At 36.9% G+C, this 71,130-nt stretch overlaps 4 protein-coding genes and 4 long non-coding RNA genes across 10 annotated transcripts in view; 2 read left to right on the top strand and 6 right to left on the bottom strand.

Annotated features, from left to right (window-relative positions):
* Positions 1-3,236: 3,236 nt before the first annotated feature.
* LOC146898995 (putative cysteine-rich receptor-like protein kinase 30) lies at positions 3,237-4,665 on the bottom strand. The gene is made up of 3 exons (XM_085733165.1): positions 4,027-4,665; positions 3,784-3,934; positions 3,237-3,707 (listed from the first exon to the last, which is right to left on the bottom strand). Exons 1-3 carry the CDS (start codon positions 4,113-4,115, stop codon positions 3,387-3,389), a joined length of 561 nt encoding a protein of 186 aa, XP_085589291.1. The 5' UTR covers positions 4,116-4,665; the 3' UTR covers positions 3,237-3,386.
* Positions 4,666-21,398: 16,733 nt separating this feature from the next.
* On the bottom strand, positions 21,399-22,080 carry LOC146898994 (uncharacterized). Its single transcript, XR_015021652.1, has 3 exons — positions 21,955-22,080; positions 21,632-21,739; positions 21,399-21,534 (listed from the first exon to the last, which is right to left on the bottom strand). It is a non-coding gene; the product is annotated as an uncharacterized LOC146898994 (long non-coding RNA).
* Positions 22,081-26,323: 4,243 nt separating this feature from the next.
* Positions 26,324-31,076, top strand: LOC146898993 (uncharacterized). The gene is made up of 3 exons (XR_015021651.1): positions 26,324-26,657; positions 29,005-29,088; positions 30,263-31,076. It is a non-coding gene; the product is annotated as an uncharacterized LOC146898993 (long non-coding RNA).
* Positions 27,645-32,664, bottom strand: LOC146898992 (G-type lectin S-receptor-like serine/threonine-protein kinase At1g11330). 2 transcript variants are annotated; one of them, XM_085733164.1, is made up of 8 exons: positions 32,575-32,664; positions 31,353-31,964; positions 29,688-29,795; positions 29,406-29,587; positions 28,846-29,056; positions 28,431-28,668; positions 28,188-28,338; positions 27,645-28,112 (listed from the first exon to the last, which is right to left on the bottom strand). In XM_085733164.1, exons 2-8 carry the CDS (start codon positions 31,831-31,833, stop codon positions 27,795-27,797), a joined length of 1,689 nt encoding a protein of 562 aa, XP_085589290.1. In that variant the 5' UTR covers positions 31,834-31,964; positions 32,575-32,664; the 3' UTR covers positions 27,645-27,794. The 2 variants fall into 2 exon arrangements, with proteins under 2 accessions (XP_085589290.1, XP_085589289.1); XM_085733163.1 differs by lacking the exon at positions 32,575-32,664 and having other exon boundaries at positions 31,353-32,568.
* A 12,630-nt stretch (positions 32,665-45,294) lies between these two features.
* LOC146898991 (putative cysteine-rich receptor-like protein kinase 30) lies at positions 45,295-46,335 on the bottom strand. The gene is made up of 3 exons (XM_085733162.1): positions 46,085-46,335; positions 45,842-45,992; positions 45,295-45,765 (listed from the first exon to the last, which is right to left on the bottom strand). The coding sequence occupies exons 1-3, from the start codon at positions 46,171-46,173 to the stop codon at positions 45,445-45,447; spliced, it is 561 nt and encodes a 186-aa protein (XP_085589288.1). The 5' UTR covers positions 46,174-46,335; the 3' UTR covers positions 45,295-45,444.
* A 17,121-nt stretch (positions 46,336-63,456) lies between these two features.
* On the bottom strand, positions 63,457-64,138 carry LOC146898990 (uncharacterized). The gene is made up of 3 exons (XR_015021649.1): positions 64,013-64,138; positions 63,690-63,797; positions 63,457-63,592 (listed from the first exon to the last, which is right to left on the bottom strand). It is a non-coding gene; the product is annotated as an uncharacterized LOC146898990 (long non-coding RNA).
* Positions 64,139-68,383: 4,245 nt separating this feature from the next.
* LOC146898989 (uncharacterized) overlaps positions 68,384-71,130 on the top strand; it is a 5,022-nt gene continuing 2,275 nt past the window's right edge. Inside the window, exons 1-2 of the long non-coding RNA XR_015021648.1 lie at positions 68,384-68,717; positions 71,065-71,130. The exon at positions 71,065-71,130 is cut by the window's right edge and continues 18 nt beyond it. This is a non-coding gene — a long non-coding RNA (uncharacterized LOC146898989). The remainder of the gene's footprint in view (positions 68,718-71,064) is intronic.
* The window catches only part of LOC146898988 (G-type lectin S-receptor-like serine/threonine-protein kinase At1g11330), a 5,026-nt gene continuing 3,600 nt past the window's right edge, over positions 69,705-71,130 (bottom strand). For both annotated transcript variants that reach the window (XM_085733160.1, XM_085733159.1), the window contains 4 exons: positions 70,906-71,116; positions 70,491-70,728; positions 70,248-70,398; positions 69,705-70,172 (listed from right to left, as the gene is read on the bottom strand). In XM_085733160.1, the coding sequence (XP_085589286.1) occupies positions 69,855-70,172; positions 70,248-70,398; positions 70,491-70,728; positions 70,906-71,116 (918 nt within the window). In that variant the 3' untranslated portion in view covers positions 69,705-69,854. The remainder of the gene's footprint in view (positions 70,173-70,247; positions 70,399-70,490; positions 70,729-70,905; positions 71,117-71,130) is intronic.

Below are 71,130 nucleotides of genomic sequence, written 5' to 3'. Positions count from 1 at the left end.
TGCTTCTTGTAGAGTTTCTTCAGTTCAGGAGTATGTTTCTTTCTATCCACAGCAGCTCCTTCTTCATCAAGGACTAAGTCATCAACACCATCTTCTAGAATATCCCATAGTTCTTCATCTAAGCTCATGATATAACTATAGAAGTTGGTTTTCCACCAAGAAAATTCTTCAGCATCTCCATTGAATTTTGGAATCTTCCCAACACTGGATTTCTTACTATCACTATAGTCATGTGAGACATTTTTATAGCTAGTATCACCAGAACCAGAACCAGTAGGAGTAGACATGTTTTTCTCAGATCTTTGACTGTTACACGGTTAAGTGAGGCACAACAGACCAGAGCTCTGATACCAATTGAAGGTGAGAAAAACACAAGAAGGGGGGGTTGAATTGTGTTTTTGGAAAATTCTTCTTTTCTCCTAAAAACTGAACACACTAATCAGAAGCTAAGTGAGACAGCTTCTGAAGTGATTATCAGATTCTATATGCAGCGGAATAAAACAGAGAGAGAGAAGAAGAAAGACACAAAGCAATTATACAGGTTCCTTCCACAAACCGGAAGTAGTCCTGTCCCCCTTGCACTTCCAAGGAGAGTTCACTATGAGTAATATCTGATTACAAATGCTCAAGCACACAAGCAAGAGACTTCCTTTGCTCAAGCACACAAGCTAGAGACTTCCTTTGCTCAAGAACACAATCAAGAGACTTCCTAACTAAACAAAATTACACAGAAAATTGTTTAAGGTTGAACACTTGATATACAATCAGAGGTGCTCACAATACAAATCAGATACAGACTCAATGGACTTAAGAATTTCTAAGATATAACTTTGAGACACAGAAATTCTAAGTGAATGCAGAACAATTTCAGCAGAGGTTTGGCACTTGTGAAAATGTTGTGAGTCTTTCGTTCAGCGTTCTTGCATTACCAAATCTCTAGGTCTTCACTCCTTTATATAGAGGTGTGAAAGAGACGTTGTGAAATTGCCAGCACACCAAAGAGTCGTTGTTGAAGCTTGATCTTTCACCAATGATATTTTGCCTGATTTGGTTGTTGTCCTATGAAGAACAAATTTGAAATCCATTCCTCATCCAAAGGAACATCTAAGCAGGCGAAGCCGTATTCTGGAGCTGTTTTCTTGTCTTGTAGCGTGGACACAAAACAGAGTAGTGGAGAACGTGGTTGTACAATTCGTACAAAGTACAATGTCAACGCTTTCGTCCAAATTGCAAGCACATGCCTTCAAACACCTTTGAAATAACCGTTGCAATATTACACTAATTTTCTGCTGTGTTTTCGAATCCAATAGACAGCTTTTGCAATGTAGATTCTTCAATCTTTGAATCTTCTGCAAATCCAGTTGATCTTTAGCTTCTGGTGAAATGACTTCTGATGAGGCAGCTTCTGATGATACAGCTTCTGCAGGTGCAGCTTCTGATGATGCAGCTTCTGATAATGTGGCTTCTGATAATGTGGCTTCTGGACCTCTTGTCTTCAGGAGCACTATTCTTCAGGAGCAGCTTGACTTCAGGAGCGCTTTTACTATCTTCAGGAGCAGCTTGACTTCAGGAGCGTATTGCCTTCAGAATCACCTAAGCTTCATTTTCTTTTGCTCTTTTTTTGCTCATTCAGAACCAATTAATGATGTAACTTTTTAACTGTGGTCCTGTACACTTGAACAAATATTAGCTAGTCCAATTTACAATTTTTAATACCTTGTTATCATCAAAACTCTTTAAGGTTCATTGTTAAACACATTTTGTTCCAACATCATTCTCGGTGAACAGAGAAGTTTTTCAAGGTTAATTTTAGCATTTTGTATGAAAATAAGTGGGGACCTCAGTTGCCCGTGCTTGCGCGGGATACACACCTTGTTTAGTCGTGCAATTGAGCATTTTCCTTAGCTTTGCATCCATTAGCTATGGAATTTGCAACATTTACTATGCATAACAGTTCTTCTATAGATCCTTCAATGTCAAGCAATCTAATTAGTTCAGTAAGGCTCAAGGCAAGGCTTTCTGTGATGCAATCAACATTAGATTGATGAACAAACTAATAACAACACGTACCTGCTTGTTTCTAAATTTATTATTGAAAGGAGAAAAAGTCTGAAGGCAAAGGCTCATCGATCATAGAAATGTACCCCTATATGTGAAGTGCCTTTGTCCCTAGATAATATCAAGAGAAAGTAAGAGATTTAATTTTATTATTATTGTTTTAACTTCAGATAACTTAACTTTGAAGTTTAAAATTAAGTAGTAATTGAGATGATGTAAAGGACATATATGGACAATATTTAAGTAATAGAGAGATGGAGATAAAAAGTGTGGTATGATAGATGTGATAAATTACTAAGAGTGTTGCTATTTATCTAGAGAGTTTTTTTATCAAGAATTGATCAAGAAAGGGTTCAGGCAATGAAATTTGTTATTGGCCTGAAATCATGGGAGGTAATGGGGTGTAATTAAGGAAAGGTGTTAACAATTCCACTATCGGTAAACTGTCGTGATAATTATTAATGTCATTGTATCTATCTTTTCCCAATTACTAGTGTGATAGGAAAGCAGAGATAGAGAAAAAACAAGGTGTTGAAGAGGTGTAAAAAAACAAAAGGGTGTACAATTGTACATATATAACTGCTCATATTGAAATATGTTCTATTTATGTGAGCAATAATCTTGGAGTAGATGCGATATGAGTCAATGTTCCCGGATTTCCAAAGATGAAAACACCACATCTATACCTAAAACTTTAAAGCATTATGTATATGGGTCATCTTTCTTAACAAATCACACTTGCAACCAAACATTTATTTTAACTTTTTGAGTCACTTGTAAGGTCAGTGAAATTTATTCTTAATTTCCCCTTTTCCATTTGGTTTTACCACTTCTTGATTTTGTGAAAGCATTTTTTCCAATGAAAAATGTTAGTAAATTGTTGTTAGATTAATATTTACTTTTTCGTTCGAGTTTCCTCCTGGTTTAAACTCGGGACCTTCAACTCTTTATCCTTTAGTTCAAAACCGAGCTAGCTAACCTCCCATTTGTGAAAGCAATTAAACTAAAAAGATATCCATTTTCGTGATTGGCATGCTTTTTAAATAGGAGAGATAAGGGATTGATTGGCAAGCTTTTTAGAACCCAATTTTTATGGAACTAATATGTTATCTTCCATTTATAAACAAAACTTGTTAGAAAAGTGATTGGTGATGGACTAAGAAATTGTTTAACAAGGATTATGAAAAATCTCGTATAGACTAAAATATATTAACGAGAACTACCATGAAAAAATACATTAAAAGGAACATTGCGAGTATACTTTTACAGACACAGAGGAAATGAGTACATTTCATAAACAAAAACCATATTCAAGCGATTTTTATTACTTATATTTTCCCTTCTACTTCACATGAGGTAGAAATTGTTGTCGTAGAATAGGTATCGGTGTCTTTCCCTTTGGAAGTTGTTTCCTCCTCAAATATCTCTCGTCTAACATAGAATGCTGGTCTTCTTGGAAAGTTTCTGAGTTCATATTTGTTTGTTAACACAGATATAACATCAGACATTGTAGGTCGATCAATTGCATAATGCTCTACACATAAGAGACCAACATGAATGCACCTTTGCACTTCATCAGGAACAAATGTGTCGTTTAATGTTGGATCCATCAGCTTTAGATACTCACCATCATTCCATAACTCCCATGCCTATTAATAATTTAATCAAATTAGGAACAACGAGTAATATTTATTAAAAAAAACTCGATGAAATTAACTGACATACATGTCCTATTAGATTTAGTGGGCGATCAACATCATAGAAGCTATTGTTTTTTCTCCCACATACGATTTCAAGAAGCAACACTCCAAAGCTATAGACGTCAGACTTTGTAGAACAAACTCCTTCCATGGCATATTCTGGAGACATGTATCCACTACACACAAAATTCATAACTTGAAAAATAAATAAAGTTTTCACAAAATCATCAATAAAACATTTGAAACCATAAAAGTCTAGAAAAATCACTATGTCCCAACAATCCTGTTGGTATTTACTACGGATTCCTGTTGTGTGAACATTCTTGCCATGCCAAAATCAGAAATTTTTGGGTTCATATTCTCATCAAGAAGTATGTTGCTCGCCTTCAAGTCTCTATGAATGATTTTGAGTCTTGAGTACTTATGAAGATAGAGCAATCCTTGAGAAATTCCTTCTGTTATGTTAAAACGTTTCTTCCAATCTAGCAGCTTCTTTTTTGTACAAACTTCTCAATGAAAACATAATAATTAATGCTAAAATTTATACTGCTCAAAAGTATAAAACCAAAATTCTATTTTAATTTTATATGGCTAGCTAGTGAGTCACAGAGAACATGAGATTTACTTGGTTAATTTCAAATTAGAACAACTAGTTAATTTAGTGAACTATCAACAATTATTACAGAAAATGTTAACTTAAGAAAACTCAAGTTTTGTTGTAATTGTGCTTTAATTGTTACATAATAATGAGCACAATTTTATGAATTTGTCCTAAAAAAACATCACAAACAAAATAGACTTCAACAAATTCTCACCAAATAGATAGAAATCCAAGCTTTTGTTAGGCATATATTCGTAAATTAGAATCCTTTCTTCTTCATGAATGCAACAACCAAGTAGTTGTACAAGATTTTGAAGGTGAGAAAAAACACAAGAAGGGGGGGTTGAATTGTGTTTTTCAAAAATTCTTCGTTTCTCCTAAAACTGAACACACTTGATCAGAAGCTAAGTGAGACAGCTTCTGAAGTGATTATCAGAATCTATATGCAGCGGAATAAAACAGAGAGAGAGAAGAAGAACGACACAAAGCAGTTATCCTGGTTCCTTCCACAATCCGGAAGTAGTCCAGTCCCCCTTGCACTTCCAAGGAGATTTCACTAAGAGTAATATCTGATTACAATTGCTCAAGCACACAAGCAAGAGACTTCCTTTGCTCAAGCACACAAGCAAGAGACTTCCTTTGCTCAAGAACACAATCAAGAGACTTCCTGCTCAAGCACAACTGCAAGAGACTTCTAACTAAACAAAATTACACAGAAAATTGTTTAAGATTGAACACTTGATATACAATCAGAGGTGCTCACAATACAAATCAGATACAGACTCAATGGACTTAAGAATTTCTAAGATATGACTTTAAGACACAGAAATTCAAAGTGAATGCAGAACAATTTCAACAGAGGTTTGGCACTTGTAATAATGTTGTGAGTCGTTTGTTCAGCATTACCAATTCTCTAAGTCTTCACTCCTTTATATAGAGGTGTGAAAGAGACGTTGTGAAATTGCCAGCACATCAAAGAGTCGTTGTTGAAGCTTGTTCTTTCACCTTTGATCTTTTGCCTGATTTGGTTGTTGTCCTAAGAAGAACCAATTTGAAATCCATTCCTTATCCAAAGGAACATCTATGCAGGCGAAACCGTATTCTGGAGCTGTTTTCTTGTCTTGTAGCGTGGACACAAAACAGAGTAGTGGAGAAGGTGGTTGTACAGTTCGTACAAAGTACAATGTCAACGCTTTCGTCCAAAAATTGCAAGCACATGTCTTCAAACACTTTTGAAATGACCGTTGCAAAATTCCACTAATCTTTTGATGTGTTTTTGAATCCAATAGACAGCTTTTGCATTGATGATTCTTCAATCCTTGAATCTTTGCAAATCTAGTTGATCTTCAGTTTCTGGTGAAATGGCTTCTTATGAGGCAGCTTCTGCAGCTTCTGATGATGCAGCTTCTGATGATGTGGCTTCTGGACCTCTTTGTCTTCAGGAGCATTATTCTTCAGGAGCATATTACTAACTTCAGCAGCGACTTTACTTTAGGAGCGCTTTTCTTCTTCAGGAGCGAATTGCCTTCAGGAGCACTAAGCTTCATTTTGTGTAGATTCCTTTACCTCTTCATTTGCTCATTCAGAACCAATAAATGATGTAACTTTTTAATTATGGTCCTGTACACTTGAACAAATATTAGCTAGTCCATTTTACAATTTTTAATACCTTGTTATCATCAAAACTCTTTAAGGTTTATTGTTAAACACATTTTGTTCCAACAATCTCCCCCTTTTTGATGATGACAAACAATAATATTTAAAAATTGATCAATTGTTGTTAATCTAATTAACAAGTTGACTTTGGGGTCCTGAGGTTTGTAAGCTCAGAATCTGAGGTTTGTAAGCTCAAACTCCCCCTGAGTCTGATAGTCTTTAAGGTGAGGTTTGCAAGCTCCCCCTAAGTTCTATCTAGGTTAATTAAATTCATTTTACGCACAATTAAAATTATCAGAGATTAAAAAAAATTGAATCATTGAAAGAATTAACTTATAGATAAGAAGAATGGTTCAATTAATTTTACTTGAATTTTGATACTCCTTCCTTCGTTCATAGCTTATACCATTAAGGTAAAAATGATAGAAGTTTTTCAAAAAATTTCAAATAACATTAATGGGGCTCAGAGCCTTTAAATACTTAACACATATACTCCCCCTTTTGTCATTATCAAAAAAAATTGAAATAAAAGAAAATAAGCATAAAAGACAAAAAGATGTGAGAAAATCTCAAACATGAAGAGAGTATAATAAGTAAATAACTCGATAAATTAGAGCAATGTATATAAACAAGACTATCCAGGCATATATGAATCAGAACCAGTTAAGCAATCAGAGCCATTAAGCATTCAGAAGCATTAAGAATTAAAGCAAGACAGTTTCAGAAGCAAAGACTAAGAATTTAAAACAAACAACAAACAAAAGATAACATTAAGGTGTGCAACTAAGGGTTGGTTTATTGTTGTTTCTTCATCTTCTCCATTTCTTCAGTTTTCTTCTGCAACAGTTCTTCAAGATATTGTTGCCTCTGAAGAAGAGCTTGTTCCCTGTCTCTAGCCTCTTTCTTCTGTTGTGCCATCTGTTGCCTCAGAAGCTTAAACATCCTTGCGTCTCTGGTCAAGTAGTCCATTTCTGAGAAGAACGGCTTGTTTGCCAGGAGCAGTGTAGGACTTCTAACTCTGAGACTTTGCTTCAGATGCTCCATAAGCCTTCTGACTGAAGCTTGCTTGATTCTGATGCACTTAGCCTTTATATCTTCTATCAACTCAGCACCTCGGTTCTGAAGTGATGCCCATGAGTCTTCATATGCATTGGCGAGATCAATTCCTTCTTTGATCCACCAGATTATGCATTTGAGAGAGAATCCTGAGTAGCTCAGCATTAATATATCTAGATTCCAGGATGTTTGGGGGTGGTTGTTCAAGGGTTTCAAGGTCAAAGTCACTAAGAGTGTTATCTTGAACAAAGATGGGTTCTGGAATTGTGATGTGTTGAGGTTGGGTTGAGGATGATGGTTGTTCAGAAGCAGTTTGTGAGGTGGAGGTTGAGGCTTGGAGATTGACTTGGAGATTGTCAATATCCATGGGTGTGTGTTGGGGAGAGGATTCAGGTTGTGGTTCAGGTTGTTGGTTAGATTGAGTTGGTGATTGAATGTTGGGTTGGGGGTCAGTTTCAGTTACTGGTGATTGTTGTTGTGAGGGTGATGTGGGTTTGTGTGGTTCAGGTGGTTGTTGATGGGCGCTTTCTGAAACAACCTTTTCAGAAGCAACTGCCTCTGGAGTTGTTTCAGAGGCTTTCTCTGTGTTAGGTTCAACATTGGGTAGCTCACCTGAGTAGTGGAGAGCAAGATTGTCTAGGACAGAAGTATCTTCTGCTTGCTCAGTTGTTGTTGGTGAGAAGGGTGAGATGGAGGTAGAGGTGACTGGAATCTGACATACCTTGACTATAGTTTCAGCTTCTGAAGTGGTAGCACCTGGTGCTTTCAGAACCGCTTCTGAAGCTTTAACAGCTACTTCCTTGACTTCTTCAGACTTCTGCTAGAAGATAGGCTCTGATCTGTCCTTACTTCTTTTCTTCTCCATTATTTCTGCTAATTTAAAATCAGCAATTTCCTTAGCCATTCTGGCCTTGGCAGGAGTCGGCTCAATCGTAGATGTTTTCATTTCAATAGGTGCCCTTTTCTTTTTCAGCTTGGGCTCTGCTTCTTCCTTTTCTATCTCATCCAAAGCTTCATCCAGTTTTTCCTTGTGATAAACTGTTTCAGCTTTCCCCCTCTTTCTTTTAACATCCTTCTTTTGCTTGCCCTTATTTGTAGCAGTTCCTGATGCAGTAGCACCCTTAACTTTCTTTCCTTTTCCAGGAGCAGCTTCCTTCTGAGGGCTTGCATTTTCTTCTGAGACATACTCAGCTACTAATTTAGCTAAGTATTCAGGATTATGATAGACGTTTGGCAAGTGCACCAAATACTATCGAAGTAGTAAAAATATCGATCCCACGAGGACTGTTTTTAACTTCAATAATTCAATTTCGTTATATAATTAGGATGTATAAAATTTATTTGGTTTTGCCACTAGGCAGTAGATTTGGTTTGATTTTAAAAAAATCAAATAAAAGAAATAGATTTGATTAAGAAAATATGGAGAGAGATGAGATCAGGTCTTCGAATCCTCTATGTTTCCCCTAATTGGTTAGTGCACCTATTGTTACTAATGATTTTCTAGTTTCACGATAGTTAACAAATTAGCCCTAATCAATCCCTTGAGTTAGGACCCTCTTCTTAAACTACAGCCCCTAATTCCTTAGGTGGTCTAATAATCCTTGAAGGTTTTATGAACGTTAACCTAATATCACTAACAAACGATTATCCATTCCTAGACTAACCATGTTTATTAGAACAATTCAATTAGGTCTAAGTCGAAAGCTATGGTCAGTAGTCATTCGATCTCACAAAATCATGTTTATATTTGATCAGGATATAAAAAGCAGTAAGAACAATTGAATTGAATAAAGACTAGAATTTCATTAATAAACAATAGAGTTTCACAGCAACATATGATCAATTAGGGTTACATAGGTTCATCTCCGACCTAATCTCTAAGAGATTTAGCTACTCATAATTGAGTTTACAAATAGCATAATCAATGAAAGAATTAAAACATACATAAACTGGGTTAGAGATGATGAAATCCTCTCCGCTGCAGCCTTCTGGGTGTTAAAATCGCACTTTCGTTCTCCAAAATCGTAACCCTTGTTCTTCAGATTGAGTGCAGTATTTATAGAAGTAATGGGCCTGACCCATCAAAATCGCGCCGCGCCTTGTATTATGGCGTGCCGCGATTTCCTCTTTACAGGAAGTGTGTAATTTTGCTTCAAAAATCGCAGCACGGCTTGAAATTGGCGTGGCGCGATTTCCTTCGAACAGACTTCAAATTTTAAGCTTTTTGCACTCCAGAACAGTATAAATTGCATGAGAACTCTATCAAAATGTCACAATAAGTCCCTAATATTACGTAATGACAGGATGTCATCACAACCCCAAACTTAAACCATTCCTTGTCCTCAAGGAATTTGCTTGCAACAGTGACAAACGACAGTAAAATAACAGTTACCTGACAAAACGATAGTACCCAAAAGTTCATTCTCCTTCTAGCTAAAGATGAGCTAGTTTGACTTGTTCGCATCCACCAATTCACAACTCCTCGCATCAAATTGAAACAGGGTTCTACCAGTCGACATGCAGGTCTACATATTACCACACGCTTGAAAAGTTTCTAAATATCAATCAAAGTCAATATCATTACACACTTTTGAGGTCTTTAGGGTTATAACGGGGCTTAGGTGAAAGGTGGGATATATTTGGATAAGTAGGCTACAAAAAATTTGAGTTAGGCATTCCTACGGAAGTTAAAGCACAAAATTCATTCCTTCATTCATTCACCTTGTGGAAATACAATCAATGCAAAGGTACTAGAGAACATTTTTAACATTTAGGGACACTCGAGTTTGAAGTTACTCGGATTTTAGATGTTTTGTCCCCTTTTTCATCATTCAATTTTTTTTTTTTTTTTGATACACCATTTTTGTGTGTATTTTGCATGTCAATTTCATATTTCTTTCATTTTTGTTCTCTAATTCTCTAGTACCCCCACCCCAAACTTAGTTGGTTGCAAATTCCAATAGCAACCCCAAACTTAATCTTTAGCAACATTCTACAATGCCTTAACTCAGAAAATACATTAAGGGACAAGTCCTAAAAGTCTCTAGGCTTGTAATGTAGTTTGTCACCGAACAAAAAGTTCTAATCCTACCGGCTCAAAATTGGTTAAGAAAGATAAATTTAACAATTTAAAACAGGGTAGGCTTCAAAAAGGCTCACAGGACCAAGCACTTTTGCCTCAGTGTGTAATTGACAAAGACCAATCAATAATAGAGAAACAATGCAAGTTCTAGAAATGTAGTTGCATGGAAAACTAATCTAAATATAAGTAAATTGAAAAACAAATTTGGCAATGAACCTTATGGCTGAGATTTCTGGGAGTATGTGACTACCTAGCAACGCCGTACACTTCGCCTTTGAATCAAGTCACCCCTCCTTTAGAACTTTTGGAATACCGTTTCATCAAACAACTGTTACTAAACTGGAATAGGTCACATGAAACAAAACAAATTCATTAATAATAAACAAGTGCAGGAGCAATTACAATAGGGAAATAAGTTCAATGGACTTCGACATTAAAAAGAAAATAAAGAAAATACATCAAAAGAAAAATGACTGAAAATAAAATACAAAGCAGAAAATGCTAATCCATCAGTAGATCAGCCCATGTTCACATCATCATGGTAACATCTCAGCATAGGTAAGCATCCGGGACTTTTTCCAAGTCGACCCAGGCCTACACATCGTGGTAATGATGTCATCAAATGTATCCTCTGTCATACCAAATCTCTCCCTCCTCAGTTTCTCAACCCAACACTCCTCCGGTGGTTGAACATTCAGCTATTCATTAAGCGCTTCAGGGCTGAAATCAATGGTCTTGCCCCAAACAAAAGATTGAAAGGGTGTATCGGAAACCCGTGCATTTGCAAAGAATTCAACGATCACGGTTTTGTTGTTTGCTTCTTCGATCACCTCATTCAACTTCGTCCACCCTCTCCTTCATAATTCAGCCTCAAAGAACGGATACTTAACAAGCCTTGTGAAGTCAAACTTTCTCTCCCCCACAACTTCAAAACTCTTCATAGATTGATGGAACTCTTGGGCTAAGTCATTGATGAAATGGATGGCGTTTTCGGGTGGTTCGGATGCGGCATGAGGGCGTTTGGATTTTCTTGTGGATGGTTTGGGGTTGGTGGCTTTCTTGGAGCGGGTGTTTCTTTGGTTGGAGGCCATTTGTGGTTTAGGAAGATGGTGAAAGGAAAGTTTTGTGAAGTTTGGGAAAATTTGGAATGTTTGTGGTTTGGTGGTGGTTTGGATTGATGAATTGATGATAGGAATGTGGGTAGATGATGTTTAGGAAGTGAAAAAGGAGATGAAGATGAGAAAAATTTGTGAATGGAAGTTTAGGGAAGTTTTGGTAGAGAAAGGTAGGAAGAATGGAATGGGAAAAATGGTGGAAAAGCTGGGTTTTTATAGACTGGTAGGCAAAATCGCGGCACGCCATATAACAAGGCGCGGCGCGATTTTGATCAAACAGGGAGCATGCTTTGCTTCCTCAGGCCAAAAATTTTGTTTTCTTGAAAAATGCCTGAGTTCATTGAATTTTTGAAAAACTTTTGAGGAAAGAATCATGCAAGACATCAGTACCTTGCATGATTTTCTTTAGTGGGTTGCCTCCCACTCAGCGCTTCTTTACCGTCACTAGCTTGACTGATGACCATCCCTAAGGATCAGTTGATGTCTCTCCCTCTTCATTGTTTGGGAGTCCTCCTTTACGGTACCGTTTCAGCTTTTGTTCCTTACCCTTGAAAGTTCCTTGTGCACCAGACTTCCTTAGATCCACAGCTTCATCAACAGGCTTGTCACAGTACCTCCTAACTCTTTCTATTGTATCAGAGAAGATAGACGTTTGGCAAAACGTCTATCTTCTTAGCCCTAATCAAATTAGCCCTAATCAATCCCTTGAGTTAGGACCCTCTTCTTAAACTACAGCCCCTAATTCCTTAGGTGGTCTAATAATACTTGAAGGTTTTATGAACGTTAACCTAATATCACTAACAAACGATTATCCATTCCTAGACTAACCATGTTTATTAGAACAATTCAATTAGGTCTAAGTCGAAAGCTATGGTCAGTAGTCATTCGATCTCACAAAATCATGTTTATATTTGATCAGGATATAAAAAGCAGTAAGAACAATTGAATTGAATAAAGACTAGAATTTCATTAATAAACAATAGAGTTTCACAGCAACATATGATCAATTAGGGTTACATAGGTTCATATCCGACCTAATCTCTAAGAGATTTAGCTACTCATAATTGAGTTTACAAATAGCATAATCAATGAAAGAATTAAAACATACATAAACTGGGTTAGAGATGATGAAATCCTCTCCGCTGCAGCCTTCTGGGTGTTAAAATCGCACTTTCGTTCTCCAAAATCGTAACCCTTGTTCTTCAGATTGAGTGCAGTATTTATAGAAGTCATGGGCCTGACCCATCAAAATCGCGCCGCGCCTTGTATTATGGCGTGCCACGATTTCCTCTTTACAGGAAGTGTGTAATTTTGCTTCAAAAATCGCAGCACGGCTTGAAATTGGCGTGGCGCGATTTCCTTCGAACAGACTTCAAATTTTAAGCTTTTTGCACTCCAGAACAGTATAAATTGCATGAGAACTCTATCAAAATGTCACAATAAGTCCCTAGTATTACGTAATGATAGGATGTCATCAGATTACTTTCCTCAAAGATGGAAGGAAAGTCCCTGATAATCTCAGTTTCTGCAGTTGTTATCTCTAACCACTTCTCATCTTTAGAGACTTCCTTGATAACCTTCATAGAGCATAAGCTCCTACTACTGATAGTCCTTTCAGCAGTAGAGACTTCGAAGCAACTATCAGAAGCACTCCTTGACCTCTTCAAGAACTCCACCACCCTTCCTTGATGAAAGATCTCAGATAGCAATCTTCCATAGGGCACTTGTTTCCTTCCTCTAACAGTGCCTTCATTTATTGCCCAGCAGAGATGATCCATTACATATCTTGGGAAGTTTATCTTCTCCAAAACAGCCATGAAGTAAATTGCAGGCTTCTGTTGGTTGTTGGGTTGGTCAGACCCTCCTGCTCTTTGAAAGAAGCAATCATTACTGAATTTCACTAACATCCTGTTGGGAATTTCCATTTCAGAAGGCTTAGCATCTTTGTTCCCACCCAGAAGAGTGTTGTAGTAGCCGTTAAGCAGGACATCTTCCTTCTTGACTATTTCCTGAAATCTTCCCTCTGCATTCACTCTACAAGCTTTGGCTATAACATTCTCAGTGATGGTTATAGGAATGCCCATCACTTCAGACCTTATTTCCAAGCTTTCAAAAGAGGTAGGATTAATTTCCACCGTCATTTTTCCCTTCTTTGAAGCTGCTTGTTTACCCATGACCTTTGCAAGCTTCCCATTGTACACTTCAGCCTTTAACCAGAAGTCTTTTACCAGGTTCACATATGTTGGCCCATTCAGCATTTTGAAGTACTCAGACAGCTTCTGAGTTTCTATCACTCCTTCCATGTTCACTTTGTACTTCTTAAGTGAAGCGAAGTCCACCGGTGATTCTACTTGAACTATTAAGGATTTCCATGGAATATCCATAGTCTTCTCTTTGTAGACGAACCCAGATTCTGATGCGCCTTGCATGTTTGAAGTAGATTCTGAAACTTTTGAACTAGATGATGCCATTGATGATTGAAGAAGATTTGAAGAAGATGATGAGTTTAGGGTTCTAGGTTTGAGAAACAGCGCTTACTTCGCAAAAGGTTTGAAAGCAAATGTGTTTGTTGTGAGTGAGTAGTGTGTGAATTGACAAAGTGTTAAAAGTAAAACGATTGCAATTCAAAAGAGACAAACAAACATAACATTAATGACAAAATTGGGGGCGCGTGAAAAGTACTTTCAAAGCTATTAAATCATCATTGCCCTTTTAGTTATACACCAATACATACAGGCCACGTCAGAAGTTCTCAGAGTAACTACCAAGTTAGTGGGCCAGAAGTTACCTTAAAAAGTAACTCCCAACGTTTCCACTAATTCAACTATTCAGAAGCAAAAAAAATCCAGCTTCTGGACTTCAGATGCTAACGTCATCATCAGAAGCGAGTTTTCCTCAGAATCTCAATAAAGAGCTTCTGATGGACTACTGCTTCTGAACTAACTTCAAAACCTAAAATCCTATTCAAGAGCAAGCAACCTTTAATTAGACACGTAGTGCATGTTCAAATTTTTCTTTATAAAATCAAATCTTTCAACAGTTAAAGGCTTAGTAAATATATCAGCCCATTGATTTTCAATATCAATGAATTGTATATCTAAAATTCCTTTTTGAACATAATCTCTGATAAAATGGTGTTTGATTTCAATGTGCTTAGCTCTTGAATGCAAAATTGGATTTTTAGACAAACAAATAGCAGTAGTATTATCACAATAAATGGGAATACTGTTAGCAGTTATCTGATAGTCTTCCAACTGATGTTTCATACAAAGTAGTTGTGTACAAAAACTTGCAGCTGAAATGTATTCTACTTCTGCTGTAGACATAGCAATAGTTGTTTGTCTTTTGCTAGCCCAGGATATAAGATTATCACCCAGAAATTGACAATTGTCACTGATTGACTTTCTTTCAATCCTATCACCAGCATAATCAGCATCACAGAATCCAATTAGTTTATAATCTAAGGATTTCCTATAAAGGAGTCCAAGATTAGTTGTTCCTTTCAAATACCTGAAGATTCTCTTGACAGCAGTCATATGAGATTCTCTAGGATCTGATTAGAATCTTGCACACAAGCATACACTGAATAAAATATCTGGCCTAGATGCAGTGAGGTATAACAAAGAACCAATCATACCCTTGTACAGCTTCTGATCTACTTTAGCTCCTTCATCTTCTTTGCTTAAGGTGCACGTAGGGTGCATTGGAGTGTTCATCACTTTACAATCTTCAAGCTTGAACTTCTTCAGAAGCTCCTTTGTATACTTTGATTGATGAACATAGACTCCATCTTTGCATTGATTAATTTGAATGCCCAGGAAGAACTTCAGCTCTCCCATCATGCTCATTTCAAATTCATCCTGCATTAACTTAGAAAATTCCTTGCAAAGAGATGCATTAGTAGAACCAAATATTATATCATCAACATATATTTGCACAACAAGAATATCTTTCCCAAGAGTCCTTCTGAAGAGTGTTGTATCAACCTGTCCTCTTTTAAAATCATTTTTGATTAAGAAATTACTTAGTCTATCATACCAAGCTCTGGGATCTTGTTTCAAGCCATATAGTGATTTCTTCAGTTTAAACACATGGTCAGGATATTTAATATCCTCAAATCCAGGAGGTTGCTTAACATACACTTCTTCTTCTATGACACCATTAAGAAATGCACTCTTGACATCCATTTGATATAATATTATGCCATGATTAACTGCATAGGAAAGAAGTAACCTGATTGCTTCCAATCTTGCAACTGGAGCAAATGTTTCAGTGTAATCAATGCCTTCTTGTTGACTATACCCTTGTGCAACAAGTCTGGCTTTGTTTCTTGTTACTTCTCCTTGCTCATTCAGCTTGTTTCTGAATACCCATTTTGTTCCAATAATGTTCTTGTGCTGAGGTTTGGGTACCAGATCCCACACATCATTTCTTTGAAATTGATTTAACTCTTCTTGCATAGCTAAGATCCATCCATCATCTGAAAGTGCTTCATCAACTGTTATAGGTTCAATCATTGAGATTAGTTCAATCATTGATTCTTCTTGTCTAAAAAATGTTCTTGTTCTTCTTGGACTATCTTTGTTTCCAATGATTAGCTCCTCAGGGTGTGAAGACTTGTGTTTGAAAGTGTTTCTGGGAGGATCTTCTTGATGTGAGCCATCTTGTGCTTCATCAGAAGCAGTTTCATCTTGCGCTTCTGATGTGGGTTCAGCTTCTGGACTTTCTTCAGAGTCAGCTATCTAATCAGGTTCTGGAGTAGCTTCAGGAACCTGTATCTCTGCAACACTTTCATCTTGCTTTGAAGTTTTATCTTCAAGCTCTTTGTCATCGAATTTAACATGCATAGATTCTTCAACACAAAGTGTCTCTGAATTATACACTCTGTATGCCTTTGACCTTTCAGAGTAACCTAAGAAGATTCCTCTTTGGGCCTTGGCATCAAATTTCTTTAGGTAGAGCTTGTTGTTCAGAATGTAACATGTATATCCAAATTGATGAAAGTAAGAGATATTGGGTTTTCTTCCTTTAAAGAGTTCATATGCCGTTTTCTCCAAAATCGATCTAATATAGATCCTGTTTTGAACATAACATGCTGTATTCACTGCTTCTGCCCAAAAATCTTTAGCCAAATTGTTTTCATGGATCATGGTTCTGGCCATTTCTTGTAAAGTTCTATTCTTTCTCTCTACAACCCCATTTTGTTGTGGAGTTCTAGGAGAAGAGAATTCATGGATAATTCCATGTTTTTCACAAAGAGCTTCAAATGGCTCATTTTCAAATTCTCCACCATGATCACTTCTGATTTTCAAAATCTTTGACTATTTTCAGTTTGAATCAGTGTGCAGAAGTTGCTGAATACATCATATGCATGATCCTTACTTTTCAGGAATTTCACCCAAGTCCATCTTCTGTAATCATCAACAATGACTAATCCATATTTACTTCCATACAAGGATGCAGTACTCACTGGTCCAAATAAGTCAATATGAAGTAGTTCTAAGGGTCTTGAGGTTGAAACAATGTCTTTGGATTTAAAAGATGATTTCACAATTTTTCCTCTCTGACATGCACCACAGAGTGCATCTGAATGATAGTCAATGTCTGGTAGCCCTTTGACAAGTTGTAACTTACTAAGCTTAGAGATTAACCTCCAGTTAGCATGTCCCAACCTTCTGTGCACATCCATTTCTTATCATTCACTGATAGAAGGCAAATCACCTTCTGATCAGCCAGTTCAGAAAAATTGATTTTATAGACATTGTCAACTCTCTTTCCCTTGAACACAATGGATTTGTCTTCCTTGTTGATTACTGTACAGTTGGTTTTCTCAAAAAGCACATCATAACCATTATCACAGAATTGACTAATGCTCAAAAGGTTATGTTCAAGACCATCTACCAACCATACATTATTAATTGAGGTAGAGGAATTACCAATAGTTCCTGTACCTATGATCTTGCCTGACTGGTTGAGGAACATGGACTTCTCTCCATGGACTTCTCTCCTGTCATGTGTCTTGAGCAACCGCTGTCTAGGTACCATGATTTTTGCCTTGGCACTGCTCTTAGACATACCTGCATTATTGACATTTTTAGATTTAGGTACCCATTGACCTATGGGTCCTCGAAGGTTAGTACTTAAGGCTTTACTCTTCACTTCTTGTACCTTGCGCTGTGAGTTGGGTTGCTTCTGATTAACTGTCACCTTAGGTTTTGGTACTTCAGAAGCAGTAACTGTCTTCTTCTGAAACTTAGACTTCAGAACCTCGGATTTTGGTTTCACCAGACTCTGAGGAATAGGTTCTGATCTTTTCAGGATCCTAACCTTTGAAGTCTTGGAATCAGATTTGATCATAGCCTTTGACTTAGAGTTCTTTGGCTTTGAAGTAATCTTAGCCTTAGAACTAGAAGCTTCAGGTTCTGATTGAACAACAGTTTCCAACTCAGCGCCTTCAGGTACAAAGAAGGTTTTCAGACCTTCCTTGATGCATTCACAACAAGATTTTAGATTGGTTTTCTCAAGTTTCACTTCTGGAAAACCAATTCCTCTGCCATTGTTCTTGTAAATGCTATAAATCATAGAAGCCACTCTGCTTCTGTCAATGCCAGATATAATAAAGTCTTCAAGATCAATTTCATGGTTACTTAAAAGGTTTTTCATTACACTTCTCTTGTAGCTTCTGACATAAGAATCTGAGCTGATCTTCATACGTTTTACACATGAAGTCAAAGCCCCTAAGTCCTTGTTCAGAAGCTTTCAGATCCAATAGAGTTGATTTTAGTTGTTTTACCAAATCAGCATATTTTTCTTTTAAATCCTTCAACTCATTGGTTCTTACTTCAAAATGTGTAAGAAGTTCTTTAAGTGACTCAACAAGTTCATTTCTGGGAATTTTGGAATATACCTCATTTTCATCTTCTGAGTATGAATCTGATCCAGCTTCTGAAGTTGCTGTTGCTACCAACCCAACAGCTACCTTTGCATCTTCATCAGCTTCCTCTTTGTCAGATCCAGATTCACTTCCCAAATCATCCCAGGTTGCCATTAAACTCTGCTTAATCTGCTTCTTGAATTTGCTTGGTTTGAACGTTGATTTCTTTGACTTGTCCTTTGATTTCTCTTTCTGAAGATCAGGGCATTCAGCAATGAAGTGTCCAGGCTTCTTACAGTTGAAGCATCCCTTCTGATCTTCTTTCCTTGAGCTTCTGAAGTTACCCCTTATGGCTTGAAACTTTCTGTTCTTCTTGGCCAGATACTGAAGTCTGCTTGGGAGCATAGCCATCTCAGCAGGATCTGGTTCAGAATCTGAACTTGATTGATCTTCCTCTTCAGATTCAGCCACTTTGAGTGCTTTTGATGACTTGCCTTTGGATGGAAGAGCTATTGATTTACTCTTCTTAGTAGACTCATGTTCATTAAGACTTATCTCATGAACTTTGAGAGAACTAACAAGATCTTCGACACTTAAAGTGTTTAAATCTTTAGCTTCCTCAATGGCAGTCACTTTTGGTCTCCATCTGGCAGGCAAGCTTCTGAGTATCTTGCTTACATGATCAGAAGCAACATAGCTCTTTTTCAGGATTTGTAGCCTAGAGACTAAGGTTTGAAACCTTGAGTACATCTCCTCAATAGTTTCATCATCCTTCATCTTGAATAACTCATACTGATGTACAAGCATGAGAGCCTTTGCTTCTTTGACCTTCTTGTTGCCTTCATAGTTTGAACAGAGAGAAGCAAACATAGCTTTGGCAGTGGATTTGTCACTCATCTTCATGTACTCTGCTTTAGGAATAGCAGTGACAAGAGCTCCTCTGATAATATGATGCTTCTTGTAGAGTTTCTTCAGCTCAGGAGTATGTTTCTTTCTATCCACAGCAGCTCCTTCTTCATCAAGAACTAAGTCACCAACACCATCTTCTAGTATATCCCATAATTCTTCATCTAAGCTCATGATATAACTATAGAAGTTGGTTTTCCACCAAGAAAATTCTTCAGCATCTCCGTTGAACTTTGGAATCTTTCCAACACTGGATTTCTTACTATCACTATAATCATGTGAAACATTTTTATAGCTAGTATCATCAGAACCAGTAGGAGTTGGAATAGGACCAGACATGTTTTTCTCAGATCTTTGACTGTTACACGGTTAAGTGAGACACAACAGACCAGAGCTCTGATACCAATTGAAGGTGAGAAAAAACACAAGAAGGGGGGGTTAAGTTGTGTTTTTCAAAAATTCTTCGTTTCTCTTAAAACTGAGCACACTTGATCAGAAGCTAAGTGAGACAGCTTCTGAAGTGATTATCAGAATCTATATGCAGCGGAATAAAACAGAGAGAGAGAAGAAGAACGACACAAAGCAGTTATCCTGGTTCCTTCCACAATCCGGAAGTAGTCCAGTCCCCTTTGCACTTCCAAGGAGATTTCACTAAGAGTAATATCTGATTACAATTGCTCAAGCACACAAGCAAGAGACTTCCTTTGCTCAAGCACACAAGCAAGAGACTTCCTTTGCTCAAGAACACAATCAAGAGACTTCCTGCTCAAGCACAACTGCAAGAGACTTCTAACTAAACAAAATTACACAGAAAATTGTTTAAGATTGAACACTTGATATACAATCAGAGGTGCTCACAATACAAATCAGATACATACTCAATGGACTTAAGAATTTCTAAGATATGACTTTAAGACACAGAAATTCAAAGTGAATGCAGAACAATTTCAACAGAGGTTTGGCACTTGTAATAATGTTGTGAGTCGTTTGTTCAGCATTACCAATTCTCTAAGTCTTCACTCCTTTATATAGAGGTGTGAAAGAGACGTTGTGAAATTGCCAGCACATCAAAGAGTCGTTGTTGAAGCTTGTTCTTTCACCTTTGATCTTTTGCCTGATTTGGTTGTTGTCCTAAGAAGAACCAATTTGAAATCCATTCCTTATCCAAAGGAACATCTATGCAGGCGAAACCGTATTCTGGAGCTGTTTTCTTGTCTTGTAGCGTGGACACAAAACAGAGTAGTGGAGAAGGTGGTTGTACAGTTCGTACAAAGTACAATGTCAACGCTTTCGTCCAAAAATTGCAAGCACATGTCTTCAAACACTTTTGAAATGACCGTTGCAAAATTCCACTAATCTTTTGATTTGTTTTCGAATCCAATAGACAGCTTTTGCATTGATGATTCTTCAATCCTTGAATCTTTGCAAATCCAGTTGATCTTCAGTTTCTGGTGAAATGGCTTCTGATGAGGCACCTTCTGCAGCTTCTGATGATGCAGCTTCTGATGATGTGGCTTCTGGACCTCTTTGTCTTCAGGAGCATTATTCTTCAGGAGCACATTACTAACTTCAGGAGCGGCTTTACTTTAGGAGCGCTTTTCTTCTTCAGGAGCGAATTGCCTCCAGGAGCTCTAAGCTTCATTTTGTGTAGATTCCTTTAGCTCTTCATTTGCTCATTCAGAACCAATAAATGATGTAACTTTTTAATTATGGTCCTGTACACTTGAACAAATATTAGCTAGTCCATTTTACAATTTTTAATACCTTGTTATCATCAAAACTCTTTAAGGTTTATTGTTAAACACATTTTGTTCCAACAGATTTGTGTGCTGAAGTTCACATATAAGTACCAATTCATTTTTGAATTCCACAATTTCTTGTCCAGATGTTTTTGAAAGTCTTTTTACAGCAACTTCTTGCCATGTTGCCAAGATTTTCTGAAGTCGTAAAACAAAAAGACAAAATTTAGGTGCATTTCCATAGATAATTTTAATACCTTAACAATTAATACACTTTTTGTAGATGTAACAACAAACATTGCAAAAATTATGAATTTGAAGAAACCATGGATATTAGAGTTAAAATCCATACAAAATGAATAAATACCTAAGAACATACCAAAAATAATGCATATAAGCTTTGTCCAAAACAATAATCGCCAACCATCAAAAACAATATTTCCACACGATAAACATTTGTTTGCAACATGAAGATGGTGCCATAACTGTAATAGTAATTAACAACATGCATTTAAACAAACTCAATCATTAATGTATAATTATTGCAGTTGAACTTTAAAGTTACCTTATAAACAGGTCCGTAGCCTCCATGTCCTAACTTGTTTTCAGGTGAAAAGTCCATAGTTGCTTCCAAAATTGATGTAAAGTTAAAAACTTTTATATCATGTTCCTTGAAGTCATCTTCAAGATCTTCAAGATTATAGTATTCAGTCGAATCCGCCATATCCTTTCTTTTACTTTTCTTATCTACATAAAAAAAAAAAAGACAAAAATAGGAAGTAAAGCCGTAAAGGGATTGGATTTAGTTCATTTGTACTAGTATATTTTTCAAGTATCCATATACCTTGTAGTGCATATTTTTGTTTCTTTTTGGCTAAGCATAAAATGGTTGGGCATAATATGAGTAAAGCAGCTGCGATTGCAGAACCTATCCATATCCACTTTTTTTTACCTGCATTGACTATACACAATTAATTTGAATTGTCATATAGGCATATTCATCTAAAACTTTTAATTTTTGGTCTTATCTTGATATCAAACCCTAATCCTATCCTTCAAATTCAAAAACCTAGTATATAAATACGACTTTGTTACCGGTGGAAGAGGCAATGTCTATGGAGGAGAAGCGGTAAATAATCACTTAAAATGATATTATAACTTACGTACCATGGGAATTTTGAGCTGACTTTGTTGGCTTTATCAAGGCATAAAAGGATAACCGACCATCCAAATTACCATCTTGTGTCGAATTCCATGAATAGAATACACATCCAGTCAAATTATCATATAATTTGTTGACTCAGTTCGGTCCAAATTGACCTAGTCTGGGGGAGAGAGCAGCCCTCCGTTCCACTATATGATGAGTAAAGTTACAAAGAGATTTCAATGGGTTACAAGAATAAGTCTCCCGCCTAATTCTACCAAAAACCCAGCCTCTTCTCGTAACCAAGAGACTCAATCCTAATAGTGTTTCCCAAGGTGAATCAACCCTCAAAACCTAGTGTTTGTTCCAAAGAGACAAACTCTACACAAACCCTAGTTTTGTTGTTGCCATTCTAGACCCTTGTTTCAGCCCCCTCTATCTCAAGGTTTACACTGATACAATGCCTATATTTATAGTAAAAGAAACTCCCATAAAATTGTACCAAATCTGGCCCAAAAAATACGTTTATGAAAAATAACAGCACGCAAAATCGGGCCCCGATTTTTACCATTCGGGCGCCGATTTTTCCAGTACCAAACTGCTCCCAAAGACAGCCAAAATCGGGCCCCGATTTTTGCCATTCGGGCCCCGATTTGTACTTTCAGCAAACATCAATTTTTGGCCTCCAAACTCTAATTTTGAGTCACTTTCACAACAATCTCCACCTTGACTCCAAATTAGTGATGATGCCCATTTAACATCAACACCTTGCTGCTCTTTCCCTTGCTTCCCACTACACCAAGTAGCTCTACAAGTTTACGCCCTAATCCCTTCAGCCATCGGAATGTCTTCCGCCTTCTCGAAGGTACTTGCAGTCCAACTACGCTAGGAATTTTAGGTAGTTCCACAAGCCTTTACCTCAACCTCTTCAGCCATCGGAACGTCTTCCGTCTTCTCGAAGAGTCCTTGCAGTCCAACTACACTAGGAGTTTTAGGTAGTTCCACAAGCATTCACCATGACATCTTCAACACAGGACATCTCCCGCTTCCTTGAAGGTCTCCTTGCATCCAATCACCCTTGGCCTTTTTTTTAGGGTAATCCCGCAAGCCGTGCTATACATTCTTCAACCTTATGAAGAAATCCCTTGCTTACCATAGAGCATAGCACCCAAGGTCCTCCATAGTCGTACCATTATCGGTGTGTTCAACTCCACCTCAAGCTGAGCCTACTCTATCCCAACTAGCAAATGCGTACATCCCACTATGTGTTCAACCTTGAAACTCCACCTCAACAGGTAGATCATGAGTATTGTTGCCTCCGCCTCTCCAGACTGATCATGAGTATTCTTACCACCGCCTCTCCAGGCTGATGTTGAGTGTTTAACGTCTCTCCAGACGAACACCACTCCTCTAGGCATCAATCCCAAGGTGACCAACATCACTTTCATCCTCCAAACAACACCACACCATCAGAGCACCTGCATCCTCATAACCCTCAGAGACAATTTGTGCAGAGTTACCATTAATCTCCAGACAATCCTTCATGAAGTGACCCATCTTGTGACAGTTAAAGCATTCAAACTTTGACTTCTTACTACTCTTTCTCCGGTTACCTCTACCTCCACCATTCCCTCTTGAGACACTTAGGCCTTCACCGTTTTCATTAATTCTCAAGTCCTTGGACTTGGTCAACTCCTTGGTTCTCAAAGCCGCTTGAACTTCTTCCAAGGTAATAGTGCCTTCTTTGCCATAGAGCATGGTATCTTTGAACAATTCATAAGATTTCGATAGAGCACACAACAAGAGTATAGCTTTATCTTCATCCTCAAGTTGGACCTCAATATTCTCCAAGTCATCAAGGATTTTGTTGAACTCCGTAAGTTGCTCCATGATGGGCTTTGACTCCACCATCTTGAATGAGTAGAGTTGTTGCTTTAGGAATTGCCGATGAGTCAAAGACTTTGTCATATACAAAGATTCCAACTTTGCCCACATTGATGCCGCGGTTGGTTCCTTTGCTACTTCTATCAAAACTTTATCCCCGAGGCACAAGACAATGGCACTCCTGGCCTTGTCCACCATCTCGGTCTTCTCCGCTCGTGACATGGTGACCGGTAACGAACCTTCACCCTTCAAAGGTTTTTCACACTTTTGCTGTATTACCATCGCTTCCATCTTTACCTTCCATAACCCAAAATCGTTATCTTCGGTAAACTTCTCAATACCCCACTTTGAACCCATGGTACTAGATTATCCTTTGACCTTTGCCCCAAGGTGGGCGCCAATTGTTGCGAATTCGATGAAAAACTCACACCAATAACAACTTGATGTGTAGACCAAGGGATAATTATGCAACCAAAATCAAAGTGTATGAAACCGTTATAATCACAAGCCAAAAGTAGAAAACAACAGCGAGAGAAAAGGAAAGAGAGAACACAAAGAATTTGTTGACCCAGTTCGGTCCAAATTGACCTAGTCTGGGGGAGAGAGCAGCCCTCCGTTCCACTATATGATGAGTAACGTTACAAAGAGATTTCAATGGGTTACAAGAATAAGTCTCCCGCCTAATTCTACCAAAAACCCAGCCTCTTCCCGTAACCAAGAGACTCAATCCTAATAGTGTTTCCCAAGGTGAATCAACCCTCAAAACCTAGTGTTTGTTCCAAAGAGACACACTCTACACAAACCCTAGTTTTGTTGTTGCCTTTCTAGACCCTTTTTTCGGCCCCCTCTATCTCAAGGTTTACACTGATACAATGCCTATATTTATAGTAAAAGAAACTCCCATAAAATTGTACCAAATCTGGCCCAAAAAATACGTTTCTGAAAAATAACAGCACGCAAAATCGGGCCCCGATTTTTACCATTCGGGCGCCGATTTTTCCAGTACCAAACTGCTCCCAAAGACAGCCAAAATCGGGCCCCAATTTTTGCCATTCGGGCCCCGATTTGTACTTTCAGCAAACATCAATTTTTGGCCTCCAAACTCCAATTTTGAGTCACTTTCACAACAGCATAAAATCTAATGACTACCCAACATATAAAATTCATAATTAATAATTTATATAACATATAAATTCATAGTTAATAATTCATGAGATATTAGTATTATTACTCCATCCATCAACAACAACATAGTCCTCAAGGTTGTAATAAGCAAACATCTAAACATCCACACTAGTCATATGGCGTTGTATCCCATATATACGGTGTCACTGATTGTTCGTGTCATTGATCAATTTGGACAATTAATGATAATCCAATGATACTTTGAACCAACTTAGTAGGCTTCATTAAAGAATGCCGAAATTTCCGAGTGGTTGTCGGGTTGATAACAACACAAAACCAAGAGACATGTGAGAAGAACTGATGTCTGGAAATGGCGGTGGGCACGAGAAGTTGGAAGAGAACGGATTATTGATTCCTCAATCATAATTTTGGGGGAATCGAAACCAGAATCAGGATGATGGTTCTATTCTTGCACCGTCTCAACGCAAAGATGCATCATAAGATTGTCAACGTCAATTTTCTTTGCCTCTATAGTGATAGATGATTTCGATGCAGTGATTGAAGTTTTGGAAGCAGTGCCATTCTTTGCAATATGGTGTGTATTCTTGTAAGTTCCTTCATGATTTTAAAGTATGATTCATCTATACGTTGATCATCTTTTCTAAATGTTCGCATATGGGAGAAATATAATTCATGGTTGAAATGGAGTTGAAATAGATACAAATAATAATTTCAATTCGGGAGGAATAAGTCTCCTTAGAACTCATAATTCATATAACATATAAATGCATAATTAATAATTCTTGTGATATACGAATCATCATTATACAATATCCTTAGTCATCACTCATAATTCCTTCATAATCTCCTTAGCTATCAAACACATCTGCAACAAAGGTATACGTGAAAATTAAATATCCTTTTTGTTGAAAATGATCATGCAATTGATTTGTGCTTAAATTTTTTATCCTATCAGTTGAGAGAGATATTTTTTTTGAGGATGCTATTCATCCCGAGGAATTATCCAGCGAAATCATTCCAAAATATTTACGGCCCTTGGATTTATCAATTAAGTAAATATCTGAGCAGATCAATATTAAAGAGGACCCACAACCCATACACATTTGCAATGTCGTGATAATCTCGGGATGACTTTTGTCGCGACATGTATAATTTCCCATTTTTTTTAATCACAAATGTTAATAATTACTTGTTAGATTAATATGAAGCTTGGCATTCTAGGACCTTCAGAGTTTATGTATATCTTTTCTCATAAGGGTCCAAATTTTCATAATTTATTGCAACAGTTCTGGTCTCGTTTGGGAAAAGTCAAGTCCCAAGTTCTATTATGAGTGGGTTTTGAACCCTTCGTCTGGTAGGTAGGATTATTTTATTTTCTTGTCCTTGTCTTCTCGCTCTTTCTAGGTAGATTAAGTTCTAAAATATGTCAATAGAATAAACAGACAACAGTGATGTTATCAACTTTCCATTACTTATCCTTCAATGATTGTGCTAAAGTACACTGATCTATTTTTCTTTTCTTTTAAAAAGAAGTGTTGAAGAAAGGTACTCTTGTGGAAAATAAAGATTACGCTGGTCTGATTGAATTGGGTGGGACATGAGATCTGATGAGAGCCAAATAATTACTTATCTTGTTGTTCAAAGATGTGCAATGCATTGTAAGATTTGAAACTGAAACCACCCTTCTTATGTCTTGGTGAGTATTTTTTTTTCTAGCAATCAAATTAAATTGGTATAAACTTTTTCAATTCATAATCTATCTGAAGGTGAGAAAAACACAAGGAGAAGTTAAATTGTGTTTTCTTTTTTTGAAAATCTTAAGTTTGAATACAAAACAGAGTATAGAAAGATAAACAAAGAAGAGAACAACACAGGCAATTATCTTGGAAAATTTCGGGAAGCATTTCCCTCGCGAGAACTAGCATTTCCCAAAGTGTTTTTAGGTCATGAAACCTTGAACGTATTCTCTCTCAAAACACAGCCAATGAGAAACCATGCCCTATTCTCCCATTAGAAACCTTTCGTCTCTCTCTTCTCTCTTGTCACCCATCATTGCTCTTGTTGACGTGCATTCTCGCTATCATTGTCTTCATCGTTCTTGCTGTTTATAAAACATCGTTCTCTCTCTTGGGTTGTACTTGTACATGTTGTCGTTCTCATTGCCATTCTTGTCGTACCTGTCGTTGTTATCGTTGCTATCATAAATATACTTTTGAAAACCAATTAATTGGTTTAAGTAATTAGTTGTTAAAATTATAAATGTATTCTGTAACTGTGAAAAAACATGATTGGAAGGAAGGTTAATGTATATCATATGGCAAATATTTGATGCACATGAACCACCACCAACCATCACCCCCAATTACTAATCAATCATCTTTCTACTGTTTTCATTTTAGTTGCAACTTAAGTTACAATTAATTACTGTTGTCTTGATTCTTTATTATACCCCAGCATCGAAATTGTCGAAGGAAAAGAACCGTAATATATAATCTTAGGAAAAAAAATGCTTTGGTCCTATCTATTAATATGAGAGCATATCACTAAATGATATGAACACCAGAACCTGCGAATGAATAGGCTACCGAGAAACGGAGGAAGAGACTAGTTAGTGGGAGCAAAAGATGAGTGTGTGATGGTGACAGACTAAGAATTTAAAAGTGATTGGTGACGGACTAAGAAATTTTCTTTTACAAGGATTATGAAAAATCTGATATAGACTTGACGAGAACTCTGAAAGTATACATATTAAGGACCATTGTGAGATTTTATTTTTTTACACAAAATGAGTATGTTTTATAAACCAAAACCATATACAAGCGATGTTTATTATTTATATTTTCCCTTCTTCACATGAAGTAGAAATTGCTGTCGTAGAATATGTGTCCGTGTCTTGCCCTTTGGAAGATGTTTCCCCCTCAAATATTTCTCTTCGAACATAAAATGCCGGTCTTTTTGGCAAGTTTGTGAGTTCATATTTGTTTGTTAACACAGATATAACATCAGACATTGTAGGTCGATCAATTGCATAATGCTCTACACATAAGAGACCAACATGAATGCACCTTTGCACTTCATCAGGAACAAATGTGTCGTTTAATGTTGGATCCATTAGCTTTAGATACTCACCATCATTCCATAACTCCCATGCCTATTAATAATTTAATCTAATTAGGAACAACGAGTAATATTTATTAAAAAAACTCGATGAAAGTAACTGACATACATGTCCTATTAGATTTAGTGGGCGATCAAGATCATAGAAGCTATTGTTTTTTCTCCCAGAAACGATTTCAAGAATCAACACTCCGAAGCTATAGACGTCAGACTTTGTAGAACAAACTCCTTCCATCGCATATTCTGGAGACATGTATCCACTACACACAAAATTCATAACTCGAAAAATAAATAAAGTTTTCACAAAATCATCAATAAAACATTTGAAACCATAAAAGTCTAGAAAACTCACTATGTCCCAACTATCCTGTTGGTATTTACTACGGATTCCTGTTGTGTGAACATTCTTGCCATGCCAAAATCAGAAACTTTTGGGTTCATATTCTCATCAAGAAGTATGTTGCTTGCCTTCAAGTCTCTATGAATGATTTTGAGTCTTGAGTACTTATGAAGATAGAGCAATCCTTGAGCAATTCCTTCTATTATGTTAAAACGTTTCTTCCAATCTAGCAGCTTCTTTTTCGTACAATCTTCTCAATGAAAACATAATAATTAATGTTAAAATGTATATTAATCAAAGATAGCAAACCCTAATGTTATTTACTTTTCCATGGCTAACTAATAAGTAAATAAAACATGATAATTACTTGTTTGTTTTAAAGTTAGAATAACACCACATACAAATATAGACTTCAATATATTCTCACCAAATAGGTAGAAATCCAAGCTTTTGTTTGGCATATATTCATAAATTAGAATCCTTTCTTCTTCATGAATGCAACAACCAAGTAGTTCTACCAGATTTCTGTGCTGAAGTTCACATATAAGTACTAATTCATTTTTGAATTCCACAATTCCTTGTCCAGATGTTTTTGAAAGCCTTTTCACAGCAACTTCTTGCCCGGTTGCCAAGATTCCCTGAAGTCGTAAAACAAAAGGACTAAATTCAGGTGCATTTCTTTAGATTATTTTAATACTTTTCTTAACAGTTAATGCATGTTTTCTAGGTGTAACAACAAACGATGCCAAAATTATGAATTTGAAGAAATCATGGAAATTAGAATTAAAATCCATACAAAAAGAATAAATACCTAAGAACATACCAGAAAAAAGCATATAAGTTTTGTCCAAAACAATAATCACCAACCATCGAAAACAATTTTTCCACATTATAAACATTTGTTTGCAACATGAAGATGGTTACAACAAGCTTTTAAACAAACTTAATCATTGATGTATAATTAATGCAGTTGAACTTTAAAGTCACCTTATAAACAGGTCCATAGCCTCCCTGTCCTAACTTGTTTTCAGGTGAAAAGTCCATAGTTGCTTCCAAAATTGATGCATAGCTAAAAAATTTTATATCATGTCCCTTGAAGTCATCTTCAAGATCTTTGATATTATAGGATTCAATGGAATCCGCCAAATCCTTTCTTTTACTTTTCTTATCTACATAAAAAAAAAAAAAAAGACAAAGATAGAAAGTAAAGCCGTAAAGGGATTGGATTTAGTACATTTGGACTAGACTATTTTTCAAGTATCCATATACCTTGTAGTGCATATTTTTGTTTCTTTTTGGCTAGGCATAAAATGATTGGGCATAATATGAGTAAAGCAGCTACGATTGCAGAAGTTATCCATATCCACTTATTTACACCTGCATTGACGGTAGACAATCAATTTGAATTGTGATATAAGCATATTCATCTATAATTTTTTATTTTTGGTCTTATCTTGATATAAAACCCTAATCCTATCCTTCAAATTCAAAATCCTCATTTATAAATATGACTTTTGGAATCTTCATGATTATATTTTCCATCACGAGTTTAGTCACCTGAGAAAACTATACCCTCTAACGTTCAAACACTTATAACTTCACTTGACTAATCCAATTTCAATATCATCGGTTGCGATATATCTCTAGGAAAATCCAGAATCTTATAACAAAAGCTTGTTGATGTTTCATTTTAGCTAAGTCATTTTTGTTATTGTTTCTAACATCGATCAATAGAAATATATCTCTGACACCTTTCTATTTTATGTGTTTTTTAGGTCTTGTGAAACAAAGAACATTTTTTTTTCAACCTTTTCTTAATCAAATTGCATTTTTTGCCAATTAAGGTACAAGACAAGTTTTTAGATGTGCAGCTGTGTTTGGGGGAGCGGTTTGTTGGCTAGAAAGCAGGGGCTGTTTTTAGCTTGGTGCTGTGTTTTTTGGTGCAGTTTTTTCCTGTTATGCCCGTCCTTTTTTAGCGAATGCGGTGCGGGGTGTTGTAATGTGTTTTTTCAGACCAACTTTCATCTTGAGAGTTTGATTTCTATTAATAATATTGGCTGTTAAAAAAAGGTACAAGGCAAGTTTGTCCTTTTTTTTTTTTTTTTGAAGAAGCTAAATTAGCTCACTCAAATTGATACCAGAGGGGATCGAACTTGAAAAGTTTTTTCCTGTTATGCCCGTCCTTTTTTAGTGAATGAGGTGCGGGGTGTTGTAATGTGTTTTTTCAGACCAACTTTCATCTTGAGAGTTTGATTTCTATTAATAATATTGGTTGTTAAAAAAAGGTACAAGGCAAGTTTGTCACTTTTTTTTTTTTTTTGAAGAAGCTAAATTAGCTTGAGACTTTGAGGAGGAGCACACTCCCAAGTCCCAAGCCAATACCACTAGACCAACCCAAGTGGGTTGGCAAGTTTGTCACTTAAGGACATTGGGTAGTTTAATTATTTATTTTGAATAGCCATATCCTATGATCCATAGGAAGGAGCGTAAATAAGTTAGGATGGGTTAGGCTTTGTAAGACGTAAGCATGATCAGTTCAAAAAATTCAATCATAAGTCTGGTTTATTACTTGTCATAGGCATTTTTTTAGTTCCTAGTGTGACCTTTTTGGAAACCTTATATGATTTGTACGGTTACTTAATGAGCTATATCATATCAATTTCTTTAAAGATGTAACGTTGTAATATCTTTAAATAGACTAATTGGTTAATATGCAAAATATATTCAACCAATGAAAATTGTTACAAAAAAGAGGGGATCATCACCAATACCTCTTCACTTGAAAGAAAACCTATAACTAGGCATAACTAGGCAAAACTGCACTTAAATTGTCCTTAGATTGACACTGATTATCTAATGGCTGAAGGAAGAGACAATGTCTACAGTGGAATAAGCGGTAAATAATCACTTAAAATGATAATATAAGTTACATACCATGGGAATTCACAGCTGATTTAGTTGGTTTTACCAAGGCGTAAAAGGTATCCTGATTATCCAAATCAACATCTTGTGTCGAATTCCATGAATAGAATATACATCCAGTCCCATTAGGATAAAATTCTTGGAATCCATTGCAACTACAATTTCTCCAACATCTCATCTTGCAATCACTGTAACTATAAGTCACATCCCATTCTGATGTTGTTGCATTGTCCAATTTCTTTGGTGCTCCCGCCTTTTTCTGAAAAACCTCACCAGTTTCCCTACAAGTTGGTATATCCTCCCATTTTTGGCACCCTCCATCACTATTATATCCATAACACATATCTGTATTTACAATATCAACATTATTGTGTCCATCACCACCTACTAATCTCCCCTTCTCAGTTAGGAACAATCGCATAAACTTTCCATCTTTAACTGTGAAAGTGAAAGACCCTTCAGTCTTGTTAGAGACAATAATGTATTGATACATATGTTGAACATTCGCTGGAATGTTCTCGAATAATCCATTGCTTCTAAGTTTTCCGCTTTTCCAATACACTTTGCCGCGTCGCTTGATGTTCAATTCCCCTTGTCTTGGTTCCCATTCAAGACTAAATTCACCTGAATTTGGTAGGGAATCAGTCAACCATGAACGCAATGACCAATTATGTCTTGTTTTTCGATTAACTCCCAATTTCATCGTTGGAATCAAAGTGTCATCGGGATAATCAAAACTCTGCCATAATACACTCTTTGTCCCATTTGTGTGAATTTGTTGAAGCACAAAGTTACCGGTGTCTAACATAGTGGCGACAGTGTTGTTGGAGGGTTGAGGTGAAGAATAAATGATAATTGGTAATTTCCTATTATGAGATTCTATTTTGAGCACTCCAGTGTAGTCTAGTGATAAAACTGCTGAGTTTACGTCTACGGGTTGATTTCCATTATAAATCCACACTCCTGTGTTATTAACAGTTCTTATATTCAAGTAACCTATCATTTGTTGCTGATAATTGACGAATAAAAGACAAAACTTGCCTTGTTGAGAACATAGCTTAGATTTGTACTTTAATGTATCACCTGGCTTCAAACTATCATTTGTTGCTTTAACACAAATGCTAGTAGTAGTACTCCACCACATCCATAAGTATATCAAAACAATTTGTTTCATTATTTTAAAGCTTATTATGATCGATGAATATTGTTTAAAAAAGAAGAGAAATATACTTACCAAACCCGAAGGAGAATAATTTAAACTCTTAATATCTGCACTGCCCAACTTTGGATTGGATTGGAAAAAGAAAAGAAAAAGATCTGCACTACCTTTCTTTACAACTTTTTTAAAAGGCAAAGGAAAAGATCAGTTAACTTTAATAATTGAAGCATGCGTAATCTAAAGATAATAATTTCCTTGTTCACAAGCAGGGGCGTAGCCCTTCATATGGGAGGGGTAGCCTTGGCTACCCCAAAAAAAAAAAAAAAAAATTCTTGAATTGGTCGGTATATATTTATATCCGGCTACCTCAAATAATAAACATTGAGCTACCCCAAACAAGTTCAGTTGCAAAAACTAACATAAATAATAAAGTAAAAAATTACTATATACATGATTGATAGATTTATTTGTATTGGTTTGATGCTTCTGGTCTCAATAACAACAATAGAGAAACATTTTTTCAACAATAAAAATTATCAAGACAATAGTCATAGACAAATTAAATGGACAATGAGTTTCTTGCAAATAACTTATAACTTATTTATTTACATTTGAAAATACATTATTAATCTATTATTAAACAGACAATTATGGATGAAATTGGGTTCTTGAAACGCATTTTGGCCAACGTTTCTAAATAGCGATTTATATGATAAGTTCCTAAGATTTGTTAATTTTAGTCCTTAATTTTTTGCCCGCTGCCATTTCATTTGAGCCTGAATAAAATGCTCAAGGGAGTCTCTAACACAACACGCAAAAGATGTAATACGGCTACGGTCATAGAACGCGGTGTGCACATTACACTTCAACCACGTCTCGATCGGTTTCTCCCAAACTGAGTTGTTACCTTGCACTCTATTCTGCCCGTATTGCACAACCGATGGTGAATGCCGTTTATGAACCTATTGCCATTGTTGCCATGCATCTAGTGCTGTCCTCCCAATGATAGTTGAAGTGTGATGAGCGTCATTCTAAATGGCATCATTACGTGCAACCCAATTTAATATGTTTATTTTTAAAAAAAAAAAAATATTTCTTCATTGTTATTGTTTTAGCAGTGCTCCCCTGATTAGGCACCGGTGACTTTGTAACATACTTTGGGTGGTTCTCTTTTTTGCACGCCTTGTGCGATTTAAATCACTCTCGTGTTCGTAATATAATTCATTTTGGCTTGTTAAAAAAAATTCTTCTTTATAGTTGGCCCCTGCGTAAATTTTCTGCGAGCTTCGCCGCTGTTCACAAGGGACCTAAGTCTTGCTAAAAAAAAGGACTTAAGTTACATTAGAACGTGTAAAGTTACTTTTGAACTATTTTTTTACCAGAAATTAAGGTTTTTACCCTAAAAACACTGTTCACTGTTCAAGAACTAAATCAGAAGCAGAAATGAACAAAGAATATCAAAAGCCTAAAAAGACAGAAAAATAAGCTAAAAGTGTGCAACTATGGGTTTGGCTTATTTCTCTAAAATCTTCTTCAGAAGCTCTTGAACATCAGCATACTTCTTGTCCATATCTTTTCTGTAGTTGTCTTCTCTGATCTTGGCTTCTTGCATGTCAGCTTCCAACTTTGATATCTTCAGCTTCTGCTTTAGTAGCTCTGTTTCCAGCCTCTCATTTTCTTCCTTGAGCACCTTGTTCTCCTGAGCTAGAGCCAGGTTAGGTGCAACAATCTTTTCCAGGATCTCAGAAGGAATGATCAGATGCAGCTCCTTAGGCAGGAATTCATCAGGTTCTCTGCCTCTGATACTGAGTGGATTCTTCACCCAAGTACCAAGAACTTCTACATCTCCAGCATTCTCTTCAATTCCATTCAACCAATCTTCCAGCTTCTGCTTGGCTTGCTCTTGAGCCTCTATGCAGGAATCATGCAGCGCTGAAATCAGGTTGATGACCCTTTCCTTGATCCTTCTCCATTGCTTCTGATAGCTTATTGTATGACCCAAGTCATTTCTACTTGCTATCAGTCTGAGAACTTCAGAAGCAATATCTTCCCACACATCTTTTAGTACTTGAGAATCCAGGTAAATGGTGGGAGTTGAAGGTTGTTTAGAGGGTTTTGGAGGGGCTAGAGGAACAATTGGTAGGTTTGATGAAGATTGGCTAGTTGATGGTTGGTCAGGAGTGGGGTCAACTACCATATCAGAGGCATGATCATATTGATCATCCTCAGAGTCTGTGTCCATAACTTGAACTGGTGAAGAAGATATAGAAGCAGGGGTTAGCTCAGGAACAATGTGTTCAGGAGCGGCAGTTTCAGGTTCAGGTTCAGGAGTGGGTTTAGTAACTGGTTGTTCAGGAACAGAATGTTCAGGAACGGTCTTTTGAGGAATTGGTTGTTCAGGAACAGATGGTTCAGGAACAAATGGTTGTTGTTGTGGGGGTGATGTAGGGAGTGAAGATTGAGGGGGTGAAAAGGCTTTATCTGGTGAAGGTTTTTGTTGTGGGGGGTCTTCTGAAACAACTTTATCAGAAGCAGCTGCTTCTGAAGTTGTCTCAGAGGCTTTCTCTGGAGTTGTGTTAAAGCCAGATTGGGGTAGTTCACCTAGATAATGACTTTCTAGGTGATCTAAAAGAGATGTGTCTTCAGAAGGAATAGAGGATGTGCTACAAGATGTGTGAGAAACTTGATGTACCTTAGATAACATTGCAGAGTTATCTACTGCTTCTGAAGTTTCAAGATTCTGAACTAGCTCTACATTTTCAGCAACAGCTTCATCCACTATTAGAGTCCCCTCTCCTTCCTGTTCTTTCTCAAGTTCTTTCATGGCTTTCAGTTCTTGCCTATTTGCCAAATAGTCATCAGAAAGTTCCTTAGCCATTCTCTTCATGGCTGGAGTCATTTCAACCATGGGACTTTTCTTGTCAACAGGAGCCTTCTTCCTTTTCAGCTTTGGCCCAGCCTCTTCTTCTTCTATCTCTTCCCAAGCTTCTTCCAACCTTTCTTTACGATAAACGGTTTCAGCTTTTCCTCTCTTTCTCTTAGATACCTTCTGTTGCTTACCCTTATCAGTAGTTGCTTCAGATGTAGTAGCACTCTTAACCTTCTTTACTTTAGCAGGAACAGCTTCCTCCTGAGTGCCTGCATCTTCTTCCAAGACATACTTAGCAACTGATTGAACTAGGAAATCAGAGTCACTTTCCATAAAGATGGGAGGAAAGTCCCTGATTATCTCAGTTTCAGCAGTTGTCATCTTTAACCACTTCTCATCTTTAGGGGCTGTCTTAAATAGGTGCATAGAGTGCAATGTCTTGCTACTGATAGTCTTCTCTGCAGTAGAAACTTCGAAGCATTTATCAGAAGCATCCCTTGTCTTTCTCAATAAATCTAGCACTCTCCCTTGATGAAAGATCTCAGAGAGCAATCTTCCATAGGGCACTTGTTTCCTTCCTTTGACTGTGCCTTCATTAATAGCCCAGCATAGATGATCCATTACATATCTTGGGAAGTTTATCTTTTCCAGATTTGTCATGAAGTAAATTGCAAGCTTCTGTTGGTTGTTGGGTTGATCAGACCCACCTGCTCTTTGAAAGAAGCAATCGTTACTGAATTTCACCAACATTCTGTTGTGAATCTCCATTACAGAAGGCTTAGCATCTTTGTTACCACCCAGAAGAGTGTTGTAGTAGTTTTGCAGCAGGACATCATCCTTCTTAACTATTTCTTGAAACCTTCCTTCTGCATTCATTCTACAAGCTTTAGCAATTATCTCCTCTGTGATGGTTACGGGAATACCCATCACTTCAGACCTTATCTCAAGGCTACTGAAGGAAGTGGGATTCAACTCTATCTCCATCTTTCCTTTCTTCGATCCAGCTTGTTTACCTGCTACCTTCACAGGCTTTCCATTGACGATTTCAGCCCTTAACCAGAAATCTTTGACCAAGTTCACATACGTTGGCCCATTTAGCATCTTGAAGTATCCGGATAGCTTCTGAGTTTCTACATATCCTTCCATGTTCACTTCGTACTTCTTAAGTGAAGTGAAGTCCACTGGCGATTCAACTTGGACGATTAAGGATTTCCATGGAATATCCATAGTCTTTTCTTTGTAGACTGACCCAGATTCTGTTGCGCCTTGCTTGCTTGAAGTAGATTTTGAAATTTTAGAGCTTGATGATGCCATTTGATAATGATTGAAGAAGATTTAGAGAATTTAGGGTTCTAAGGTTTTTGTGCTTACTTCGCAAGAGGTTTGAGAGCAAAATGTGTTTGTTGTGAGTGAGTAGTGTGTGAATTGAAAGAGTGTTTAAGAGTAAAAACGTTTGCAATTCAAAAGAGACACACAAACATAACATTAATGACAAAATTGGGGGGCGCGTGAAAAGTACTTTCAAAGCTATTAAATCATCATTGCCCTTTTAGTTATACACCAATACATACAGGCCACGTCAGAAGTTCACAGAGTAACTACCAAGTTAGTGGGCCAGAAGTTACTTTAAAAAGTAACTCCCAACGTTTCCACTAATTCAACTATTCGAAAGCAATAAATCCAGCTTCTGGACTTCAGATGCTGACGTCATCATCAGAAGCGAGTTTTCCTCAGAACCTCAATAAAGAGCTTCTGATGAACTACTGCTTCTGAACTAACTTCAGAACCTAAAATCCTATTCAGGAGCAAGCAAACTTTAATCAGACACGTAGTGCATGTTCAAATTTTTCTTTATAAAATCAAACCTTTCAACAGTTAAAGGCTTAGTAAATATATCAGCCCATTGATTTTCAGTATCAATGAATTGTATATCTAAAATTCCTTTTTGAACATAATCTCTGATAAAATGGTGTTTGATTTCAATGTGCTTGGCTCTTGAATGCAAAATTGGATTTTTAGACAAACAAATAGCAGCAGTATTATCACAATAAATGGGAATACTGTTAGCAATTATCTGATAGTCTTCCAACTGATGTTTCATCCAAAGTAGTTGAGTACAACAACTTGCAGCTGAAATGTATTCTGCTTCTGCTGTAGACATAGCAATAGTAGTTTGACTTTTGCTAGCCCAGGATATAAGATTATCACCCAGAAATTGACAATTGCCACTGGTTGACTTTCTTTCAATTCTATCACCAGCATAATCAGCATCACAGAATCCAATTAGCTTATAATCTAAGGATTTCCTATAAAGGAGTCCAAGATTAGTTGTTCCTTTCAAATACCTGAAGATTCTCTTGACAGCAGTCATATGAGATTCTCTAGGATCTGATTGGAATCTTGCACACAAGCATACACTGAATAAAATATCTGGCCTAGATGCAGTGAGGTATAACAAAGAACCAATCATACCTCTATACAGCTTCTGATCTACTTTAGCTCCTTCATCTTCTTTGCTTAAGGTGCATGTAGGATGCATTGGAGTGTTCATCACTTTACAATCTTCAAGTTTGAACTTCTTCAGAAGCTCCTTTGTGTACTTTGATTGATGAACATAGACTCCATCTTTGCATTGATTGATTTGAATGCCAAGGAAGAACTTCAGCTCTCCCATCATGCTCATTTCAAATTCATCCTGCATTAACTCAGAAAATTCCTTGCAAAGAGATGCATTAGTAGAACCAAATATTATATCATCAACATATATTTGCACAACAAGAATATCTTTCCCAAGGGTCCTTCTGAAGAGTGTAGTATCAACCTGTCCTCTTTTAAAATCATTCTTGATTAAGAAATTACTTAGTCTATCATACCAAGCTCTGGGAGCTTGTTTCAAGCCATATAGTGATTTCTTCAGTTTAAAAACATGGTCAGGATATTTAATATCCTCAAATCCAGGAGGTTGCTTGACATACACTTCTTCTTCTATGACACCATTGAGAAATACACTCTTGACATCCATCTGATATAATATTATGCCATGATTAACTGCATAGGAAAGAAGTAACCTGATTGCTTCCAATCTTGCAACTGGAGCAAACGTTTCAGTGTAATCAATGCCTTCTTGTTGACCATACCCTTGTGCAACAAGCCTGGATTTGTTTCTTGTTACTTCACCTTGCTCATTCAGCTTGTTTCTGAATACCCATTTTGTTCCAATAATGTTCTTGTGCTGAGGTTTGGGTACTAGATCCCACACATCATTTCTTTGAAATTGATTTAACTCTTCTTGCATAGCTAAGATCCATCCATCATCTGAAAGTGCTTCATCAACTGTTGTAGGTTCAATCATTGAGATTAGTCCAATCATTGACTCTACTTGTCTGAAATGTGATCTTGTTCTTCTTGGACTATCTTTGTTTCCAATGATTAGCTCCTCAGGATGTGAATACTTGTGTTTGAATGTGTTTCTGGGAGGATCTGCTTGATGTGAGCCATCTTGTGCTTCATCAGAAGCAGTTTCATATTGCGCTTCTGATGTGGGTTCAGCTTCTGGACTATCTTCAGATTCAGCTATCTGATCAGGTTCTGGGGTAGCTTCAGGAACCTGTATCTCTGCAAAACTTTCATCTTGCTTTGAAGTTTTATCTTCAAGCTCCTTGTCATCAAATTTAACATGCATAGATTCTTCAACACATAGTGTTTCTGAATTATACACTCTGTATGCCTTTGACCTTTCAGAGTAACCTAAAAAGATTCCTCTTTGGGCCTTGGCATCAAATTTCTTTAGGTAGAGCTTGTTGTTCAGAATGTAACATGTACATCCAAATTGATGAAAGTAAGAGATATTGGGTTTTCTTCCTTTAAAGAGTTCATATGCTGTTTTCTCCAAAATAGGTCTGATATAGATCCTGTTTTGAACATAGCATGCTGTATTCACTGCTTCTGCCCAAAAATGTTTTGGTAAATTGTTTTCATGAATCATGGTTCTGGCCATTTCTTGTAAAGTTCTATTCTTTCTCTCTACAACCCCATTTTGTTGTGGTGTTCTAGGAGAAGAGAATTCATGGAAAATTCCATGTTTTTCACAAAAAGCTTCAAATGGCTCATTTTCAAATTCTCCACCATGATCACTTCTGACTTTCAAAATTTTTGATTCTTTTTCAGATTGAATTTGAGTGCAGAAGCTACTGAATACATCACACGCAACATCTTTACTCTTTATGAATTTCACCCAAGTCCATCTGCTGTAATCATCAACAATGACTAATCCATATTTACTTCCATATAAGGATGCAGTACTCACTGGTCCAAATAAATCAATATGAAGTAGTTCTAAGGGTCTTGAGGTTGAAACAATGTCTTTGGATTTAAAAGATGATTTCACAATTTTTCCTTTCTGACATGCACCACAGAGTGCATCTGAATGATAGTCAATGTCTGGTAGCCCTTTGACAAGTTGTAACTTACTAAGCTTAGAGATTAACCTCCAGTTAGCATGTCCCAACCTTCTGTGCCACATCCATTTCTTATCATTCACTGATAGAAGGCAAATCACCTTCTGATCAGCCAGTTCAGAAAAATTGATTTTATAGACATTGTCAACTCTCTTTCCCTTGAACACAATGGATTTGTCTTCCTTGTTGATTACTGTACAGTTGGTTTTCTCAAAAAACACATCATAACCATTATCACAAAATTGACTAATGCTCAAAAGGTTATGTTTAAGACCATCTACCAACCATACATTATTAATTGAGGTAGAGGAATTACCAATAGTTCCTGTACCTATGATCTTCCCTGACTGGTTGCCTCCAAACTTCACATTTCCTCCCTCTTTCATTGTTAGGCTGAGGAACATGAACTTCTCTCCTGTCATGTGTCTTGAGCAACCGCTGTCTAGGTACCATGATCTTTGCTTTGGCGCTGCTCTTAGACATACCTGCATTATTGACATTTTTAGATTTACGTACCCATTGTCCTATGGGTCCTGGAAGGTTAGTACTTAAGGCTTTACTCTTCTCTTCTTGTACCTTGCGCTGTGAGTTGGATTGCTTCTGATTAACCATCACCTTAGGTTTTGGTACTTCAGAAGCAGTAACTGTCTTCTTCTGAAACTTAGACTTTAGAATCTCAGGTTTTGGTTTCACCAGACTCTGAGGAATAGGTTCTGATCATTTTAGGATCCTAACCTTTGAAGTCTTGGAATCAGATTTGATCATAGCCTTTGACTTAGAGTTCTTTGGCCTTGAAGTAATCTTAGCCTTAGAACCAGAAGCTTCAGGTTCTGATTGAACTACAGTTTCCAACTCAGTGCCTTCAGGTACAAAGAAGGTTTACAGACCTTCCTTGATGCATTCACAACAAGATTTTAGACTGGTTTTCTCAAGTTTCACTTCTGGAAAACCAATTCCTCTGCCATTGTTCTTGTAAATTCTATAAATCATAGAAGCCACTCTGCTTCTGTCAATGCCAGATATAATAAAATCTTCAAGAGCAATTTCATGGTTACTTAAAGGTTTTTCATTACACTTTTCTTGTAGCTTCTGACATAAGAACCTGAGCTGATCTTCATATGTTTTACACATGAAGTCAAAGCCCCTAAGTCCTTGTTCAGAAGCTTTCAGATCCAATAGAGTTGATTTTTGCTGTTGTACCAAATCAGCATATTTTTCTTTTAAATCCTTCAACTCATTGGTTCTTACTTCAAAGTGTGTAAGAAGTTCTTTAAGTGACTCAACAAGTTCATTTCTGGGAATTTTGGAATATACCTCATTTTCATCTTCTGAGTCTGAATCTGATCCAGCTTCTGAAGTTGCTGTTGCTACCAACCCAACAGCTACCTTTGCATCTTCATCAGCTTCATCTTTATCAGATCCAGATTCACTTCCCAAATCATCCCAGGTTGCCATTAAACTCTGCTTAATCTGCTTCTTGTATTTGCTTGGTTTGAATGTTGATTTCTTTGACTTGTCCTTTGATTTTTCTATCTGAAGATCAGGGCATTCAGCAATGAAGTGTCCAGGCTTCTTACAGTTGAAGCATCCCTTCTGATCTTCTTTCCTTGAGCTTCTGAAGTTACCCTTTCTGGCTTGAAACTTTCTGTTCTTCTTGGCCAGATACTGAAGTCTGCTTGAGAGCATAGCCATCTCAGCAGGATCTGGTTCAGAATCTGAACTAGATTGATCTTCCTCTTCAGATTCAACCACTTTGAGCGCTTTTGATGACTTGCCTTTGGATGGAAGAGCTATTGATTTACTCTTCTTAGTAGACTCATGTTCATTAAGACTTAGCTCATGAACTTTGAGGGAACTAACAAGATCTTCGACACTTAAAGTGTTTAAATCTTTAGCTTCCTCAATGGCAGTCACCTTTGGTCTCCATCTTGCAGGTAAGCTTCTGAGAATCTTGCTTACATGGTCAGAAGCAACATAGCTCTTCTTCAGAATTTGTAGCCCAGAGACTAAGGTTTGAAACCTTGAGTACATCTCCTCAATAGTTTCATCATCCTTCATCTTGAATAACTCATACTGATGTACAAGCATAAGGGCTTTAGCTTCTTTGACCTTCTTGCTCCCTTCGTAGTTAGAACAGAGTGAAGCAAACATAGCTTTAGCAGTGGATTTGTCACTCATCTTCATGTACTCTGTTTTGGGTATAGCAGTGACAAGAGCTCCTCTGATAATATGATGCTTCTTGTAGAGTTTCTTCAGTTCAGGAGTATGTTTCTTTCTATCCACAGCAGCTCCTTCTTCATCAAGGGCTAAGTCATCAACACCATCTTCTAGAATATCCCATAGTTCTTCATCTAAGCTCATGATATAACTATAGAAGTTGGTTTTCCACCAAGAAAATTCTTCAGCATCTCCATTGAATTTTGGAATCTTCCCAACACTGGATTTCTTACTATCACTATAGTCATGTGAGACATTTTTATAGCTAGTATCACCAGAACCAGAACCAGTAGGAGTAGACATGTTTTTCTCAGATCTTTGACTGTTACACGGTTAAGTGAGGCACAACAGACCAGAGCTCTGATACCAATTGAAGGTGAGAAAAACACAAGAAGGGGGGGTTGAATTGTGTTTTTGGAAAATTCTTCTTTTCTCCTAAAAACTGAACACACTAATCAGAAGCTAAGTGAGACAGCTTCTGAAGTGATTATCAGATTCTATATGCAGCGGAATAAAACAGAGAGAGAGAAGAAGAAAGACACAAAGCAATTATACAGGTTCCTTCCACAAACCGGAAGTAGTCCTGTCCCCCTTGCACTTCCAAGGAGAGTTCACTATGAGTAATATCTGATTACAAATGCTCAAGCACACAAGCAAGAGACTTCCTTTGCTCAAGCACACAAGCTAGAGACTTCCTTTGCTCAAGAACACAATCAAGAGACTTCCTAACTAAACAAAATTACACAGAAAATTGTTTAAGGTTGAACACTTGATATACAATCAGAGGTGCTCACAATACAAATCAGATACAGACTCAATGGACTTAAGAATTTCTAAGATATAACTTTGAGACACAGAAATTCTAAGTGAATGCAGAACAATTTCAGCAGAGGTTTGGCACTTGTAAAAATGTTGTGAGTCTTTCGTTCAGCGTTCTTGCATTACCAAATCTCTAGGTCTTCACTCCTTTATATAGAGGTGTGAAAGAGACGTTGTGAAATTGCCAGCACACCAAAGAGTCGTTGTTGAAGCTTGATCTTTCACCAATGATATTTTGCCTGATTTGGTTGTTGTCCTATGAAGAACAAATTTGAAATCCATTCCTCATCCAAAGGAACATCTAAGCAGGCGAAGCCGTATTCTGGAGCTGTTTTCTTGTCTTGTAGCGTGGACACAAAACAGAGTAGTGGAGAACGTGGTTGTACAATTCGTACAAAGTACAATGTCAACGCTTTCGTCCAAATTGCAAGCACATGCCTTCAAACACCTTTGAAATAACCGTTGCAATATTACACTAATTTTCTGCTGTGTTTTCGAATCCAATAGACAGCTTTTGCAATGTAGATTCTTCAATCTTTGAATCTTCTGCAAATCCAGTTGATCTTTAGCTTCTGGTGAAATGACTTCTGATGAGGCAGCTTCTGATGATACAGCTTCTGCAGGTGCAGCTTCTGATGATGCAGCTTCTGATAATGTGGCTTCTGATAATGTGGCTTCTGGACCTCTTGTCTTCAGGAGCACTATTCTTCAGGAGCAGCTTGACTTCAGGAGCGCTTTTACTATCTTCAGGAGCAGCTTGACTTCAGGAGCGTATTGCCTTCAGAATCACCTAAGCTTCATTTTCTTTTGCTCTTTTTTTGCTCATTCAGAACCAATTAATGATGTAACTTTTTAACTGTGGTCCTGTACACTTGAACAAATATTAGCTAGTCCAATTTACAATTTTTAATACCTTGTTATCATCAAAACTCTTTAAGGTTCATTGTTAAACACATTTTGTTCCAACATCATTCTCGGTGAACAGAGAAGTTTTTCAAGGTTAATTTTAGCATTTTGTATGAAAATAAGTGGGGACCTCAGTTGCCCGTGCTTGCGCGGGATACACACCTTGTTTAGTCGTGCAATTGAGCATTTTCCTTAGCTTTGCATCCATTAGCTATGGAATTTGCAACATTTACTATGCATAACAGTTCTTCTATAGATCCTTCAATGTCAAGCAATCTAATTAGTTCAGTAAGGCTCAAGGCAAGGCTTTCTGTGATGCAATCAACATTAGATTGATGAACAAACTAATAACAACACGTACCTGCTTGTTTCTAAATTTATTATTGAAAGGAGAAAAAGTCTGAAGGCAAAGGCTCATCGATCATAGAAATGTACCCCTATATGTGAAGTGCCTTTGTCCCTAGATAATATCAAGAGAAAGTAAGAGATTTAATTTTATTATTATTGTTTTAACTTCAGATAACTTAACTTTGAAGTTTAAAATTAAGTAGTAATTGAGATGATGTAAAGGACATATATGGACAATATTTAAGTAATAGAGAGATGGAGATAAAAAGTGTGGTATGATAGATGTGATAAATTACTAAGAGTGTTGCTATTTATCTAGAGAGTTTTTTTATCAAGAATTGATCAAGAAAGGGTTCAGGCAATGAAATTTGTTATTGGCCTGAAATCATGGGAGGTAATGGGGTGTAATTAAGGAAAGGTGTTAACAATTCCACTATCGGTAAACTGTCGTGATAATTATTAATGTCATTGTATCTATCTTTTCCCAATTACTAGTGTGATAGGAAAGCAGAGATAGAGAAAAAACAAGGTGTTGAAGAGGTGTAAAAAAACAAAAGGGTGTACAATTGTACATATATAACTGCTCATATTGAAATATGTTCTATTTATGTGAGCAATAATCTTGGAGTAGATGCGATATGAGTCAATGTTCCCGGATTTCCAAAGATGAAAACACCACATCTATACCTAAAACTTTAAAGCATTATGTATATGGGTCATCTTTCTTAACAAATCACACTTGCAACCAAACATTTATTTTAACTTTTTGAGTCACTTGTAAGGTCAGTGAAATTTATTCTTAATTTCCCCTTTTCCATTTGGTTTTACCACTTCTTGATTTTGTGAAAGCATTTTTTCCAATGAAAAATGTTAGTAAATTGTTGTTAGATTAATATTTACTTTTTCGTTCGAGTTTCCTCCTGGTTTAAACTCGGGACCTTCAACTCTTTATCCTTTAGTTCAAAACCGAGCTAGCTAACCTCCCATTTGTGAAAGCAATTAAACTAAAAAGATATCCATTTTCGTGATTGGCATGCTTTTTAAATAGGAGAGATAAGGGATTGATTGGCAAGCTTTTTAGAACCCAATTTTTATGGAACTAATATGTTATCTTCCATTTATAAACAAAACTTGTTAGAAAAGTGATTGGTGATGGACTAAGAAATTGTTTAACAAGGATTATGAAAAATCTCGTATAGACTAAAATATATTAACGAGAACTACCATGAAAAAATACATTAAAAGGAACATTGCGAGTATACTTTTACAGACACAGAGGAAATGAGTACATTTCATAAACAAAAACCATATTCAAGCGATTTTTATTACTTATATTTTCCCTTCTACTTCACATGAGGTAGAAATTGTTGTCGTAGAATAGGTATCAGTGTCTTTCCCTTTGGAAGTTGTTTCCTCCTCAAATATCTCTCGTCTAACATAGAATGCTGGTCTTCTTGGAAAGTTTCTGAGTTCATATTTGTTTGTTAACACAGATATAACATCAGACATTGTAGGTCGATCAATTGCATAATGCTCTACAAATAAGAGACCAACATGAATGCACCTTTGCACTTCATCAGGAACAAATGTGTCGTTTAATGTTGGATCCATTAGCTTTAGATACTCACCATCATTCCATAACTCCCATGCCTATTAATAATTTAATCAAATTAGGAACAACGAGTAATATTTATTAAAAAAAACTCGATGAAATTAACTGACATACATGTCCTATTAGATTTAGTGGGCGATCAACATCATAGAAGCTATTGTTTTTTCTCCCACATACGATTTCAAGAAGCAACACTCCAAAGCTATAGACGTCAGACTTTGTAGAACAAACTCCTTCCATGGCATATTCTGGAGACATGTATCCACTACACACAAAATTCATAACTTGAAAAATAAATAAAGTTTTCACAAAATCATCAATAAAACATTTGAAACCATAAAAGTCTAGAAAAATCACTATGTCCCAACAATCCTGTTGGTATTTACTACGGATTCCTGTTGTGTGAACATTCTTGCCATGCCAAAATCAGAAATTTTTGGGTTCATATTCTCATCAAGAAGTATGTTGCTCGCCTTCAAGTCTCTATGAATGATTTTGAGTCTTGAGTACTTATGAAGATAGAGCAATCCTTGAGAAATTCCTTCTGTTATGTTAAAACGTTTCTTCCAATCTAGCAGCTTCTTTTTTGTACAAACTTCTCAATGAAAACATAATAATTAATGCTAAAATTTATACTGCTCAAAAGTATAAAACCAAAATTCTATTTTAATTTTATATGGCTAGCTAGTGAGTCACAGAGAACATGAGATTTACTTGGTTAATTTCAAATTAGAACAACTAGTTAATTTAGTGAACTATCAACAATTATTACAGAAAATGTTAACTTAAGAAAACTCAAGTTTTGTTGTAATTGTGCTTTAATTGTTACATAATAATGAGCACAATTTTATGAATTTGTCCTAAAAAAACATCACAAACAAAATAGACTTCAACAAATTCTCACCAAATAGATAGAAATCCAAGCTTTTGTTAGGCATATATTCGTAAATTAGAATCCTTTCTTCTTCATGAATGCAACAACCAAGTAGTTGTACAAGATTTTGAAGGTGAGAAAAAACACAAGAAGGGGGGGTTGAATTGTGTTTTTCAAAAATTCTTCGTTTCTCCTAAAACTGAACACACTTGATCAGAAGCTAAGTGAGACAGCTTCTGAAGTGATTATCAGAATCTATATGCAGCGGAATAAAACAGAGAGAGAGAAGAAGAACGACACAAAGCAGTTATCCTGGTTCCTTCCACAATCCGGAAGTAGTCCAGTCCCCCTTGCACTTCCAAGGAGATTTCACTAAGAGTAATATCTGATTACAATTGCTCAAGCACACAAGCAAGAGACTTCCTTTGCTCAAGCACACAAGCAAGAGACTTCCTTTGCTCAAGAACACAATCAAGAGACTTCCTGCTCAAGCACAACTGCAAGAGACTTCTAACTAAACAAAATTACACAGAAAATTGTTTAAGATTGAACACTTGATATACAATCAGAGGTGCTCACAATACAAATCAGATACAGACTCAATGGACTTAAGAATTTCTAAGATATGACTTTAAGACACAGAAATTCAAAGTGAATGCAGAACAATTTCAACAGAGGTTTGGCACTTGTAATAATGTTGTGAGTCGTTTGTTCAGCATTACCAATTCTCTAAGTCTTCACTCCTTTATATAGAGGTGTGAAAGAGACGTTGTGAAATTGCCAGCACATCAAAGAGTCGTTGTTGAAGCTTGTTCTTTCACCTTTGATCTTTTGCCTGATTTGGTTGTTGTCCTAAGAAGAACCAATTTGAAATCCATTCCTTATCCAAAGGAACATCTATGCAGGCGAAACCGTATTCTGGAGCTGTTTTCTTGTCTTGTAGCGTGGACACAAAACAGAGTAGTGGAGAAGGTGGTTGTACAGTTCGTACAAAGTACAATGTCAACGCTTTCGTCCAAAAATTGCAAGCACATGTCTTCAAACACTTTTGAAATGACCGTTGCAAAATTCCACTAATCTTTTGATGTGTTTTTGAATCCAATAGACAGCTTTTGCATTGATGATTCTTCAATCCTTGAATCTTTGCAAATCTAGTTGATCTTCAGTTTCTGGTGAAATGGCTTCTTATGAGGCAGCTTCTGCAGCTTCTGATGATGCAGCTTCTGATGATGTGGCTTCTGGACCTCTTTGTCTTCAGGAGCATTATTCTTCAGGAGCATATTACTAACTTCAGCAGCGACTTTACTTTAGGAGCGCTTTTCTTCTTCAGGAGCGAATTGCCTTCAGGAGCACTAAGCTTCATTTTGTGTAGATTCCTTTACCTCTTCATTTGCTCATTCAGAACCAATAAATGATGTAACTTTTTAATTATGGTCCTGTACACTTGAACAAATATTAGCTAGTCCATTTTACAATTTTTAATACCTTGTTATCATCAAAACTCTTTAAGGTTTATTGTTAAACACATTTTGTTCCAACAATCTCCCCCTTTTTGATGATGACAAACAATAATATTTAAAAATTGATCAATTGTTGTTAATCTAATTAACAAGTTGACTTTGGGGTCCTGAGGTTTGTAAGCTCAGAATCTGAGGTTTGTAAGCTCAAACTCCCCCTGAGTCTGATAGTCTTTAAGGTGAGGTTTGCAAGCTCCCCCTAAGTTCTATCTAGGTTAATTAAATTCATTTTACGCACAATTAAAATTATCAGAGATTAAAAAAAATTGAATCATTGAAAGAATTAACTTATAGATAAGAAGAATGGTTCAATTAATTTTACTTGAATTTTGATACTCCTTCCTTCGTTCATAGCTTATACCATTAAGGTAAAAATGATAGAAGTTTTTCAAAAAATTTCAAATAACATTAATGGGGCTCAGAGCCTTTAAATACTTAACACATATACTCCCCCTTTTGTCATTATCAAAAAAAATTGAAATAAAAGAAAATAAGCATAAAAGACAAAAAGATGTGAGAAAAACTCAAACATGAAGAGAGTATATTAAGTAAATAACTCGATAAATTAGAGCAATGTATATAAACAAGACTATCCAGGCATATATGAATCAGAACCAGTTAAGCAATCAGAGCCATTAAGCATTCAGAAGCATTAAGAATTAAAGCAAGACAGTTTCAGAAGCAAAGACTAAGAATTTAAAACAAACAACAAACAAAAGATAACATTAAGGTGTGCAACTAAGGGTTGGTTTATTGTTGTTTCTTCATCTTCTCCATTTCTTCAGTTTTCTTCTGCAACAGTTCTTCAAGATATTGTTGCCTCTGAAGAAGAGCTTGTTCCCTGTCTCTAGCCTCTTTCTTCTGTTGTGCCATCTGTTGCCTCAGAAGCTTAAACATCCTTGCGTCTCTGGTCAAGTAGTCCATTTCTGAGAAGAACGGCTTGTTTGCCAGGAGCAGTGTAGGACTTCTAACTCTGAGACTTTGCTTCAGATGCTCCATAAGCCTTCTGACTGAAGCTTGCTTGATTCTGATGCACTTAGCCTTTATATCTTCTATCAACTCAGCACCTCGGTTCTGAAGTGATGCCCATGAGTCTTCATATGCATTGGCGAGATCAATTCCTTCTTTGATCCACCAGATTATGCATTTGAGAGAGAATCCTGAGTAGCTCAGCATTAATATATCTAGATTCCAGGATGTTTGGGGGTGGTTGTTCAAGGGTTTCAAGGTCAAAGTCACTAAGAGTGTTATCTTGAACAAAGATGGGTTCTGGAATTGTGATGTGTTGAGGTTGGGTTGAGGATGATGGTTGTTCAGAAGCAGTTTGTGAGGTGGAGGTTGAGGCTTGGAGATTGACTTGGAGATTGTCAATATCCATGGGTGTGTGTTGGGGAGAGGATTCAGGTTGTGGTTCAGGTTGTTGGTTAGATTGAGTTGGTGATTGAATGTTGGGTTGGGGGTCAGTTTCAGTTACTGGTGATTGTTGTTGTGAGGGTGATGTGGGTTTGTGTGGTTCAGGTGGTTGTTGATGGGCGCTTTCTGAAACAACCTTTTCAGAAGCAACTGCCTCTGGAGTTGTTTCAGAGGCTTTCTCTGTGTTAGGTTCAACATTGGGTAGCTCACCTGAGTAGTGGAGAGCAAGATTGTCTAGGACAGAAGTATCTTCTGCTTGCTCAGTTGTTGTTGGTGAGAAGGGTGAGATGGAGGTAGAGGTGACTGGAATCTGACATACCTTGACTATAGTTTCAGCTTCTGAAGTGGTAGCACCTGGTGCTTTCAGAACCGCTTCTGAAGCTTTAACAGCTACTTCCTTGACTTCTTCAGACTTCTGCTAGAAGATAGGCTCTGATCTGTCCTTACTTCTTTTCTTCTCCATTATTTCTGCTAATTTAAAATCAGCAATTTCCTTAGCCATTCTGGCCTTGGCAGGAGTCGGCTCAATCGTAGATGTTTTCATTTCAATAGGTGCCCTTTTCTTTTTCAGCTTGGGCTCTGCTTCTTCCTTTTCTATCTCATCCAAAGCTTCATCCAGTTTTTCCTTGTGATAAACTGTTTCAGCTTTCCCCCTCTTTCTTTTAACATCCTTCTTTTGCTTGCCCTTATTTGTAGCAGTTCCTGATGCAGTAGCACCCTTAACTTTCTTTCCTTTTCCAGGAGCAGCTTCGTTCTGAGGGCTTGCATTTTCTTCTGAGACATACTCAGCTACTAATTTAGCTAAGTATTCAGGATTATGATAGACGTTTGGCAAGTGCACCAAATACTATCGAAGTAGTAAAAATATCGATCCCACGAGGACTGTTTTTAACTTCAATAATTCAATTTCGTTATATAATTAGGATGTATAAAATTTATTTGGTTTTGCCACTAGGCAGTAGATTTGGTTTGATTTTAAAAAAATCAAATAAAAGAAATAGATTTGATTAAGAAAATATGGAGAGAGATGAGATCAGGTCTTCGAATCCTCTATGTTTCCCCTAATTGGTTAGTGCACCTATTGTTACTAATGATTTTCTAGTTTCACGATAGTTAACAAATTAGCCCTAATCAATCCCTTGAGTTAGGACCCTCTTCTTAAACTACAGCCCCTAATTCCTTAGGTGGTCTAATAATCCTTGAAGGTTTTATGAACGTTAACCTAATATCACTAACAAACGATTATCCATTCCTAGACTAACCATGTTTATTAGAACAATTCAATTAGGTCTAAGTCGAAAGCTATGGTCAGTAGTCATTCGATCTCACAAAATCATGTTTATATTTGATCAGGATATAAAAAGCAGTAAGAACAATTGAATTGAATAAAGACTAGAATTTCATTAATAAACAATAGAGTTTCACAGCAACATATGATCAATTAGGGTTACATAGGTTCATCTCCGACCTAATCTCTAAGAGATTTAGCTACTCATAATTGAGTTTACAAATAGCATAATCAATGAAAGAATTAAAACATACATAAACTGGGTTAGAGATGATGAAATCCTCTCCGCTGCAGCCTTCTGGGTGTTAAAATCGCACTTTCGTTCTCCAAAATCGTAACCCTTGTTCTTCAGATTGAGTGCAGTATTTATAGAAGTAATGGGCCTGACCCATCAAAATCGCGCCGCGCCTTGTATTATGGCGTGCCGCGATTTCCTCTTTACAGGAAGTGTGTAATTTTGCTTCAAAAATCGCAGCACGGCTTGAAATTGGCGTGGCGCGATTTCCTTCGAACAGACTTCAAATTTTAAGCTTTTTGCACTCCAGAACAGTATAAATTGCATGAGAACTCTATCAAAATGTCACAATAAGTCCCTAATATTACGTAATGACAGGATGTCATCACAACCCCAAACTTAAACCATTCCTTGTCCTCAAGGAATTTGCTTGCAACAGTGACAAACGACAGTAAAATAACAGTTACCTGACAAAACGATAGTACCCAAAAGTTCATTCTCCTTCTAGCTAAAGATGAGCTAGTTTGACTTGTTCGCATCCACCAATTCACAACTCCTCGCATCAAATTGAAACAGGGTTCTACCAGTCGACATGCAGGTCTACATATTACCATACGCTTGAAAAGTTTCTAAATATCAATCAAAGTCAATATCATTACACACTTTTGAGGTCTTTAGGGTTATAACGGGGCTTAGGTGAAAGGTGGGATATATTTGGATAAGTAGGCTACAAAAAATTTGAGTTAGGCATTCCTACGGAAGTTAAAGCACAAAATTCATTCCTTCATTCATTCACCTTGTGGAAATACAATCAATGCAAAGGTACTAGAGAACATTTTTAACATTTAGGGACACTCGAGTTTGAAGTTACTCGGATTTTAGATGTTTTGTCCCCTTTTTCATCATTCAATTTCTTTTTTTTTTTTGATACACCATTTTTGTGTGTATTTTGCATGTCAATTTCATATTTCTTTCATTTTTGTTCTCTAATTCTCTAGTACCCCCACCCCAAACTTAGTTGGTTGCAAATTCCAATAGCAACCCCAAACTTAATCTTTAGCAACATTCTACAATGCCTTAACTCAGAAAATACATTAAGGGACAAGTCCTAAAAGTCTCTAGGCTTGTAATGTAGTTTGTCACCGAACAAAAAGTTCTAATCCTACCGGCTCAAAATTGGTTAAGAAAGATAAATTTAACAATTTAAAACAGGGTAGGCTTCAAAAAGGCTCACAGGACCAAGCACTTTTGCCTCAGTGTGTAATTGACAAAGACCAATCAATAATAGAGAAACAATGCAAGTTCTAGAAATGTAGTTGCATGGAAAACTAATCTAAATATAAGTAAATTGAAAAACAAATTTGGCAATGAACCTTATGGCTGAGATTTCTGGGAGTATGTGACTACCTAGCAACGCCGTACACTTCGCCTTTGAATCAAGTCACCCCTCCTTTAGAACTTTTGGAATACCGTTTCATCAAACAACTGTTACTAAACTGGAATAGGTCACATGAAACAAAACAAATTCATTAATAATAAACAAGTGCAGGAGAAATTACAATAGGGAAATAAGTTCAATGGACTTCGACATTAAAAAGAAAATAAAGAAAATACATCAAAAGAAAAATGACTGAAAATAAAATACAAAGCAGAAAATGCTAATCCATCAGTAGATCAGCCCATGTTCACATCATCATGGTAACATCTCAGCATAGGTAAGCATCCGGGACTTTTTCCAAGTCGACCCAGGCCTACACATCGTGGTAATGATGTCATCAAATGTATCCTCTGTCATACCAAATCTCTCCCTCCTCAGTTTCTCAACCCAACACTCCTCCGGTGGTTGAACATTCAGCTATTCATTAAGCGCTTCAGGGCTGAAATCAATGGTCTTGCCCCAAACAAAAGATTGAAAGGGTGTATCGGAAACCCGTGCATTTGCAAAGAATTCAACGATCACGGTTTTGTTGTTTGCTTCTTCGATCACCTCATTCAACTTCGTCCACCCTCTCCTTCATAATTCAGCCTCAAAGAACGGATACTTAACAAGCCTTGTGAAGTCAAACTTTCTCTCCCCCACAACTTCAAAACTCTTCATAGATTGATGGAACTCTTGGGCTAAGTCATTGATGAAATGGATGGCGTTTTCGGGTGGTTCGGATGCGGCATGAGGGCGTTTGGATTTTCTTGTGGATGGTTTGGGGTTGGTGGCTTTCTTGGAGCGGGTGTTTCTTTGGTTGGAGGCCATTTGTGGTTTAGGAAGATGGTGAAAGGAAAGTTTTGTGAAGTTTGGGAAAATTTGGAATGTTTGTGGTTTGGTGGTGGTTTGGATTGATGAATTGATGATAGGAATGTGGGTAGATGATGTTTAGGAAGTGAAAAAGGAGATGAAGATGAGAAAAATTTGTGAATGGAAGTTTAGGGAAGTTTTGGTAGAGAAAGGTAGGAAGAATGGAATGGGAAAAATGGTGGAAAAGCTGGGTTTTTATAGACTGGTAGGCAAAATCGCGGCACGCCATATAACAAGGCGCGGCGCGATTTTGATCAAACAGGGAGCATGCTTTGCTTCCTCAGGCCAAAAATTTTGTTTTCTTGAAAAATGCCTGAGTTCATTGAATTTTTGAAAAACTTTTGAGGAAAGAATCATGCAAGACATCAGTACCTTGCATGATTTTCTTTAGTGGGTTGCCTCCCACTCAGCGCTTCTTTACCGTCACTAGCTTGACTGATGACCATCCCTAAGGATCAGTTGATGTCTCTCCCTCTTCATTGTTTGGGAGTCCTCCTTTACGGTACCGTTTCAGCTTTTGTTCCTTACCCTTGAAAGTTCCTTGTGCACCAGACTTCCTTAGATCCACAGCTTCATCAACAGGCTTGTCACAGTACCTCCTAACTCTTTCTATTGTATCAGAGAAGATAGACGTTTGGCAAAACGTCTATCTTCTTAGCCCTAATCAAATTAGCCCTAATCAATCCCTTGAGTTAGGACCCTCTTCTTAAACTACAGCCCCTAATTCCTTAGGTGGTCTAATAATACTTGAAGGTTTTATGAACGTTAACCTAATATCACTAACAAACGATTATCCATTCCTAGACTAACCATGTTTATTAGAACAATTCAATTAGGTCTAAGTCGAAAGCTATGGTCAGTAGTCATTCGATCTCACAAAATCATGTTTATATTTGATCAGGATATAAAAAGCAGTAAGAACAATTGAATTGAATAAAGACTAGAATTTCATTAATAAACAATAGAGTTTCACAGCAACATATGATCAATTAGGGTTACATAGGTTCATATCCGACCTAATCTCTAAGAGATTTAGCTACTCATAATTGAGTTTACAAATAGCATAATCAATGAAAGAATTAAAACATACATAAACTGGGTTAGAGATGATGAAATCCTCTCCGCTGCAGCCTTCTGGGTGTTAAAATCGCACTTTCGTTCTCCAAAATTGTAACCCTTGTTCTTCAGATTGAGTGCAGTATTTATAGAAGTCATGGGCCTGACCCATCAAAATCGCGCCGCGCCTTGTATTATGGCGTGCCACGATTTCCTCTTTACAGGAAGTGTGTAATTTTGCTTCAAAAATCGCAGCACGGCTTGAAATTGGCGTGGCACGATTTCCTTCGAACAGACTTCAAATTTTAAGCTTTTTGCACTCCAGAACAGTATAAATTGCATGAGAACTCTATCAAAATGTCACAATAAGTCCCTAGTATTACGTAATGATAGGATGTCATCAGATTACTTTCCTCAAAGATGGAAGGAAAGTCCCTGATAATCTCAGTTTCTGCAGTTGTTATCTCTAACCACTTCTCATCTTTAGAGACTTCCTTGATAACCTTCATAGAGCATAAGCTCCTACTACTGATAGTCCTTTCAGCAGTAGAGACTTCGAAGCAACTATCAGAAGCACTCCTTGACCTCTTCAAGAACTCCACCACCCTTCCTTGATGAAAGATCTCAGATAGCAATCTTCCATAGGGCACTTGTTTCCTTCCTCTAACAGTGCCTTCATTTATAGCCCAGCAGAGATGATCCATTACATATCTTGGGAAGTTTATCTTCTCCAAAACAGCCATGAAGTAAATTGCAGGCTTCTGTTGGTTGTTGGGTTGGTCAGACCCTCCTGCTCTTTGAAAGAAGCAATCATTACTGAATTTCACTAACATCCTGTTGGGAATTTCCATTTCAGAAGGCTTAGCATCTTTGTTCCCACCCAGAAGAGTGTTGTAGTAGCCGTTAAGCAGGACATCTTCCTTCTTGACTATTTCCTGAAATCTTCCCTCTGCATTCACTCTACAAGCTTTGGCTATAACATTCTCAGTGATGGTTATAGGAATGCCCATCACTTCAGACCTTATTTCCAAGCTTTCAAAAGAGGTAGGATTAATTTCCACCGTCATTTTTCCCTTCTTTGAAGCTGCTTGTTTACCCATGACCTTTGCAAGCTTCCCATTGTACACTTCAGCCTTTAACCAGAAGTCTTTTACCAGGTTCACATATGTTGGCCCATTCAGCATTTTGAAGTACTCAGACAGCTTCTGAGTTTCTATCACTCCTTCCATGTTCACTTTGTACTTCTTAAGTGAAGCGAAGTCCACCGGTGATTCTACTTGAACTATTAAGGATTTCCATGGAATATCCATAGTCTTCTCTTTGTAGACGAACCCAGATTCTGATGCGCCTTGCATGTTTGAAGTAGATTCTGAAACTTTTGAACTAGATGATGCCATTGATGATTGAAGAAGATTTGAAGAAGATGATGAGTTTAGGGTTCTAGGTTTGAGAAACAGCGCTTACTTCGCAAAAGGTTTGAAAGCAAATGTGTTTGTTGTGAGTGAGTAGTGTGTGAATTGACAAAGTGTTAAAAGTAAAACGATTGCAATTCAAAAGAGACAAACAAACATAACATTAATGACAAAATTGGGGGCGCGTGAAAAGTACTTTCAAAGCTATTAAATCATCATTGCCCTTTTAGTTATACACCAATACATACAGGCCACGTCAGAAGTTCTCAGAGTAACTACCAAGTTAGTGGGCCAGAAGTTACCTTAAAAAGTAACTCCCAACGTTTCCACTAATTCAACTATTCAGAAGCAAAAAAAATCCAGCTTCTGGACTTCAGATGCTAACGTCATCATCAGAAGCGAGTTTTCCTCAGAATCTCAATAAAGAGCTTCTGATGGACTACTGCTTCTGAACTAACTTCAGAACCTAAAATCCTATTCAAGAGCAAGCAACCTTTAATTAGACACGTAGTGCATGTTCAAATTTTTCTTTATAAAATCAAATCTTTCAACAGTTAAAGGCTTAGTAAATATATCAGCCCATTGATTTTCAATATCAATGAATTGTATATCTAAAATTCCTTTTTGAACATAATCTCTGATAAAATGGTGTTTGATTTCAATGTGCTTAGCTCTTGAATGCAAAATTGGATTTTTAGACAAACAAATAGCAGCAGTATTATCACAATAAATGGGAATACTGTTAGCAGTTATCTGATAGTCTTCCAACTGATGTTTCATACAAAGTAGTTGTGTACAAAAACTTGCAGCTGAAATGTATTCTACTTCTGCTGTAGACATAGCAATAGTTGTTTGTCTTTTGCTAGCCCAGGATATAAGATTATCACTCAGAAATTGACAATTGTCACTGATTGACTTTCTTTCAATCCTATCACCAGCATAATCAGCATCACAGAATCCAATTAGTTTATAATCTAAGGATTTCCTATAAAGGAGTCCAAGATTAGTTGTTCCTTTCAAATACCTGAAGATTCTCTTGACAGCAGTCATATGAGATTCTCTAGGATCTGATTGGAATCTTGCACACAAGCATACACTGAATAAAATATCTGGCCTAGATGCAGTGAGGTATAACAAAGAACCAATCATACCCTTGTACAGCTTCTGATCTACTTTAGCTCCTTCATCTTCTTTGCTTAAGGTGCACGTAGGGTGCATTGGAGTGTTCATCACTTTACAATCTTCAAGCTTGAACTTCTTCAGAAGCTCCTTTGTATACTTTGATTGATGAACATAGACTCCATCTTTGCATTGATTAATTTGAATGCCCAGGAAGAACTTCAGCTCTCCCATCATGCTCATTTCAAATTCATCCTGCATTAACTTAGAAAATTCCTTGCAAAGAGATGCATTAGTAGAACCAAATATTATATCATCAACATATATTTGCACAACAAGAATATCTTTCCCAAGAGTCCTTCTGAAGAGTGTTGTATCAACCTGTCCTCTTTTAAAATCATTTTTGATTAAGAAATTACTTAGTCTATCATACCAAGCTCTGGGATCTTGTTTCAAGCCATATAGTGATTTCTTCAGTTTAAACACATGGTCAGGATATTTAATATCCTCAAATCCAGGAGGTTGCTTAACATACACTTCTTCTTCTATGACACCATTAAGAAATGCACTCTTGACATCCATTTGATATAATATTATGCCATGATTAACTGCATAGGAAAGAAGTAACCTGATTGCTTCCAATCTTGCAACTGGAGCAAATGTTTCAGTGTAATCAATGCCTTCTTGTTGACTATACCCTTGTGCAACAAGTCTGGCTTTGTTTCTTGTTACTTCTCCTTGCTCATTCAGCTTGTTTCTGAATACCCATTTTGTTCCAATAATGTTCTTGTGCTGAGGTTTGGGTACCAGATCCCACACATCATTTCTTTGAAATTGATTTAACTCTTCTTGCATAGCTAAGATCCATCCATCATCTGAAAGTGCTTCATCAACTGTTATAGGTTCAATCATTGAGATTAGTCCAATCATTGATTCTTCTTGTCTAAAAAATGTTCTTGTTCTTCTTGGACTATCTTTGTTTCCAATGATTAGCTCCTCAGGGTGTGAAGACTTGTGTTTGAAAGTGTTTCTGGGAGGATCTTCTTGATGTGAGCCATCTTGTGCTTCATCAGAAGCAGTTTCATCTTGCGCTTCTGATGTGGGTTCAGCTTCTGGACTTTCTTCAGAGTCAGCTATCTAATCAGGTTCTGGAGTAGCTTCAGGAACCTGTATCTCTGCAACACTTTCATCTTGCTTTGAAGTTTTATCTTCAAGCTCTTTGTCATCGAATTTAACATGCATAGATTCTTCAACACAAAGTGTCTCTGAATTATACACTCTGTATGCCTTTGACCTTTCAGAGTAACCTAAGAAGATTCCTCTTTGGGCCTTGGCATCAAATTTCTTTAGGTAGAGCTTGTTGTTCAGAATGTAACATGTATATCCAAATTGATGAAAGTAAGAGATATTAGGTTTTCTTCCTTTAAAGAGTTCATATGCCGTTTTCTCCAAAATCGATCTAATATAGATCCTGTTTTGAACATAACATGCTGTATTCACTGCTTCTGCCCAAAAATCTTTAGCCAAATTGTTTTCATGGATCATGGTTCTGGCCATTTCTTGTAAAGTTCTATTCTTTCTCTCTACAACCCCATTTGGTTGTGGAGTTCTAGGAGAAGAGAATTCATGGATAATTCCATGTTTTTCACAAAGAGCTTCAAATGGCTCATTTTCAAATTCTCCACCATGATCACTTCTGATTTTCAAAATCTTTGACTATTTTCAGTTTGAATCAGTGTGCAGAAGTTGCTGAATACATCATATGCATGATCCTTACTTTTCAGGAATTTCACCCAAGTCCATCTTCTGTAATCATCAACAATGACTAATCCATATTTACTTCCATACAAGGATGCAGTACTCACTGGTCCAAATAAGTCAATATGAAGTAGTTCTAAGGGTCTTGAGGTTGAAACAATGTCTTTGGATTTAAAAGATGATTTCACAATTTTTCCTCTCTGACATGCACCACAGAGTGCATCTGAATGATAGTCAATGTCTGGTAGCCCTTTGACAAGTTGTAACTTACTAAGCTTAGAGATTAACCTCCAGTTAGCATGTCCCAACCTTCTGTGCACATCCATTTCTTATCATTCACTGATAGAAGGCAAATCACCTTCTGATCAGCCAGTTCAGAAAAATTGATTTTATAGACATTGTCAACTCTCTTTCCCTTGAACACAATGGATTTGTCTTCCTTGTTGATTACTGTACAGTTGGTTTTCTCAAAAAGCACATCATAACCATTATCACAGAATTGACTAATGCTCAAAAGGTTATGTTCAAGACCATCTACCAACCATACATTATTAATTGAGGTAGAGGAATTACCAATAGTTCCTGTACCTATGATCTTGCCTGACTGGTTGAGGAACATGGACTTCTCTCCATGGACTTCTCTCCTGTCATGTGTCTTGAGCAACCGCTGTCTAGGTACCATGATTTTTGCCTTGGCACTGCTCTTAGACATACCTGCATTATTGACATTTTTAGATTTAGGTACCCATTGACCTATGGGTCCTCGAAGGTTAGTACTTAAGGCTTTACTCTTCACTTCTTGTACCTTGCGCTGTGAGTTGGGTTGCTTCTGATTAACTGTCACCTTAGGTTTTGGTACTTCAGAAGCAGTAACTGTCTTCTTCTGAAACTTAGACTTCAGAACCTCGGATTTTGGTTTCACCAGACTCTGAGGAATAGGTTCTGATCTTTTCAGGATCCTAACCTTTGAAGTCTTGGAATCAGATTTGATCATAGCCTTTGACTTAGAGTTCTTTGGCTTTGAAGTAATCTTAGCCTTAGAACTAGAAGCTTCAGGTTCTGATTGAACAACAGTTTCCAACTCAGCGCCTTCAGGTACAAAGAAGGTTTTCAGACCTTCCTTGATGCATTCACAACAAGATTTTAGATTGGTTTTCTCAAGTTTCACTTCTGGAAAACCAATTCCTCTGCCATTGTTCTTGTAAATGCTATAAATCATAGAAGCCACTCTGCTTCTGTCAATGCCAGATATAATAAAGTCTTCAAGATCAATTTCATGGTTACTTAAAAGGTTTTTCATTACACTTCTCTTGTAGCTTCTGACATAAGAATCTGAGCTGATCTTCATACGTTTTACACATGAAGTCAAAGCCCCTAAGTCCTTGTTCAGAAGCTTTCAGATCCAATAGAGTTGATTTTAGTTGTTTTACCAAATCAGCATATTTTTCTTTTAAATCCTTCAACTCATTGGTTCTTACTTCAAAATGTGTAAGAAGTTCTTTAAGTGACTCAACAAGTTCATTTCTGGGAATTTTGGAATATACCTCATTTTCATCTTCTGAGTATGAATCTGATCCAGCTTCTGAAGTTGCTGTTGCTACCAACCCAACAGCTACCTTTGCATCTTCATCAGCTTCCTCTTTGTCAGATCCAGATTCACTTCCCAAATCATCCCAGGTTGCCATTAAACTCTGCTTAATCTGCTTCTTGAATTTGCTTGGTTTGAACGTTGATTTCTTTGACTTGTCCTTTGATTTCTCTTTCTGAAGATCAGGGCATTCAGCAATGAAGTGTCCAGGCTTCTTACAGTTGAAGCATCCCTTCTGATCTTCTTTCCTTGAGCTTCTGAAGTTACCCCTTATGGCTTGAAACTTTCTGTTCTTCTTGGCCAGATACTGAAGTCTGCTTGGGAGCATAGCCATCTCAGCAGGATCTGGTTCAGAATCTGAACTTGATTGATCTTCCTCTTCAGATTCAGCCACTTTGAGTGCTTTTGATGACTTGCCTTTGGATGGAAGAGCTATTGATTTACTCTTCTTAGTAGACTCATGTTCATTAAGACTTATCTCATGAACTTTGAGAGAACTAACAAGATCTTCGACACTTAAAGTGTTTAAATCTTTAGCTTCCTCAATGGCAGTCACTTTTGGTCTCCATCTGGCAGGCAAGCTTCTGAGTATCTTGCTTACATGATCAGAAGCAACATAGCTCTTTTTCAGGATTTGTAGCCTAGAGACTAAGGTTTGAAACCTTGAGTACATCTCCTCAATAGTTTCATCATCCTTCATCTTGAATAACTCATACTGATGTACAAGCATGAGAGCCTTTGCTTCTTTGACCTTCTTGTTGCCTTCATAGTTTGAACAGAGAGAAGCAAACATAGCTTTGGCAGTGGAAATGTCACTCATCTTCATGTACTCTGCTTTAGGAATAGCAGTGACAAGAGCTCCTCTGATAATATGATGCTTCTTGTAGAGTTTCTTCAGCTCAGGAGTATGTTTCTTTCTATCCACAGCAGCTCCTTCTTCATCAAGAACTAAGTCACCAACACCATCTTCTAGTATATCCCATAATTCTTCATCTAAGCTCATGATATAACTATAGAAGTTGGTTTTCCACCAAGAAAATTCTTCAGCATCTCCGTTGAACTTTGGAATCTTTCCAACACTGGATTTCTTACTATCACTATAATCATGTGAAACATTTTTATAGCTAGTATCATCAGAACCAGTAGGAGTTGGAATAGGACCAGACATGTTTTTCTCAGATCTTTGACTGTTACACGGTTAAGTGAGACACAACAGACCAGAGCTCTGATACCAATTGAAGGTGAGAAAAAACACAAGAAGGGGGGGTTAAGTTGTGTTTTTCAAAAATTCTTCGTTTCTCCTAAAACTGAGCACACTTGATCAGAAGCTAAGTGAGACAGCTTCTGAAGTGATTATCAGAATCTATATGCAGCGGAATAAAACAGAGAGAGAGAAGAAGAACGACACAAAGCAGTTATCCTGGTTCCTTCCACAATCCGGAAGTAGTCCAGTCCCCTTTGCACTTCCAAGGAGATTTCACTAAGAGTAATATCTGATTACAATTGCTCAAGCACACAAGCAAGAGACTTCCTTTGCTCAAGCACACAAGCAAGAGACTTCCTTTGCTCAAGAACACAATCAAGAGACTTCCTGCTCAAGCACAACTGCAAGAGACTTCTAACTAAACAAAATTACACAGAAAATTGTTTAAGATTGAACACTTGATATACAATCAGAGGTGCTCACAATACAAATCAGATACATACTCAATGGACTTAAGAATTTCTAAGATATGACTTTAAGACACAGAAATTCAAAGTGAATGCAGAACAATTTCAACAGAGGTTTGGCACTTGTAATAATGTTGTGAGTCATTTGTTCAGCATTACCAATTCTCTAAGTCTTCACTCCTTTATATAGAGGTGTGAAAGAGACGTTGTGAAATTGCCAGCACATCAAAGAGTCGTTGTTGAAGCTTGTTCTTTCACCTTTGATCTTTTGCCTGATTTGGTTGTTGTCCTAAGAAGAACCAATTTGAAATCCATTCCTTATCCAAAGGAACATCTATGCAGGCGAAACCGTATTCTGGAGCTGTTTTCTTGTCTTGTAGCGTGGACACAAAACAGAGTAGTGGAGAAGGTGGTTGTACAGTTCGTACAAAGTACAATGTCAACGCTTTCGTCCAAAAATTGCAAGCACATGTCTTCAAACACTTTTGAAATGACCGTTGCAAAATTCCACTAATCTTTTGATTTGTTTTCGAATCCAATAGACAGCTTTTGCATTGATGATTCTTCAATCCTTGAATCTTTGCAAATCCAGTTGATCTTCAGTTTCTGGTGAAATGGCTTCTGATGAGGCACCTTCTGCAGCTTCTGATGATGCAGCTTCTGATGATGTGGCTTCTGGACCTCTTTGTCTTCAGGAGCATTATTCTTCAGGAGCACATTACTAACTTCAGGAGCGGCTTTACTTTAGGAGCGCTTTTCTTCTTCAGGAGCGAATTGCCTCCAGGAGCTCTAAGCTTCATTTTGTGTAGATTCCTTTAGCTCTTCATTTGCTCATTCAGAACCAATAAATGATGTAACTTTTTAATTATGGTCCTGTACACTTGAACAAATATTAGCTAGTCCATTTTACAATTTTTAATACCTTGTTATCATCAAAACTCTTTAAGGTTTATTGTTAAACACATTTTGTTCCAACAGATTTGTGTGCTGAAGTTCACATATAAGTACCAATTCATTTTTGAATTCCACAATTTCTTGTCCAGATGTTTTTGAAAGTCTTTTTACAGCAACTTCTTGCCATGTTGCCAAGATTTTCTGAAGTCGTAAAACAAAAAGACAAAATTTAGGTGCATTTCCATAGATAATTTTAATACCTTAACAATTAATACACTTTTTGTAGATGTAACAACAAACATTGCAAAAAGTATGAATTTGAAGAAACCATGGATATTAGAGTTAAAATCCATACAAAATGAATAAATACCTAAGAACATACCAAAAATAATGCATATAAGCTTTGTCCAAAACAATAATCGCCAACCATCAAAAACAATATTTCCACACGATAAACATTTGTTTGCAACATGAAGATGGTGCCATAACTGTAATAGTAATTAACAACATGCATTTAAACAAACTCAATCATTAATGTATAATTATTGCAGTTGAACTTTAAAGTTACCTTATAAACAGGTCCGTAGCCTCCATGTCCTAACTTGTTTTCAGGTGAAAAGTCCATAGTTGCTTCCAAAATTGATGTAAAGTTAAAAACTTTTATATCATGTTCCTTGAAGTCATCTTCAAGATCTTCAAGATTATAGTATTCAGTCGAATCCGCCATATCCTTTCTTTTACTTTTCTTATCTACATAAAAAAAAAAAAGACAAAAATAGGAAGTAAAGCCGTAAAGGGATTGGATTTAGTTCATTTGTACTAGTATATTTTTCAAGTATCCATATACCTTGTAGTGCATATTTTTGTTTCTTTTTGGCTAAGCATAAAATGGTTGGGCATAATATGAGTAAAGCAGCTGCGATTGCAGAACCTATCCATATCCACTTTTTTTTACCTGCATTGACTATACACAATTAATTTGAATTGTCATATAGGCATATTCATCTAAAACTTTTAATTTTTGGTCTTATCTTGATATCAAACCCTAATCCTATCCTTCAAATTCAAAAACCTAGTATATAAATACGACTTTGTTACCGGTGGAAGAGGCAATGTCTATGGAGGAGAAGCGGTAAATAATCACTTAAAATGATATTATAACTTACGTACCATGGGAATTTTGAGCTGACTTTGTTGGCTTTATCAAGGCATAAAAGGATAACCGACCATCCAAATTACCATCTTGTGTCGAATTCCATGAATAGAATACACATCCAGTCAAATTATCATATAATTTGTTGACTCAGTTCGGTCCAAATTGACCTAGTCTGGGGGAGAGAGCAGCCCTCCGTTCCACTATATGATGAGTAAAGTTACAAAGAGATTTCAATGGGTTACAAGAATAAGTCTCCCGCCTAATTCTACCAAAAACCCAGCCTCTTCTCGTAACCAAGAGACTCAATCCTAATAGTGTTTCCCAAGGTGAATCAACCCTCAAAACCTAGTGTTTGTTCCAAAGAGACAAACTCTACACAAACCCTAGTTTTGTTGTTGCCATTCTAGACCCTTGTTTCAGCCCCCTCTATCTCAAGGTTTACACTGATACAATGCCTATATTTATAGTAAAAGAAACTCCCATAAAATTGTACCAAATCTGGCCCAAAAAATACGTTTATGAAAAATAACAGCACGCAAAATCGGGCCCCGAGATTTTTACCATTCGGGCGCCGATTTTTCCAGTACCAAACTGCTCCCAAAGACAGCCAAAATCGGGCCCCGATTTTTGCCATTCGGGCCCCGATTTGTACTTTCAGCAAACATCAATTTTTGGCCTCCAAACTCTAATTTTGAGTCACTTTCACAACAATCTCCACCTTGACTCCAAATTAGTGATGATGCCCATTTAACATCAACACCTTGCTGCTCTTTCCCTTGCTTCCCACTACACCAAGTAGCTCTACAAGTTTACGCCCTAATCCCTTCAGCCATCGGAATGTCTTCCGCCTTCTCGAAGGTACTTGCAGTCCAACTACGCTAGGAATTTTAGGTAGTTCCACAAGCCTTTACCTCAACCTCTTCAGCCATCGGAACGTCTTCCGTCTTCTCGAAGAGTCCTTGCAGTCCAACTACACTAGGAGTTTTAGGTAGTTCCACAAGCATTCACCATGACATCTTCAACACAGGACATCTCCCGCTTCCTTGAAGGTCTCCTTGCATCCAATCACCCTTGGCCTTTTTTTTAGGGTAATCCCGCAAGCCGTGCTATACATTCTTCAACCTTATGAAGAAATCCCTTGCTTACCATAGAGCATAGCACCCAAGGTCCTCCATAGTCGTACCATTATCGGTGTGTTCAACTCCACCTCAAGCTGAGCCTACTCTATCCCAACTAGCAAATGCGTACATCCCACTATGTGTTCAACCTTGAAACTCCACCTCAACAGGTAGATCATGAGTATTGTTGCCTCCGCCTCTCCAGACTGATCATGAGTATTCTTACCACCGCCTCTCCAGGCTGATGTTGAGTGTTTAACGTCTCTCCAGACGAACACCACTCCTCTAGGCATCAATCCCAAGGTGACCAACATCACTTTCATCCTCCAAACAACACCACACCATCAGAGCACCTGCATCCTCATAACCCTCAGAGACAATTTGTGCAGAGTTACCATTAATCTCCAGACAATCCTTCATGAAGTGACCCATCTTGTGACAGTTAAAGCATTCAAACTTTGACTTCTTACTACTCTTTCTCCGGTTACCTCTACCTCCACCATTCCCTCTTGAGACACTTAGGCCTTCACCGTTTTCATTAATTCTCAAGTCCTTGGACTTGGTCAACTCCTTGGTTCTCAAAGCCGCTTGAACTTCTTCCAAGGTAATAGTGCCTTCTTTGCCATAGAGCATGGTATCTTTGAACAATTCATAAGATTTCGATAGAGCACACAACAAGAGTATAGCTTTATCTTCATCCTCAAGTTGGACCTCAATATTCTCCAAGTCATCAAGGATTTTGTTGAACTCCGTAAGTTGCTCCATGATGGGCTTTGACTCCACCATCTTGAATGAGTAGAGTTGTTGCTTTAGGAATTGCCGATGAGTCAAAGACTTTGTCATATACAAAGATTCCAACTTTGCCCACATTGATGCCGCGGTTGGTTCCTTTGCTACTTCTATCAAAACTTTATCCCCGAGGCACAAGACAATGGCACTCCTGGCCTTGTCCACCATCTCGGTCTTCTCCGCTCGTGACATGGTGACCGGTAACGAACCTTCACCCTTCAAAGGTTTTTCACACTTTTGCTGTATTACCATCGCTTCCATCTTTACCTTCCATAACCCAAAATCGTTATCTTCGGTAAACTTCTCAATACCCCACTTTGAACCCATGGTACTAGATTATCCTTTGACCTTTGCCCCAAGGTGGGCGCCAATTGTTGCGAATTCGATGAAAAACTCACACCAATAACAACTTGATGTGTAGACCAAGGGATAATTAAGCAACCAAAATCAAAGTGTATGAAACCGTTATAATCACAAGCCAAAAGTAGAAAACAACAGCGAGAGAAAAGGAAAGAGAGAACACAAAGAATTTGTTGACCCAGTTCGGTCCAAATTGACCTAGTCTGGGGGAGAGAGCAGCCCTCCGTTCCACTATATGATGAGTAACGTTACAAAGAGATTTCAATGGGTTACAAGAATAAGTCTCCCGCCTAATTCTACCAAAAACCCAGCCTCTTCCCGTAACCAAGAGACTCAATCCTAATAGTGTTTCCCAAGGTGAATCAACCCTCAAAACCTAGTGTTTGTTCCAAAGAGACACACTCTACACAAACCCTAGTTTTGTTGTTGCCTTTCTAGACCCTTTTTTCGGCCCCCTCTATCTCAAGGTTTACACTGATACAATGCCTATATTTATAGTAAAAGAAACTCCCATAAAATTGTACCAAATCTGGCCCAAAAAATACGTTTCTGAAAAATAACAGCACGCAAAATCGGGCCCCGATTTTTACCATTCGGGCGCCGATTTTTCCAGTACCAAACTGCTCCCAAAGACAGCCAAAATCGGGCCCCAATTTTTGCCATTCGGGCCCCGATTTGTACTTTCAGCAAACATCAATTTTTGGCCTCCAAACTCCAATTTTGAGTCACTTTCACAACAGCATAAAATCTAATGACTACCCAACATATAAAATTCATAATTAATAATTTATATAACATATAAATTCATAGTTAATAATTCATGAGATATTAGTATTATTACTCCATCCATCAACAACAACATAGTCCTCAAGGTTGTAATAAGCAAACATCTAAACATCCACACTAGTCATATGGCGTTGTATCCCATATATACGGTGTCACTGATTGTTCGTGTCATTGATCAATTTGGACAATTAATGATAATCCAATGATACTTTGAACCAACTTAGTAGGCTTCATTAAAGAATGCCGAAATTTCCGAGTGGTTGTCGGGTTGATAACAACACAAAACCAAGAGACATGTGAGAAGAACTGATGTCTGGAAATGGCGGTGGGCACGAGAAGTTGGAAGAGAACGGATTATTGATTCCTCAATCATAATTTTGGGGGAATCGAAACCAGAATCAGGATGATGGTTCTATTCTTGCACCGTCTCAACGCAAAGATGCATCATAAGATTGTCAACGTCAATTTTCTTTGCCTCTATAGTGATAGATGATTTCGATGCAGTGATTGAAGTTTTGGAAGCAGTGCCATTCTTTGCAATATGGTGTGTATTCTTGTAAGTTCCTTCATGATTTTAAAGTATGATTCATCTATACGTTGATCATCTTTTCTAAATGTTCGCATATGGGAGAAATATAATTCATGGTTGAAATGGAGTTGAAATAGATACAAATAATAATTTCAATTCGGGAGGAATAAGTCTCCTTAGAACTCATAATTCATATAACATATAAATGCATAATTAATAATTCTTGTGATATACGAATCATCATTATACAATATCCTTAGTCATCACTCATAATTCCTTCATAATCTCCTTAGCTATCAAACACATCTGCAACAAAGGTATACGTGAAAATTAAATATCCTTTTTGTTGAAAATGATCATGCAATTGATTTGTGCTTAAATTTTTTATCCTATCAGTTGAGAGAGATATTTTTTTTGAGGATGCTATTCATCCCGAGGAATTATCCAGCGAAATCATTCCAAAATATTTACGGCCCTTGGATTTATCAATTAAGTAAATATCTGAGCAGATCAATATTAAAGAGGACCCACAACCCATACACATTTGCAATGTCGTGATAATCTCGGGATGACTTTTGTCGCGACATGTATAATTTCCCATTTTTTTTAATCACAAATGTTAATAATTACTTGTTAGATTAATATGAAGCTTGGCATTCTAGGACCTTCAGAGTTTATGTATATCTTTTCTCATAAGGGTCCAAATTTTCATAATTTATTGCAACAGTTCTGGTCTCGTTTGGGAAAAGTCAAGTCCCAAGTTCTATTATGAGTGGGTTTTGAACCCTTCGTCTGGTAGGTAGGATTATTTTATTTTCTTGTCCTTGTCTTCTCGCTCTTTCTAGGTAGATTAAGTTCTAAAATATGTCAATAGAATAAACAGACAACAGTGATGTTATCAACTTTCCATTACTTATCCTTCAATGATTGTGCTAAAGTACACTGATCTATTTTTCTTTTCTTTTAAAAAGAAGTGTTGAAGAAAGGTACTCTTGTGGAAAATAAAGATTACGCTGGTCTGATTGAATTGGGTGGGACATGAGATCTGATGAGAGCCAAATAATTACTTATCTTGTTGTTCAAAGATGTGCAATGCATTGTAAGATTTGAAACTGAAACCACCCTTCTTATGTCTTGGTGAGTATTTTTTTTTCTAGCAATCAAATTAAATTGGTATAAACTTTTTCAATTCATAATCTATCTGAAGGTGAGAAAAACACAAGGAGAAGTTAAATTGTGTTTTCTTTTTTTGAAAATCTTAAGTTTGAATACAAAACAGAGTATAGAAAGATAAACAAAGAAGAGAACAACACAGGCAATTATCTTGGAAAATTTCGGGAAGCATTTCCCTCGCGAGAACTAGCATTTCCCAAAGTGTTTTTAGGTCATGAAACCTTGAACGTATTCTCTCTCAAAACACAGCCAATGAGAAACCATGCCCTATTCTCCCATTAGAAACCTTTCGTCTCTCTCTTCTCTCTTGTCACCCATCATTGCTCTTGTTGACGTGCATTCTCGCTATCATTGTCTTCATCGTTCTTGCTGTTTATAAAACATCGTTCTCTCTCTTGGGTTGTACTTGTACATGTTGTCGTTCTCATTGCCATTCTTGTCGTACCTGTCGTTGTTATCGTTGCTATCATAAATATACTTTTGAAAACCAATTAATTGGTTTAAGTAATTAGTTGTTAAAATTATAAATGTATTCTGTAACTGTGAAAAAACATGATTGGAAGGAAGGTTAATGTATATCATATGGCAAATATTTGATGCACATGAACCACCACCAACCATCACCCCCAATTACTAATCAATCATCTTTCTACTGTTTTCATTTTAGTTGCAACTTAAGTTACAATTAATTACTGTTGTCTTGATTCTTTATTATACCCCAGCATCGAAATTGTCGAAGGAAAAGAACCGTAATATATAATCTTAGGAAAAAAAATGCTTTGGTCCTATCTATTAATATGAGAGCATATCACTAAATGATATGAACACCAGAACCTGCGAATGAATAGGCTACCGAGAAACGGAGGAAGAGACTAGTTAGTGGGAGCAAAAGATGAGTGTGTGATGGTGACAGACTAAGAATTTAAAAGTGATTGGTGACGGACTAAGAAATTTTCTTTTACAAGGATTATGAAAAATCTGATATAGACTTAACGAGAACTCTGAAAGTATACATATTAAGGACCATTGTGAGATTTTATTTTTTTACACAAAATGAGTATGTTTTATAAACCAAAACCATATACAAGCGATGTTTATTATTTATATTTTCCCTTCTTCACATGAAGTAGAAATTGCTGTCGTAGAATATGTGTCCGTGTCTTGCCCTTTGGAAGATGTTTCCCCCTCAAATATTTCTCTTCGAACATAAAATGTCGGTCTTTTTGGCAAGTTTGTGAGTTCATATTTGTTTGTTAACACAGATATAACATCAGACATTGTAGGTCGATCAATTGCATAATGCTCTACACATAAGAGACCAACATGAATGCACCTTTGCACTTCATCAGGAACAAATGTGTCGTTTAATGTTGGATCCATTAGCTTTAGATACTCACCATCATTCCATAACTCCCATGCCTATTAATAATTTAATCTAATTAGGAACAACGAGTAATATTTATTAAAAAAACTCGATGAAAGTAACTGACATACATGTCCTATTAGATTTAGTGGGCGATCAAGATCATAGAAGCTATTGTTTTTTCTCCCAGAAACGATTTCAAGAATCAACACTCCGAAGCTATAGACGTCAGACTTTGTAGAACAAACTCCTTCCATCGCATATTCTGGAGACATGTATCCACTACACACAAAATTCATAACTCGAAAAATAAATAAAGTTTTCACAAAATCATCAATAAAACATTTGAAACCATAAAAGTCTAGAAAACTCACTATGTCCCAACTATCCTGTTGGTATTTACTACGGATTCCTGTTGTGTGAACATTCTTGCCATGCCAAAATCAGAAACTTTTGGGTTCATATTCTCATCAAGAAGTATGTTGCTTGCCTTCAAGTCTCTATGAATGATTTTGAGTCTTGAGTACTTATGAAGATAGAGCAATCCTTGAGCAATTCCTTCTATTATGTTAAAACGTTTCTTCCAATCTAGCAGCTTCTTTTTCGTACAATCTTCTCAATGAAAACATAATAATTAATGTTAAAATGTATATTAATCAAAGATAGCAAACCCTAATGTTATTTACTTTTCCATGGCTAACTAATAAGTAAATAAAACATGATAATTACTTGTTTGTTTTAAAGTTAGAATAACACCACATACAAATATAGACTTCAATATATTCTCACCAAATAGGTAGAAATCCAAGCTTTTGTTTGGCATATATTCATAAATTAGAATCCTTTCTTCTTCATGAATGCAACAACCAAGTAGTTCTACCAGATTTCTGTGCTGAAGTTCACATATAAGTACTAATTCATTTTTGAATTCCACAATTCCTTGTCCAGATGTTTTTGAAAGCCTTTTCACAGCAACTTCTTGCCCGGTTGCCAAGATTCCCTGAAGTCGTAAAA

The sequence above is a fragment of the Medicago sativa genome, chromosome 8 (assembly GCF_051527215.1).
Source record: "Medicago sativa cultivar Bolivia chromosome 8, Bolivia_mono, whole genome shotgun sequence".
NCBI lineage: Eukaryota > Viridiplantae > Streptophyta > Magnoliopsida > Fabales > Fabaceae > Medicago > Medicago sativa.
Note: the sequence above shows the minus strand (reverse complement) of the source record. Positions and strands in the feature narration are given on the sequence as shown.

Coding starts and splice junctions, on each gene's coding strand:
- LOC146898995 (XM_085733165.1), bottom strand. CDS start 4,115: ATGAACCCAAAAATTTCTGATTTTGGCATGGCAAGAATGTTCACACAA. Junction 3,935..4,026: donor AACAGGATTGTTGGGACATA/GTGATTTTTCTA, acceptor TTTTGTGTGTAG/TGGATACATGTCTCCAGAAT. Junction 3,708..3,783: donor CACTAAATCTAATAGGACAT/GTATGTCAGTTA, acceptor AATTATTAATAG/GCATGGGAGTTATGGAATGA.
- LOC146898992 (XM_085733163.1), bottom strand. CDS start 32,514: ATGAAACAAATTGTTTTGATATACTTATGGATGTGGTGGAGTACTACT. Junction 29,057..29,405: donor GCTATGGACCTGTTTATAAG/GTGACTTTAAAG, acceptor TTACGACTTCAG/GGAATCTTGGCAACCGGGCA. Junction 28,339..28,430: donor AACAGGATAGTTGGGACATA/GTGAGTTTTCTA, acceptor TTTTGTGTGTAG/TGGATACATGTCTCCAGAAT.
- LOC146898991 (XM_085733162.1), bottom strand. CDS start 46,173: ATGAACCCAAAAATTTCTGATTTTGGCATGGCAAGAATGTTCACACAA. Junction 45,993..46,084: donor AACAGGATTGTTGGGACATA/GTGATTTTTCTA, acceptor TTTTGTGTGTAG/TGGATACATGTCTCCAGAAT. Junction 45,766..45,841: donor CACTAAATCTAATAGGACAT/GTATGTCAGTTA, acceptor AATTATTAATAG/GCATGGGAGTTATGGAATGA.